This window comes from Lutra lutra, chromosome 3, assembly GCF_902655055.1.
Source record: "Lutra lutra chromosome 3, mLutLut1.2, whole genome shotgun sequence".
NCBI classification, from domain to species: domain Eukaryota; kingdom Metazoa; phylum Chordata; class Mammalia; order Carnivora; family Mustelidae; genus Lutra; species Lutra lutra.
Window position 1 is genome coordinate 27826302 of NC_062280.1, and position 72089 is coordinate 27898390.

General features: G+C 40.8%; 1 long non-coding RNA gene across 2 annotated transcripts; it reads left to right on the forward strand.

Moving 5' to 3' along the window:
- Positions 1 to 17547: 17547 nt before the first annotated feature.
- On the forward strand, positions 17548 to 44546 carry LOC125094950 (uncharacterized). 2 transcript variants are annotated; one of them, XR_007125749.1, is made up of 3 exons: positions 17548 to 17667; positions 37287 to 37409; positions 44465 to 44546. It is a non-coding gene; the product is annotated as an uncharacterized LOC125094950 (long non-coding RNA). The 2 variants fall into 2 exon arrangements; XR_007125748.1 differs by lacking the exon at positions 44465 to 44546 and adding an exon at positions 37792 to 37926.
- Positions 44547 to 72089: the final 27543 nt, after the last annotated feature.

Here is a 72089-nt window from a genome sequence, read left to right on the forward strand (position 1 = left end):
TTTGCAAATATCTTCTCCCATTCTGTCAGTTGTCTTTTGGTTTTGTTCACTGTTTCCTTTGCTGTGCAAAAGCTTTTGATCTTGATAAGATCCCAAAAGTTCATTTTTGCCCTTGCTTCCCTTGCCTTTGGTGATATTCCTAGGAAGATGTTGCTGCGGCTGAGGTCGAAGAGGTTGCTGCCTGTGTTCTCCTCGAGGATTTTGATGGATTCCTTTCTCACATTGAGATCCTTCATCCATTTTGAGTCTATTTTCGTGTGTGGTGTAAGGAAATGATCCAATTTCATTTTTCTGCATGTGGCTGTCCAATTTTCCCAACACCATTTATTGAAGAGGCTGTCTTTGTTCCATTGGACATTCTTTCCTGCTTTGTCGAAGATGAGTTGACCATAGAGTTGAGGGTCCATTTCTGGGCTCTCTATTCTGTTCCATTGATCTATGTGTCTGTTTTTGTGCCAGTACCATGCTGTCTTGACGATGACAGCTTTGTAATAGAGCTTGAAGTCCGGAATTGTGATGCCACCAACTTTGGCTTTCTTTTTCAATATTCCTTTGGCTATTTGAGGTCTTTTCTGGTTCCATATAAATTTTAGGATTATTTGTTCCATTTCTTTGAAAAAAGTGGATGGTACTTTGGTAGGAATTGCATTAAATGTGTAGATTGCTTTAGGTAGCATAGACATTTTCACAATATTTATTCTTCCAATCCAGGAGCATGGAACATTTTTCCATTTCTTTGTGTCTTCCTCAATTTCTTTCATGAGTACTTTATAGTTTTCTGTGTATAGATTCTTAGTCTCTTTGGTTAGGTTTATTCCTAGGTATCTTATAGTTTTGGGTGCAATTGTAAATGGGATGGACTCCTTAATTTCTCTTTCGTCTGTCTTGTTGTTGGTGTAGAGAAATGCAACTGATTTCTGTGCATTGATTTTATATCCTGAGACTTTACTGAATTCCTGTACAAGTTCTAGCAGTTTTGGAGTGGAGTCTTTTGGGTTTTCCACATATAGTATCATATCATCTGCAAAGAGTGATAGTTTGACTTCTTCTTTGCCGATTTGGATGCCTTTAATTTCCTTTTGTTGTCTGATTGCTGAGGCTAGGACTTCTAGTACTATGTTGAATAGCAGTGGTGATAACGGACATCCCTGCCGTATTCCTGACCTTAGCGGAAAAGCTTTCAGTTTTTCTCCATTGAGAATGATATTTGCGGTGGGTTTTTCATAGATGGCTTTGATAATATTGAGGTATGTGCCGTCTATCCCTACACTTTGAAGAGTTTTGATCAGGAAGGGATGCTGTACTTTGTCAAATGCTTTTTCAGCATCTATGGAGAGTATCATATGGTGCTTGTTCTTTCTTTTATTAATGTGTTGTATCACATTGATTGATTTGCGGATGTTGAACCAACCTTGCATCCCTGGAATAAATCCCACTTGGTCATGGTGAATAATCCTTTTAATGTACTGTTGAATCCTATTGGCTAGTATTTTTGGAGAATTTTTGCATCTGTCTTCATCAAGGATATTGGTCTGTAGTTCTCTTTTTTGATGGGATCCTTGTCTGGTTTTGGGATCAAGGTGATGCTGGCCTCATAAAATGAGTTTGGAAGTTTTCCTTCTATTTCTATTTTTTGGAACAGTTTCAGGAGAATAGGAATTAGTTCTTCTTTAAATGTTTGGTAGAATTCCCCCGGGAAGCCATCTGGCCCTGGGCTTTTGTTTGTTTGGATATTTTTGATGACTGTTTCAATCTCCTTACTGGTTATGGGTCTGTTCAGGCTTTCTATTTGTTCCTGGTTCACTTGTGGTAGTTTATATGTCTCTAGGAATGCATCCATTTCTATCAGATTGTCAAATTTGTTGGCGTAGAGTTGCTCATAGTATGTTCTTATAATTGTCTGTATTTCTTTGGTGTTCGTTGTGATCTCTCCTCTTTCATTCATGATTTTATTTATTTGGGTCCTCTCTCTTTTCTTTTTGATAAGTCTGGCCAGGGGTTTTTCAATCTTATTAATTCTTTCAAAGAACCAGCTCCTAGTTTCATTGATTTGTTCTATTGTTTTTTTGGTTTCTATTTCATTGATTTCTGCTCTAATCTTTATGATTTCTCTTCTCCTGCCGGGTTTAGGGTTTCTTTCTTGTTCTTTCTCCAGCTCCTTTAGGTGTAGGGTTAGGTTGTGTACCTGAGACCTTTCTTGTTTCTTGAGAAAGGCTTGTACCGCTATATATTTTCCTCTCAGGACTGCCTTTGTTGTGTCCCACAGATTCTGAACCGTTGTGTTTTCATTATCATTTGTTTCCATGAATTTTTTCAATTCTTCTTTAATTTCCTGGTTGACCCATTCATTCTTTAGAAGGATGCTGTTTAGTCTCCATGTATTTGGGTTCTTTCCAAATTTCCTCTTGTGATTGAGTTCTAGCTTCAGAGCATTGTGGTCTGAAAATATGCAGGGAATGATCCCAATCTTTTGATACCGGTTGAGACTTGATTTAGGACCAAGAATGTGATCTATTCTGGAGAATGTTCCATGTGCACTAGAGAAGAATGTGTATTCTGTTGCTTTGGGATGAAATGTTCTGAATATATCTGTGATGTCCATCTGGTCCAGTGTGTCATTTAAGGCCTTGATTTCCTTGTTGATCTTTTGCTTGGATGATCTGTCCATTTCAGTGAGGGGAGTGTTAAAATCCCCTACTATTATTGTATTATTGTCAATGTGTTTCTTTGATTTTGTTATTAATTGGTTTATATAGTTGGCTGCTCCCACGTTAGGGCCATAGATATTTAAAATTGTTAGATCTTCTTGTTGGACAGTTCCTTTGAGTATGATATAGTGTCCTTCCTCATCTCTTATTATAGTCTTTGGCTTAAAATCTAATTGATCTGATATAAGGATTGCCACTCCTGCTTTCTTCTCATGTCCATTAGCATGGTAAATTCTTTTCCACCCCCTCACTTTAAACCTGGAGGTGTCTTCGGGTTTAAGATGAGTTTCTTGTAGGCAACATATAGATTGGTTTTGTTTTTTTATCCATTCTGATACCCTGTGTCTTTTGATTGGGGCATTTAGCCCATTAACATTCAGGGTAAGTATTAAGAGATATGAATTTAGTGCGATTGTATTGCCTGTAAGGTGACTGTTATTGTATATTGTCTCTGTTTCTTTCTGATCTACTACTTTTAGGGCCTCTCTTTGCTTAAAGGACCCCTTTCAATATTTCCTGTAGAGCTGGTTTGGTGTTTGCAAATTCTTTCAGATTTTGTTTGTCCTGGAAGCTTTTAATCTCTCCTTCTATTTTCAATGTCAGCCTAGCTGGATATAGTATTCTTGGCTGCATGTTTTTCTCATTTAGTACTCTGAATATATCATGCCAGCTCTTTCTGGCCTGCCAGGTCTCTGTGGATAAGTCTGCTGCCAATCTAATATTTTTACCATTGTACGTTACAGACTTCTTTTCCCGGGCTGCTTTCAGGATCTTTTCTTTGTCACTAAGACTTGTAAATTTTACTATTAGGTGACAGGGTGTGGATCTATTCTTATTGATTTTGAGGGGGGTTCTCTGAACCTCCTGGATTTTGATGCTTGTTCCCTTTGCCATATTGGGGAAATTCTCTCCAATAATTCTCAACAACATACCTTCTGCTCCCCTCTCTGTTTCCTCTTCTTCTGGAATCCCAATTATTCTAATGTTGTTTCATCTTATGGTGTCACTTATCTCTCGAATTCTCCCCTCGTGGTCCAGTAGCTGTTTGTCCCTCTTTTTTTTTTTTTAAATTTTTTATTTATTTATTTGACAGAGAGAGATCACAAGTAGACAGGCAGGCAGAGAGAGAGAGGGAAGCAGGCTTCTTGCTGAGCAGAGAGCCCGATGTGGGACTCGATCCCAGGACCCTGAGATCATGACCTGAGCCGAAGGCAGTGGCTTACCCCACTGAGCCACCCAGGCGCCCCGCTGTTTGTCCCTCTTTTGCTCAGCTTCTTTATTCTCTGTCATTTGGTCTTCTATATCGCTAATTCTTTCTTCTGCCTCATTTATCCTAGCAGTGAGAGCCTCCATTTTTGATTGCACCTCATCAATAGCTTTTTTGATTTCAACTTGGTTAGATTTTAGTTCTTTTATTTCTCCAGAAAGGGCTTTTATAGCTCCCGAGAGGGTTGCTTTAATATCTTCCATGCCTTTTTCCAGCCCAGCTAGAACCTTGAGAATCGTCATTCTGAACTCTATATCAGACATGTTACCAATGTCTGTATTGATTAGGTCCCTAACCTTTGGTACTGCTTCTTGTTCTTTTTTTTGTGGTGAATTTTTCCGCCTTGTCATTTTGTCCAGATAAGAGTATATGAAGGAGCAAGTAAAATACTAAAAGGGTGGCAACAACCCCAGGAAAATATGCTTTAGCCAAATCAGAAGAGATCCCAAATCGTGAGGGGGGAGAAAGGGGATAAAAAGGGGTTCAGAAAGAAAAAAAAAAACTATTAAAAAAAGAAAGCCGATAAAGAAAAAAATATAAAAAGGAAAAAAAGAAAAAAATATATATATATTAGATAAACTATTTAAAAAACGTTAAAAAAGAAAACGGTAAAAGTTTAAAAAAATTAGCAGAAGAAGAGAAAAAAAATTGAAAAAGAAAAAAATTAAAATAACTGCAAGGCTAAAGAATCATGGGGAGAAAGCCATGAGTTCCATGCTTTGCTTTCTTCTCCTCTGGAATTCCGCCGCTCTCCTTGGTATAGAAACTGCACTCCTTGGTAGGTGAACTTGGTCCTGGCTGGGTTTCTCGTTGATCTTCTGGGGGAGGGGCCTATTGTAGTGATTCTCAAGCGTCTTTGCCCCAGGCGGGGTTGCACCGCCCTTACCAGGGGCCGGGCTGAGTATACTGCTCGGGTTTGCTGGGTTTGCTTTCGGGAGTTTTTGTTCCCTGAGCACTTTTCTGTAGAGTTCCGGAGGACAGGAATGAAGATGGCGGCCTCCCAGTCTCCGGCCCGGAGGAGCCGAGAGCCCGGGGCCCCACTCCTCAGTGCGCCCTCAGAGAACAGCGCCCAATTACTCCCGTCACCCTGGCCTCCGGCCGCGCTCCGAGCTGACCGAGCCTGTGACCGGTTCAAGGTAACCCCGAGCTGAGAGTCACTCCTCGGCTCTGTCTCTGTAGCCGGCTTCCCTGTTCTAATACCGGTAAGCTCTGCGACACTCAGACTCCCCCGATCCTTCTGTGACCCTGCGGGACCTGAGGCCACGCTGACCCCGCCTGGGCTTCACCCAGGTTAAGCCTCTGGAGTGATGTCCCTCAGCGGAACAGAATTTTAAAAGTCCCGATTTTGTGCTCCGTTGCTCCGCCGCTCACCAGGAGCCGGCCCCTCCCCCCGCGGTTCCTCTTCCCGTCGCTTTGGATTCACTTCTCCGCCAGTCCTACCTTTCAGATAGTGGTTGATTTTCTGTTTCTAGAATTGCTGTTCTTCTTCTCTTCAATCTCCCGTTGGAGTTGTAGGTGTTTGCAATCTTTAGATAAGCTATTTAGCTGATCTCCCGCTACCCAAAGTAGTCTCAGCTGCTACTTCTCCGCCATCTTGACTCCTCCCTCGGCAACTTTATTCTTAATTTTCATGTCTTATCTGTCTCTTTTTCAAATCTACCTGACCATCTTTCTTGTTTCTTCATTCATTTTGTTTGCAAAGTCCAATAAAGTAAACTTGGCTTTTGCTTGGGATATGGAGGGTGTAATTTGGCTCTGAAATGGGACGTATTTATAGTATCCCCTTTTCTTTCTAGTGCTTTAGATATTTTCTGACTAATTTTCACCACCCTGCAGATTTCATATATCCCAAACATAACGTAAGGCATGACTCTCTGCAAGTTATTAGCACTAATAATAATCCCTTAATAAAAATAAAATCCTGGAGCTCATCCCATCCATCTTCTTCCCTGATACAGGGTAGGTCTTATTGCTAAAAGTTACCAGCCAAGTAGAATATTCTCCTGATGTCATTTATCTATGGAATTAGTCTCTAATTTGCCCATAGTTGCCCTTGGGTAAACCTAAACCCAAAGACAGATTGATGGCCCATGCTCTTTCCCCCAAACAATTAGGCACAATCCACATTACTGCCCTATGCTGCAGTTTAGATCTTACCCAGAAGTCCAAGGCCAACATCACTTGGCCCCACTCTGTGACAGTATCATGGCCCATTACTGCAGTGTTGACTCTGTTACTGAGCCAGTCTCCCAAGCCAGATTTCAGAATATCATGGGAATAATACGCTGGTGATGGGAACTGGAGAAGGGATTCTTTTCTCTATAGACATTCATACATGATCACTGGTCAATCCTTGATCAATCCTTGATCAATCCATATCTTACCCAGTGTTTGATCATCATACTTTATCCAGCTGATCCATGTAAAGTTTCAAGGAAATGAAACTATTACAGTTTATGGAGGGTTCCCTATGTACAAAAGCATATTCCATATGTTACCCCATTCTGTGCTTACAACATACCTATGAAATAGGTACTATTAGTATGTCCATCCTATAGGTGAGGAACTTTACCTGAAAATGGCAAATTACTTGTCCAGAATCGCATAGCTAGAAAGTTGCAGAGCCAAGGTAAAGACAGCAGCTTCCTTGTTTCACATCACTTATATTTACAACTCTATGAGGCAGATGCTATTCCTAATGTGTAGTAAAGAAAACAAAGCACAGAGAGTTTAGGTAACTTGTGCAATATCACACAGCTTGTATGTGGCAGAGCAGGGAAGGGTACCAGAATAGCTTGAGTGGAGAGATGCTATGTTGCTGAATGTGTCCATCCACCAATAAAGCTAAAAGGTGTGGAGAGTGTGCTGATACATCTCACTTCATTTCTTACCTTTTGTGACCACCTGGTGTTAATAAATCTCTGCTGTGGCCCAGCCTCCACCTAAAACTCATATTTATATTAATATACACTTTAAGAAAATAATGTTAGTGTAGAATAAGAATAAATAAATAGCAGTCTAGTCTGGAAATGAAGTGGGAAGAATAATGGAGAACTTTATTAGCATTAAAATGCAGGACAACCTTCTGACACATGGTTGTGACTTGTGTTTTTCTTTATGTATCAAAGAGGGAAGTGTCCATTGGGTTTCTCAACTCCAGCACTATTGACATTTAGTACCAGATAGTTCTTTGTTGTCTAGAAATGTTCTTTGCATTGTAGGATGTTGACCAGAATCTCTGACCTCTACCTACTAGATGCCTATATCATTCTACCCACCCCAGTTGGGGCCATCAAAGTATCCCCAGACATTGCCAGCATCCCCTGCTGGTCAAAATCACTGCTAATTAGGAATCACTAATTAAGGGAGATTTCAGGGAGCAGATATAAAATAATTCCTCTGCCTCCAAAATTAGACACTGCCTGCACTGATTTGGTTAGACTGAGCAAGAGAACCCAGGGGCCTATCTTTAGTTAGAGTGAGAGATTATCCTGAACCAGTGCTGAGTCAGGGCCCAGTATGCTCATACCCTCTTCTCAGCAAGGGAAAGGGGATGAGGGAACTGAGGGGATAGCCAGACACCACTGCATATTCTGAAAATACAACTCAAGAGAACTTTGATAAGTGTGTTGGGACAAATGCTTGGTGATACGGAAGAGCAAAGACACCTCTTATCTCACTTAGTCCCCATGATAATACAATAGAGGAGGCACAGTTTATCATTTCTGTTTCACGGATTAGGAAAGATGCCAAAGACACTGAAAGACTTGCTCAAGATTAGAAGGTGAGGGAATTGGAAGGGAGGACAGAGTGTCTGACTCAGTGTCTGTACTCTTTCTGTGCACCCTAGGGGTATAGAACCTTCTAGAGATCACATGGAACAAAACTGTTTTTAATTCATTTATAGAGCAAAATATATGCACAACTGCACTGTGAAGATGCTATGTTATCCACCAGGAATACAAAGATAAATAAACTCTATCCCCAGGCTTACAGAGCTCAGATTAGTGAGAGAAAAACATATATTTAAAAATTCCAATGCAGCGTGCTAAACATGGTGAATATATATGAAGAGGGGGCCGTGAGAACATAGAAGAGGGACTTGGGACAGGCTTGGGACATGGAGGGTTCCTCAGGGAAGGCTTCATGAAAGAGGTAGTCTCTGAACTGAGTCTCAGATTGCCAGGAGTTGAGATTGGTCGTAGGGAATGACAGAAATCTCACAATTTACAGTTAAAAATCAACCACTACAAGTTGTAGTTTGGATCTGACCACAGAAAAGTGCACTAAATTTTTTTGTTAAAAGGAATGCAGAGTGTTGGGCTGGGATGTCACTTCCCTGAGGAGAGAGTAAGAGGACTGATTGCCATTTGTATTGGTCAAAGTCCTCCAAAGAAACAGAAACAATAAAAGATATGGGAGACAGAGAGGAAGAAGGAGAAGTGAAGGAGAAAGATTTTAAGGAATTGCTAACATAATTATGGTGGTCGGCAAATACAAAATCTGAAGTGGAGCTGTGAGGATGGAGGTTCAGGTGAAAGTTGATAATGCCACCTTGAATCTGAATTCCTCAAGACAGATCAGCAGATGGGGAATCTCAGGCAGAGCTTCTGTTCTGCAGTCTTGAGGAAGAACTGCTTCTTCCTTGGGAAAACTCTGCTTTGCTCTTAAGGTCTTCAACCGATTGCACAAGACCCACCCACATTGTGGTGGGTCATCTGCTCTACTCTGTTAGAGGTGGGAAGTGAGAATTTCTGTCACCACATGTGCTCCAGGCTTCAGTGCCTCTGGGAAAGCTGTGCCTAGGGGAATGGGGAAGGAAACACTCCAGCTAAATTCAGCTGAATATTTTAGTACAACCTTAGGTCATAAATCCTGATGAGCTCTCCCCTAAAGCAGGTCCCTGAAAGAGATCAAGGAATTCTTAAAGTTTTGGTAATTCAACAGCCATTTTAAATACAGAAAAGGGCTTGCTTTTTAACAAACTTAAGGTGAACTATTTCAGAAAATAATAAATTAAGTAGAGGGTTTCATTTGCTTGTTTTTGTTTTTGTTGTTTAGTTTGGGGAAACATTCATGTGTTTCTAATGTCATACACTAAATGTCTTGGCTTGAGATGTGTGTGTGCGTTATTCATCCCTGTTTCCTAACTGACAAAAGGATGTGATCATTCTATTCAGGTCTAATATACCAGTGTGGGCCTGAGCATGTCTGTGTATATAAGCTATGTCTCAGTTATTGGCATAGTGGGGAGCATTTTTTTCCATGAACATAATTTGTTGATTATATCAGGACTATTATTTCCGGTTTTGTATGGTGAAATTATCCAAGAAAGAAGCCCCCATGTAGAAATCTATAAGATTATGTCCCTGGAGTTCACTGTCATTTTTTATCTCTTCATTTAAAAAAAAAAAATACATTTGTAAGGAACATATCAGATTCCTAGCCAGCAATCTTTCATTTAATAACCAGTCAATTTGTTGCAGAATTCACATGCTTTGAAAGGGGACCCATACAAAAAATCTTGACAAATCTAACATGAATCAGTCAGTAGGAAGAAAGAAAAAAAAAATTGTTTCCCTCAAACTTTGTCCTACACTTGCTCCTTGACAAAACGCCTAGAAGCAATTCCCCCAACTTTGCCCTGATGGAAAAGAGAAGGTGTCTGACGTCCATGAGAAACAGCAGGTATATCCAAAAGAAGTTTGATTGCAAAACTAAGAACTTGACTCTGGTTCTGTAAAATGAGGGGGGAGAAGGGACTAGGAAGAACATGATAAATTATTCAGGCTTAAGAGACAGTGATAAAAATGCAAATATAATCCTGCCACTGACTCTTTGCACCAGCTGAATAAATTCAGGCTAGAAGCTGAATCAGCATCTTGCCTCTGATTAAAACCAATTGAAAGCACAAAGACAGGAAGAAGAAAGCCTCAGAAGCTCTTTGGAAATGACAGATAAATTGATCAAGCATAACTGCAACCTGAAAATGAAACAGTTTTATGGATTATGTACCACAGGCCGAAGGGCCCTACCAGCTCTCTTCAAATGGAAACACTTGTAATCAAAGAATCACATCTTACTTAAGCCCAAAAGTTATTATTATCTCATTAATTATGGTCATGTCTACTCTTTCATTGTGAGCACATGTAACCTTTCCCAAGAGCAGTACATTAGCCTCATTTCATCTTTAATCAGTACATCCCATCCCAGGCTGTCCTCTGCATGCGTGGATCCAAACTGCCAACTGATGGTTCTATATGCCAAATTGATGGCCCGTAACAGCCTGTTCTTGGTCTAATGTGACAGCTGAGAAAACCAAATACAAGAGATCTGCCCCACGTTGCAATGCAATAGAAACAACTTTTTCCAGATTTATTTTAAAACAGATCAAGAGATAGGGCATAAGTGTGAATGAATGTATTTTTCTTGAACAGCTCAGTGATTAAAAGCGTGGTTTTGGAATTCAGGCTCCCTGCTTTCAGAGACAGGCCCGCCACTCCAAGGCAGCCAGCGGCTTAACTTCCTTCAGGCTTTCTTATCTCTGCACAGGGATAACTACAGGGTTTGCTGTGGGATCAAATTCATGAAAACAGCTTAGGACACCTCTGGCACATACCAAGTGCCCAGTAAGTGTGAGTTCTTACTAATATTGTGCTTCCATTAAGCATAGGCCACGCACTTGGGGGTTGGACCAATGTAGCACTCTGAGCTGCTGGTGTGCATCCCTCTAAAAAGCACGACCTTGTCTGTCCATTTACACATATATAGAGAGTAGAGGGATAAGGGCTGATGTCCATGCTCTTTCTCGTTTTGGGCTATCAGCCCTTAGGAGACATTCTCATGTCACAGTGTAAGGAAAATTAGGCAATTCTGTCAACGTCACGTAATAAAGCTTTTTAATGAGCCCATTCCCAAAGAGCCACTGGGTAGTGCCAGAATTATGTCAACCCTGATGGTGCACCAAAGAACCAGGGAACACCAGAAAATCTTCTAGACACTGACAACCATTCGGGAAGAAAAAGGCTACTCTTGAACTACTAAATGATGAATCTGTTATGTGAATTATGTAATTATGGACAGTTCTACAATAAGCTAACATATCATCACGTGGTATTTGTGGGTTGAGAACTTTCTGCAAAGGAGAATGAGGGGTGATGAAGCCAGAAAGAGAGAGTCCTGTGCTGGGTGTGAGGGTATTGCTCACAACTGCCCCCTTCCCCCTCTCTCCATCCCTCTGCTGTGCGCTCAGGTGAGAATTCTGAGGCTCCCCATCCCTGTGCAGCCTTCTTTTCCTTATTTAACCAGACGATGTCATTTAAGAACCAAAAGAAAACCAAAGCTTCTTCAGTGGTACAATGATACTATGCAGGGTTACCAGCAGCTTCTGGCCTACTTCACGTTCGCACGTGGCCATGCAGAATTTTCTCAGAGACTTGCAGGAGAACTTTCCTGGCAACCACACCTCCCCCGCCCATGCCCAGAATCTCCTGTACACCAGCAACATGCTAACCCTCACTCCTGTCTGTCCTGTCCTGCTTTTCTCCGTTGGCTATGGCCAGAGCCAAGAGAAGAAGGTAAATGTCACCCTTAAATTATGTCAGTGTCACTGGCCAGTGGAGGAGCACTGTTTACACAGCTCTATTTCCCCCTAAATCAGGCTTTTGTCCCTGGCCCTGCCCTCTGAGGTCTCACCAGAAGGCTCAACGTGGGCATGGCTTGCAGCCTGGTGCGCCTGTCTGTCTGGGGAAGGATCAGACGGAACCTGGGCGTGTTAGTTTTTGTTTGTTTGTTTGGCTTTTAAGCCAATTAATTGGCAAGTCAGTAACATAAGAGATTCAGGGAAGTTCATGCAACAGCTTCCTCCCTGACACTCCTCAGTGGCACCCCTATTCCTGCTCAGTCAGGCAGCTTGCCCTCTGCCTAAATGGTTCTGCTTTGGAAAGATAACATGCCCAGGCTGATTCATGAGCTGTGGTTTTTATCACCGTGAATGATGGGCTGGACTTACTTCCTTTGAGTGAAATTCCTATCAGGGTGACCTCACCTTGAATAAATGAGACCATAAATGGCACAGACTCTCCTTTCGGGTACGGCAGACCCATTCTGAGCCCAAGGCACTGTGCAAGGTGCTGGGTAAGGATGTAAAAACATAAGTCATATCTAGGGCTTGCCCTCATGTTGACAAGAATTTTGTGTTACATTGAGATTGGTAGGAACGGGAGGCTAGAATAGCAATTATTCGAGTATAAGGCAGAAAAGTCCAGGTTGGGAATCTGGGAGAAGCTTGGGAAAGTTGTAGGCAAAGGGAACAGCATAAGCAAAAGCCCTGATGTGGAAGGAGGCCAGGGATGGTCGTAGGCCAGGGAGCAGAAGTGTGTGGAGGTCATAGGTCATTGAAAAGCACTCTCTTGGGTGAAGCAGAGAATCTTAGAGAACAGCTGCCAATGGTCCTTCTCTTCGAGCTGTGAAACTTGCCCTCTCTTGCATACCACACTCAATTTGGGGCCCACTTCACTTAAGTTTATTCAAACGCAAAAGGCATACTAAAGCCCTTAAGAGTGGTCTCAAACACTGAGAGCCTTTGTGGTTTCTAAAAATCAGAGAATCATTGCCTAGGCGGGAGAGATGCACGAGCTATTTGCTCTGCCCATGGACTCCTGGAAAACAACATAGCAAAGTTACCAGGCAGCAGAGAATCTCACACAAAACAGCCCGTATGCTTGTTCCTATCTCGCTAATACTAAAAACTGGAAAACTATGTAATGACTAAAACAATCAATCATTAGAATGAGCTCTTTTGGGAACGAAGGAGCACTGAACACTTTCAACAGAGGCCAAATACTTTTGTCAAGAATTCTCTTGAAAGGGACCCTGTTGCTAAGTGGGAGATTGGCTCGGTTCACATTTCTGAACCCAAATCCTGCTGTGGCCCAGAAGACTATTTATATACCTTCATAAGGATGACAGGACTGAAGAGAAAGAGAGAAGCAGAAAGGAAACAGGTGAGCAGGAACAGGGGGAGCAGGTAAGGAAGCAAGGAAGAATGCAAGAAGGAAGAAATTGTTTCTGCAACACATGGGCCAGTATTTCAAAATATTGAACCAGAGTAAGTCCAAATTCTAGCCTTATAAATATCTTAAGTGAGCTCTTCAGTTTCATGACAAAAGCATGGACATTGACACTTCGGTCATGAAGTTTATAAGAGATCAGATTGGGCTATCAATCTGGTTAGAAGAAGGGGGTTAAAAGTCAGCTTTAGGATGAATGATCTCCAAATACTCAGACATGATGATCCTCACTTTTATTTCTTTTCCTTTTTTTTTTTTTTCTTTCACTTAAGGCACTATTTATTTTGTTAAAGTTAAGCAGGATGATCTGTTGAGAGGTAAGTGGTAAGTGTCAGAGCATGAAATCTGTTCATATGGTCCACATTTTCCATTTGCCCTGGGTTATGGTAGCTGACATCTTTGCCTAGCACCCTGCATTATGGCATGGGCTTGGAACCATGTCGAGTGAAAATAAAAAAGATCTGGAAGGATTCTAGCTCTTCGCTACTTAGCTGTGTGACCTTTCCCTTTGTAATGAAAATCAAGCCAGCCAGATTAAAACTACCAGCCCATTGAGTGAGATAATTTATGTGACAGCACCTTGAAGTAGATAAAAGTCACTGTATCCTGGTAAGGTATCATTATGCAAACAGAGGTATAATGTGAGGTTCCTGACACCAGAGGTCTGGATGTACTCCAGGGTCTCTGTCATCTTTAAAAACATGCTCTCTTGCTTGTGGATATATTAGGGTAGATGTACACTGAGAATAGAAGATCTTCCAGACCCTCTAATATCTAGGCAACTACAGTGTGGCCAGTGGAAATTAGAAGAAAATGGAAGAGTAAAAATAAAAGATTTTGAATTATGCTTTACAGAATTTGGAGCTGTTTTGGGACTTTGATGGGAATAGGAAATGGCTAAGTTGTTAAGTTCTGAGTTTGATAACTCCATATCTTTCTCTAACAGTTTAACGTAGTACGTGGCACAGAGAAGATGCTCAAGCAATATTCGACCTAGAGCTACATGGTATACCTCATTCAATATGGGCCAACTTGTACTGTGATACAACCCCCCCCATAACAGTAGCTTAAAAAACCAAATATCTATTTCTTATTCATGCTACACATTCCTTGTGTCCTGGGTGTACGTTCTGTCCCGTACCATCCTCACCATAGGATCCAGCCCCAGGAAGCAACCGCCATCTGGAACACTGCTGGTCACTATGGCAGAGGGAAAGAGAGCTTGAATGGTTTCCTACCAGCAATTAAATGCTTTAGCATGGATGGTGATACTCATCACCTATACTCACTTGGTCAGTACTAGTCACATGGCTCTGCCCTAATCAGCAGAGCCCCAGAAAGTACAATCCTACCATTCACCCAGAAGGCAGAGAGCTCGAAGTGTCTGGTGAATTGTACTAATGACAATCAAATGACACATGCTTGTATGTGAATAAAATTGAACCACTCTACTTGAATAAAAGATTCAGCAATGCTGTGGCTGAGTCTGCAATAACATTTCCCAAAGCCAATCATCAACACAGAAAACCAGAGGCTGCAGGGGATCTTCTTAAGTCCAAGAGTATACACGAGTTACAGATGTCATCACTGACAGTGTCTTGGCATTTTGCACCAAACAAAAGCTCAGCATGAAATGGCCCTCAGGGTACCTCACTTACTTTCCTGCTTAGGATGAAATGCTTAATGAAAATTTCTGTAAATGTGGCTTTTGCTGCCTGTTTGACGAGCAAACTGATTGCTAGAGTTATTTCCACACAATGGAAATTAAATAAAATGAATGAAATAAATAAAAACCTCCTAAGGTTTTATTCATTTCCCAAGGAAATGAATAAAAACCTCCCAAGCCAGGCCAGCCCTATGGCAAGCAAAGATGGTAGATGATGTCAATTATACCAGGAGAATACCACCTATCTCAAGGGCAAAGTATATAAAACTAACCATATTGGGTGTCAGTCAAATTTTCTAGAGTCCAAAAAGTGTTATAGATGCATAATATCTATGGCTATAGTAATTGTGGTAACTCCAGTCTCCATGGTTTGTTGGACCCTTTACCTGATGCAGGACCTCCACCACTGACAAAGTCCACTGAAGAATTCTTGGAGTCTCCAGGGTACTTCCACAAGGAATTAACCTGCAGTTACTCTGTTCCAGTGGGTGCAGCACCTTCTCTTAGGAAGCCACAGTGCCAGCCCGGGCAAAGATAGCGCTGCACCTACTATGTTGATACTGCCTTCCACCTGTGCAGGTCTTCAGTCCGCTCTGGGGCTCCATGGAGTATGAAAGCTCACCCTAGGAACTCAGCCATAGACATAGCTCTTCCTGAGTGCTACTGTTCCTAGGCAGCTCCCTCACTACTGGAGCCTTCCTTGTGCCAACATATACCAAGAGATTTGGTCAGGTAGAGAATTAACTCCCTTCTTTTCATACAGGGGGCAGGATACCATGAGTGACACTTGTGTGACAAATAGCATGGTGTTTAGTTAAACTTCCATGTTACCATTTAGCAATAGTGTCCATGATGTCAGCAGTCCAGGCACGGATGACAGTGACAATATCCAATGTCAGTTATGTGTGAGTCACCAAGGTATTCCCAGGCTCACTCCTCACTCTCTATCCATCCATTAAGTTTCGCTATGGATTACTTTAATTTGTATAATGTATACAATGTATGTAGACCATGGGTGTATGCACATTGGTCCCTACATAAGTCTTTTCTTGTTGTTGTGTTTGCTAAGAGTCCAAGTACTTCCTTGAGAAGTGATTCTCTCTCAGAAAGCTCCTGAGGCCCACTGCAAACCAGCTTCTGGAGGGCTGTTCCCAAAGATTGCCAGACAATCCCAAACATGTATGAGTTATTCCTAAAATTCATATAACCCACCCAATTCTGCCAGCCAGAAACTATTATTCTCACATTATACAGAAGAAAAGTAGAGTCCAGAGAGGTTAAGTAAGTTTCCCAAGGTCACAGAGTAAGAAGCAATAGAGCTATGATTCAAATTCAGGTCTGTGTAGTTTTGAACCTGTTAATACTATGAGGAGGATGAAGAGTTAGAGCAGTGATTCTCAGCCAAAGGTGATTTTGCACCTCCAGGAGATACTTGGCAATCTCTGGAGACATCTTCACTTGTCATAACTTTGGGGTAGAGTGAAAGTGTGCTACTTTAGTGGGTAGAGACCAGGAATGCTAGTGACATCCTATAATGAGCAGGACAGTCTCCTACAACAAAATAGTATTAGTCCAAAATAACAGTAGGACAGTCTCCTACAAAAATTAGTATTAGTCCAAAATATCAGTAGTGCTGAGATTCGGAAACCCTGGATCACAGGAAGATAAGTCATATCAAATTGTTAGAAAAGGTTAAGCAAGGGCATGTTAGGAAGGACATACTGAAAATTGCATTTGTGATTAGGGGATGAAGTGGGATTTGGGTGAGCACTGGAGGGAGATATCATAAACAGCAGGGAAAGGAACATAGCAGTTATGTATGGGCAGAAAAAGCCCGTATATAGGAAAGAAGTGGCAACGGAAGTTGGACAGGAAAGTTGGGGGCCAATTTTGGGAGGCCTGGAATGCCAGAATTTAAGTGCAAAGAGCCTGGGACAAAGCAAAATCTTAAGTGATCTTAGAGTATGTGTCTTGGCTGACCCAGTTTACCAAAAACCATGTGTCCATATATGTCCACGCATGAATTCATTCCCTTTGTACTCTAGCATTCTGCCTCAATGGGACTTATAGATTGCCTTATGCTATTTCAGTCCTACTCTGACTTGAAGAAGGGAAACCCAGGGCCCAGAGAAGGAGGTGACCTGTACATGGTCACTGGCAAGTTAGTGACCAGCCTGGAACCAGAATCTAATCTTAGAATGAGATCCAGTCAATGTTCCCATTAAATTCATGGTATAACTTTGTGTCTGTAGTTGGGCCCCTGGAATCCCAAGAAAAATTCCAGCCTTTTCTCCCTTTAATTATGCTTTATCATCCTTCTTATACCAGGATGAAAAAGATTTGTGATGGACTTTCTTCATAACTTTCCCCATTCCTACTTGAAGTGCTCTAATTGTGCAAAGCGAAATATTTTCTTACAAACCAAATAGCATTTTTTTACTTAAAAAAGAAAAAAAAAGTGTTGTTGAGAACAGAGATAAGATTGAATGGAAGGGCCATTGTTTGTCTTTTGAAAGCACTTTCCAAGGATCCTGATTGAACTGGACAGGTATTTCCCGGCTCCTGTCCTGAATATGGGCTCAACTCTAGCAAAGATTTGAGATTTGGCTAAAAAGACAAGGAACATAATTTTTAAAAGAATCCCAGGGATGGATCCAGTGGAGGCAGCTTGTACCCAGAACCAAACTTTGACCCACAGAACATTTCACAACCTGAGATCTCGGTTTGGTAATTCTTGTATTTCTTCTACCCAACTAGGCAAAGAAACTACATTCCCAAGACCATGCCACTGCAACATAAAGGTTATTTATTTCCAAACAAAGGAATTAGGAAATGTGAACTTTAAGGCTTTAAGACTAACATTAACTCATCTGGTGGAGACAGATGGTATTTACTATTTTCAATGAAGAGGCTGTAAAATGTGAAAACTTAATACCTCTGGGATGAGTCATCAGGGTGAGTTAATTTGCTAAAATCTTAGCTTTTGCATTTCCTGATTAGATTTGTTTCTCTTTTCCATCCTTCATCCTGGCATCTGTGACCCTAACAATTTTCCATTTAACACAAAGGAAATACTTAGAATGTTCTTTTATCTGCAGTCTCACCTAGGGTCATTCTAGGGTAGTGTCCTCAGGCTTAAAGTGACAATGAAACAATTTGCAGGAAAGACTTCAATAGAAAGTATCATTAAGTATAAAGGTGTCAGGTTAGTTTGATAGTGTAATAGAGCCACTAAATACCATGCATGCATATCAGTTTTATTTTTTTTTCTTTTCTTTTCTTTTTTCTTTCCTTTTCTTTCTTTTCTTTTCCTTCCCTTTCCTTTTCATTACTTTTTCCCTTCCCTTCCATTCCCTTCTTCCTTCCCTCCCTTCTTCCTTTCTTTCTTTAGTTCTTTCTTTCTTTCTTCTTTTTCTTCCTTTCTCCTTCTTTCCATCCTTCCATCCTTCTTTCCTTCCTTCCTTCCCTTCCCTTTCCTTTTCCTTCCTTCCTTCCCTTCCCTTTTCCTTCCTCTCTTTTTTCCCTCCCTCCCTTTCTTTCTCTTTCTTTCTTTCTTTCTTTCTTTGTTTTCTTTCCCCTTCCTCTCTCCCTTCTTTTCCGTTCTCCCTTTCCTTCCTTTCTTTCCTTATCTTCCTTTCTTTCCTTCTCTCCTTCCTTTCCCTCTTTCTTTCCAGTCATCTCTTGTTAATGGTATCTTTATCCACCCCTGCTTATTTCTTTTTTTAATTTAAATTCAATTAGCCCACATAGAGTACATCATTAGTTTTTGATGTAGTGCTCAAAGATTCATTAGTTGTAAATAACACCCAGTGTTCATCACATAACTTGCCCTCCTTAATGCCTATTACCCAGTTACCCCAAGCCCCCACCCACCTCCCTTTCCACAACCCTCGGTTTGTTTCCCAGAGTCAGGAGTCTCTCATGGGTTTGTTTCCTCTCTGATTTCTTCCCATTCAGATTTTGCTCCCTTTACCTACGATCCTCTACAGTATTTCTTATATTCCACATATGAGTGAAACATATGACCCCTGCTTATTCCTGCTAAGTGTTTATGTGAGTGCTATATATAATCTTTAGACTGAAGAGATAGGATTTTTTTTTCTTTTGTTTCTTTCTTAATGCATCTCTTTTTTGTGCTGGATTTCTTAACTCTGTGAAATACAAATCTTCATCTTCATTTAATGTATTCAATAGATATTTCTTAAGTGTCTCAGATATACTCATCCCTTTAGCAATTCCTGTGATATTTGGAAAACTATGAAGGTCTGATACATCACCAGAAAGAAGATGTTATTATGAGTCATCAAAAAAATAGCAGGCAGCTCCAGACCCTGATACAAAACCTTTGTCTGTTTTTCCACAGAGTTACTTATCAGTCTATATGAAGTCTTCTTCCAGGGCACAGCCTGAAATTCCATCTTTTTCAGGCATCCCTCTCTCTTCCTTTCCCTAGGGACCCAGTCAGTCTTTGTGCAATTCTATCCATCCCCTACAGAATTCACCCAGGCTTCACCCTGGAAATGCAGCTAGTCAAATCCTTCAGGGAGAATCTTCTACTGAACCAGCAAACATTTCTCTTGCTAATATTTGTTGGGGATTTAGAGATGATAGTTATTGTCAACTCTCCCACCCCACCATGGTGCCAACTGAAAATTAGATGCAGGACTCAGAGGATGGGAAGAGAAAAACATCAGCCTGGTGGCTAATAAAACTACTTTGGAAACTATGGTCTGGATCCATGGCCACAACTGATCTTCTTAATACTTCTCAGTACTCAGACCTAGACCTTAGGACCTATTCTCAATGGAGTGTGAGGGTCTGCTGAGAGTTGCTTCCCCACATTTACTCTCTCACAGCCACTAGGCCTCAACAGTTGAGAAAAAAGTCTGTCCTCTAGACAACTTCTAACAATTAGTCACACCTGGCCTCTAACCCGCATGAGCTCAGTAGGAAAAAGAAAAAAAAAAAGGGCAAAGACCCATGAGAAAGAAAACTCAGAAGAGACTGAGTCAGAGGCTTCTAAGTCCTAAAACCCAATCACACATCACTTAAGACAAAGGTGGAGAAGGAGAGGAAAGTTCTTCCCTACTTTTCCTTTCTGAGTAATGAGGTGGAAATGTTCTCCCCTTTTCGAAAACATGAGGAATGGTGCATGTTTCTTCCAACACTCTCAAGATTTTGTTCTTGTAAACCATTGGTTGTAATGGAGTTTGTAGTCTACCAGGGGTTAGACTGTCCCTCTAGATTCTCTCAGGGCAATTCTACTACCTGCTTTGTGAGGCCTCTCCCTGTGTTGAACTCACCTCCATTGTGTAGACTCCCTGAATCATAGAGGACTGTTTCACCTTTGTTTTGGAAGGCTCTCAAATGGGTACGAATGGTATATTAATTAAATACCCCAGGTTTGAAATCCATTTCCCTATGTCACATCTCAAGTTGTCACTGGCCAAGATGCCCAACATAATTCATCAAAAGTTAACAGCATTACAAACTTAAATATGATGTCAACAGAATAAGAGTGACTCAAACTTGAATTTGAACTCACTCCCAGCATTGAACTCCCAGGGACCAATTAAAGAACAAAATTCAAACTGCCCTTTTCATTATAACCCAAAGAAATTGAAAGGCAACATTCTTTTTTTAAAGGACAATATTCTTAAACTAAAGACTATAGAAATTAAAGTCTAAATAGTATCTTCTCCATTTGTTAAAAAAAAAAAAAGTGGTGCTTAGTCTCACATGGCAGGGCCTTTCGATTCCTTAACAGTGTTCCTTCAGCATCCACAGCCTCTCGCTGGAATGGGGGTGATTCCTTTAGAGTCTCCTGAATTAGATTAATTAGTCAAGCTCTTATCTCCCTATTTTTAATGTATAAGAAAAGTTGATAGAAATAAAATTAGCATATACCAATGTATTCATAAGCAAAACTCAGCATGAGAGCATGAATGCAAATACATACTGACATACATACATGTCCCAGACAGTTTTTACTATGACATTTTAACACACAGTCTAGATGCATATTACTGTTTTCAAAGACCATAAAAATGGTACAGGAGGGTTGGAAGGTATAGTAACCAAAATAGTTTGGCTCACTTAAAAATAATTTCTAACTAACTTCTCTCTTGCTTTCCCCTGTAAAAGAGGCTAGATAGCTAACTATTGATTTTTTTAGTCATTGTCCAGCCTGGATTATCCATGTGACACAAATCTAGCCAACATGGTATGAATGTCTGAAGAAATAGTTAAAGCCTCAAGTCTCAGCCTTCTTCAAGCCTAAAATACAGATATGGAGCTGGGACATTCAGCAGTGACTGTGACTAGGAAGGCTAAAGTTATATGCTCTGAAAACAGAAAGAGGAGAAAGAGTCTGGGTTCTTGATAGAGCTCAGATCCATAGTATGCCCACTTCTGCATTTCTTGCTATCCCTACTTCTGGTGGGTCTACTTCCGGATTTCTTGCTGTGTGAGAAAAGGAAATTGTTAGATTTTTAAACTACATAGGAGTTCTGTGACTTTTTAGGTAAACACACTTCTAAATTGTTCAGAGAAAGAAAAAAATCCCAGTTCCAGCTTTACCAACATGCAAGTCAATCTGTGATAGTTGCAGAAGGTACAGCTCATGAGAATTAAGTGAAACTCATCAGTAGGTGACTTCTTCCACCCTTGGGAGAAATACCCACCAGTGCATACCAGTAAAAATTACATTGATGATATCACAGTCACCAGACCTCACCTGAAGTGCCCTTGTTCCCCTTAGAACTTCTTGATTTCCATTTTCTCTTGAGCTTCATGTTCATCCCCACCTCTGACTATTCAAACTAGTCCTTGCACTGATAAACTCTGCCTTTCATAGGATAATTTTGATGAATTACTATGTTAATACCTACTAAATCTTGCCAAAGACCACCTTCAGAAAAGAAGAAAGTGGAGGGAAAGGAGGAGATGTGGGTAAAAACTAACATTCTGCCACAGATTGAGGTATTATGTGTTCCTTTGAATCCTCCACAATATTTGCCAGGTGTGGATGTTAAAGGACTCACAGCTAGTAAGCTGGACACAGTATTTTCATCTGAAATGGTGATACAACTTTGGATGTGACAAAGGCAATTTTCATGCAAACATGAAAAAATAGTTTTGTAGGGCTCAGAAGATAGACAGTAATTGCTGTTCTGGGTATTTGGGTACACACAGAGGCAATATTTGTATATGGTACCCACATTTTCTATCCCAGCTCAGAAATTGCAGGAGGAAGAAGAGAAAAATGGTAGCATCTTGGCTGAGGAAACAGCATGAGCAAAACACAGAGGCAGAGAAGAGTTAGGCATGTCCTGAAAACTTGGAAGTGCTGGTACTATAGTATAAAGGCCAGTTGGAGGAAATTAGTAAAACATTAGTTCAGGTCAGGTAATGAGAGTCTTGGAGTGCTCTATTTTCCAATGATGTAAAATGTAATGTAAATGTAAAAACATGTAAAATGTAACTTTATAAAAGTTACAAAAATATTTATAAAATATAAATATTTATATTTACAAAATATAAGTTATAAAAATACTTATAAAAATATAACTTTATAAACTTTATAAAAGTTGAACTTTTATGAACTTTCTTCATAAAAATCCAATGTAAAAACATGGATAGTGGAGAGAGGTGAAACCAGCTGAGTTTCAAGATGGTTGATCAAACAACAGTGTATAAGTTTGCACTAGTCTCAGAAAGGGACAGAGAGGGACCAAAATGAGGAAGTATAATTCCCAGGATCTGGTGACTAATTGGATGTGCTGAGTCAAGAAGAGAGAAGGTAACTAATGACAGAAGTTTCTTGATGGAGTGCCTGGGAAGATGGTGAGGTCTTTAACTGAAATGAGCATGCCAGGAGAAGAGAAGAGAATTTCTTCCATTTCTGATCAGCAGGAAAGATGTTGAGGCTGACATAGAAAGCACCAAAATAATGAACCAGAGCTTGGGGGAAAGGAGGGGACTAAAACTGGAGACTTATAGGTGTGGTGGAAATTGTAACAATGAATGAATCTACCAAAGGAAAGAATAAAGAAGAAGATAGTGGTGGACATCAGAAATTTAGGGATTATTTTATTTCAGAGGCATGTAAGTGTTGATAAAACAGAAATCCAGGGTAGGAGAGATTTTCTAGATTGAAAAGATGAATGTATTATTATCTCTGAGGTATAGAGTGTAATTTTTCTTATACCCTTTGGTTTTACCAATTTTTGTTCCTTCTATAAATAAATAAAAGCAGTGAGAATTACTTTTAAGAAAGAGAAGGTAACTAGTATAAGATGTTAATGGAGATAAGCTGGTAATAGAAATGACTTTTATGAGGTTTTTGAGGGGTTTTTTTTGTATTTATTTATTTATTTATTTATTTATTTATTTATTTCAGCGTAACAGTATTCCTTGTGTTTGCACCACACCCAGTGCTCCATGCAATCTGTGCCCTCTCTAATACCCACCACCTGGTTCCCCTAACCTCCCACCCCCCCGCCCCTTCAAAACCCTCAGATTGTTTTTCAGAGTCCATAGTCTCTCATGGTTCACCTCCCCTTCTAATTTCCCTCAACTCCCTTCTCCTCTCAAACTCCCCTTGTCCTCCATGTTATTTGTTATGCTCCACAAATCAGTGAAACCATATGATAATTGACTCTCTCTTATTTCTGACTTATTTCACTCAGCATAATCAGCATAATCTCTTCCAGTCCCGTCCATGTTGCTACAAAAGTTGGGTATTCATCCTTTCTGATGGAGGCATAATACTCCATAGTGTATATGGACCACATCTTCCTTATCCATTCATCCGTTGAAGGGCATCTTGGTTCTTTCCACAGTTTGGTGACCGTGACCATTGCTGCTATAAACACTGGGGTACAGATGGCCCTTCTTTTCACTACATCTGTATCTTTGGGGTAAATACCCAGTAGTGCAATTGCAGGGTCATAGGGAAGCTGTATTCTTAATTTCTCGAGGAATCTCCACACTGTTCTCCAAAGTGGCTGCATCAACTTGCATTCCCACCAACAGTGTAAGAGGGTTTCCCTTTCTCCACATCCCCTCCAACACATGTTGTTTCCTGTCTTGCTAATTTTGGCCATTCTAATTGGTGTAAGGTGATATCTCAATGTGGTTTTAATTTGAATCTCCCTGATGTCTAGGGATGATGAACATTTTTTCATGTGTCTGATAGCCATTTGTATGTCTTCATTGGAGAAGTGTCTGTTCATATCTTCTGCCCATTTTTTGATATGATTATCTGTTTTGTGTGTGTTGAGTTTGAGGAGTTCTTTATAGATCCTGGATATCAACCTTTTGTCTGTATTGTCATTTGTAAATATCTTCTCCCATTCCGTGGGTTGCCTCTTTGTTTTCTTGACTGTTTCCTTTGCTGTGCAGAAGCTTTTGATTTTGATGAAGTCCCAAAAGTTTATTTTGGCTTTTGATTCCTTTGCCTTTGGAGACATATCTTTTTTTTTTTTTTTTAAGATCTTATTTATTTATTTGACAGAGAGAGAGAGAGATCACAAGCAGGCAGAGAGGTAGTCAGAGACAGAGTGGGGAGCAGGCTCCCTGCTGAGCAGAGAGCCCGATGCAGGGCTTGATCCCAGGACCCTGGCATCATGACCTGAGCTGAAGGCAGAGGCTTAACCCTTTGAGCCACCCAGGCATCCCCAATAGTTCTATTGTTCTTGTTTGAAGATCAGCTCTTCTGTTGAATCAGTGCCATGGATTTTAAGCCTGGTGGTAATTCTAGAACCTTCCACCTAATACCAACCAACATTTATTAAGCATTTTCGAGACGTTGATCATTGTTCCAATGTTACATGAATTAATGCAGGGTTTCTCAATTTGGGGCTGTAAAGTACTTCATATGAAGGCTGTCCTGTGCATTGGGGGGTTGCTCAGCAGTATCCTGGGACTCTACACACTAGATACCCATAGCATCTCTCTCCCCAGTGGAGACAACCAAGAATGTCTCCAGGCATTGTCAAATGTCCCCTAGTGGTGGTAATCACTCCTGGTTGACAATCATTGCATTTGTGTATTTAATTCTTTGAAAAAACCGCTATGAGGTGTAACTATCATTGTTATAATTTCTTTTTCTTTTTTTTTTTTTTTTACAGCTTTATAAACATATATTTTTATCCCCAGGGGTACAGGTCTGGGAATCGCCAGGTTTACACTCTTCTCAGCACTCACCATAGCACATACCCTCCCCAATATCCATAACCCCAACCCCCTCTCCCAACCACCTCCCCCCATCAACCCTCAGTTTGTTTTGTGAGATTAAGAGTCACTTATGGTTTGTCTCCCTCCCAATCCCATCTTGTTTCATTTACTCTTCTCCTACCCCCTCAACCCCCCATGTTGCATCTCCTCTCCCTCATATCAGGGAGATCATATGATAGTTGTCTTTCTCCGATTGACTTATTTCGCTAAGCATGATACCTTCTAGTTCCATCCACGTCGTCACAAATGGCAAGATTTCATTTCTTTTGATGGCTGCATAGTATTCCATTGTGTATATATACCACATCTTCTTTATCCATTCGTCTGTAGATGGACATCTAGGTTCTTTCCATAGTTTGGCTATTGTAGACATTGCTGCTATAAACATTCGGGTGCTCGTGCCCCTTCGGATCACTATGTTTGTATCTTTAGGGTAAATACCCAGCAGTGCAATTGCAGGGTCATAGGGTAGTTCTATTTTCAACATTTTGAGGAACCTCCATGCTGTTTTCCAGAGTGGTTGCACCAGCTTGCATTCCCACCAACAGTGTAGGAGGGTTCCCCTTTCTCCGCATCCTCGCCAGCATCTGTCATTTCCTGACTTGTTAATTTTAGCCATTCTGACTGGTGTGAAGTGATATCTCATGGTGGTTTTGATTTGTATTTCCCTGATGCCGAGTGATATGGAGCACTTTTTCATGTGTCTGTTGGCCATCTGGATGTCTTCTTTGCAGAAATGTCTGTTCATGTCCTCTGCCCATTTCTTGATTGGATTATTTGTTCTTTGGGTGTTGAGTTTGCTAAGTTCTTTATAGATTTTGGACACTAGCCCTTTATCTGATATGTCATTTGCAAATATCTTCTCCCATTCTGTCAGTTGTCTTTTGGTTTTGTTAACTGTTTCCTTTGCTGTGCAAAAGCTTTTGATCTTGATAAGATCCCAAAAGTTCATTTTTGCCCTTGCTTCCCTTGCCTTTGGTGATATTCCTAGGAAGATGTTGCTGCGGCTGAGGTCGAAGAGGTTGCTGCCTGTGTTCTCCTCAAGGATTTTGATGGATTCCTTTCTCACATTGAGATCCTTCATCCATTTTGAGTCTATTTTCGTGTGTGGTGTAAGGAAATGATCCAATTTCATTTTTCTGCATGTGGCTGTCCAATTTTCCCAACACCATTTATTGAAGAGGCTGTCTTTTTTCCATTGGACATTCTTTCCTGCTTTGTCGAAGATGAGTTGACCATAGAGTTGAGGGTCCATTTCTGGGCTCTCTATTCTGTTCCATTGATCTATGTGTCTGATTTTGTGCCAGTACCATGCTGTCTTGATGATGACAGCTTTGTAATAGAGCTTGAAGTCCGGAATTGTGATGCCACCAACTTTGGCTTTCTTTTTCAATATTCCTTTGGCTATTCGAGGTCTTTTCTGGTTCCATATAAATTTTAGGATTATTTGTTCCATTTCTTTGAAAAAAATGGATGGTACTTTGATAGGAATTGCGTTAAATGTGTAGATTGCTTTAGGTAGCATAGACATTTTCACAATATTTATTCTTCCAATCCAGGAGCATGGAACATTTTTCCATTTCTTTGTGTCTTCCTCAATGTCTTTCATGAGTACTTTATAGTTTTCTGAGTATAGATTCTTAGTCTCTTTGGTTAGGTTTATTCCTAGGTATCTGATAGATTTGGGTGCAATTGTAAATGGGATGGACTCCTTAATTTCTCTTTCGTCTGTCTTGTTGTTGGTGTAGAGAAATGCAACTGATTTCTGTGCATTGATTTTATATCCTGACACTTTACTGAATTCCTGTACAAGTTCTAGCAGTTTTGGAGTGGAGTCTTTTGGGTTTTCCATATATAGTATCACATCATCTGCAAAGAGTGATAGTTTGACTTCTTCTTTGCCGATTTGGATGCCTTTAATTTCCTTTTGTTGTCTGATTGCTGAGGCTAGGACTTCTAGTACTATGTTGAATAGCAGTGGTGATAACGGACATCCCTGCCGTGTTCCTGACCTTAGCGGAAAAGCTTTCAGTTTTTCTCCATTGAGAATGATATTTGCGGTGGGTTTTCATAGATGGCTTTGATAATATTGAGGTATGTGCCGTCTATCCCTACACTTTGAAGAGTTTTGATCAGGAAGGGATGCTGTACTTTGTCAAATGCTTTTTCAGCATCTATGGAGAGTATCATATGGTTCTTGTTCTTTCTTTTATTAATGTGTTGTATCACATTGATTGATTTGCGGATGTTGAACCAGCCTTGCAGCCCTGGAATAAATCCCACTTGGTCGTGGTGAATAATCCTTTTAATGTACTGTTGAATCCTATTGGCTAGTATTTTGGCGAGAATTTTTGCATCTGTGTTCATCAAGGATATTGGTCTGTAGTTCTCTTTTTTGATGGGATCCTTGTCTGGTTTTTGGGATCAAGGTGATGCTGGCCTCATAAAATGAGTTCGGAAGTTTTCCTTCCATTTCTATTTTTTGGAACAGATTCAGGAGAATAGGAATTAGTTCTTCTTTAAATGTTTGGTAGAATTCCCCCGGGAAGCCATCTGGCCCTGGGCTTTTGTTTGTTTGGAGATTTTTGATGACTGTTTCAATCTCCTTACTGGTTATGGGTCTGTTCAGGCTTTCTATTTCTTCCTGGTTCAGTTGTGGTAGTTTATATGTCTCTAGGAATGCATCCATTTCTTCCAGATTGTCAAATTTGTTGGCGTAGAGTTGCTCATAGTATGTTCTTATAATTGTCTGTATTTCTTTGGTGTTCGTTGTGATCACTCCTCTTTCATTCATGATTCTATTTATTTGGGTCCTTTCTCTTTTCTTTTTGATAAGTCTGGCCAGGGGTTTATCAATCTTATTAATTCTTTCAAAGAACCAGCTCCTAGTTTCGTTGATTTGTTCTATTTTTTTTTTTTTTGTTTCTATTTCATTGATTTCTGCTCTAATCTTTATGATTTCTCTTCTCCTGTTGGGTTTAGGGTTTCTTTCTTGTTCTTTCTCCAGCTCCTTTAGGTGTAGGGTTAGGTTGTGTACCTGAGACCTTTCTTGTTTCTTGAGAAAGGTTTGTACCGCTATATATTTTCCTCTCAGGACTGCCTTTGTTGTGTCCCACAGATTCTGAACCGTTGTGTTTTCATTATCATTTGTTTCCATAAATTTTTTCAATTCTTCTTTAATTTCCTGGTTGACCCATTCATTCTTTAGAAGGATGCTGTTTAGTCTCCATGTATTTGGGTTCCTTCCAAATTTCCTCTTGTTATTGAGTTCTTTTTTTTTTTTAAAGATTATTTATTTATTTATTTGACAGAGAGAGATCACAAGCAGGCAGAGAGGCAGGCAGAGAGAGAGGAGGAAGCAGGCTCCCTGCTGAGCAGAGAGCCCGATGCGGGACTCGATCTCAGGACTCCGAGATCACGACCTGAGTCGAAGGCAGCGGCTTAACCCGCTGAGCCACCCAGGCGCCCCTTGTTATTGAGTTCTAGCTTTAGAGCATTGTGGTCTGAAAATATGCAGGGAATGATCCCAATCTTTTGATACCGGTTGAGACTTGATTTAGGACCGAGAATGTGATCTATTCTGGAGAATGTTCCATGTGCACTAGAGAAGAATGTGTATTCTGTTGCTTTGGGATGAAATGTTCTGAATATATCTGTGATGTCCATCTGGTCCAGTGTGTCATTTAAGGCCTTGATTTCCTTGTTGATCTTTTGCTTGGATGATCTGTCCATTTCAGTGAGGGGAGTTTTAAAATCCCCTACTATTATTGTATTATTGTCAATGTGTTTCTTTGATTTTGTTATTAATTGGTTTATATAGTTGGCTGCTCCCACGTTAGCTGCATAGATATTTAAAATTGTTAGATCTTCTTGTTGGACAGTTCCTTTGAGTATGATATAGTGTCCTTCCTCATCTCTTATTATAGTCTTAGGCTTAAAATCTAATTGATCTGATATAAGGATTGCCACTCCTGCTTTCTTCTGATGTCCATTAGCATGGTAAATTCTTTTCCACCCCCTCACTTTAAACCTGGAGGGGTCTTCGGGTTTAAGATGAGTTTCTTGTAGTCAACATTAGATGGGTTTTGTTTTTTTATCCATTCTGATACCCTGTGTCTTTTGATTGGGGCATTTAGCCCATTAACATTCAGGGTAAGTATTGAGAGATATGAATTTAGTGCCATTGTATTGCCTGTAAGGTGACTGTTATTGTATATTGTCTCTGTTTCTTTCTGATCTACTGCTTTTAGGGCCTCTCTTTGCTTAGAGGACCCCTTTCAATATTTCCTGTAGAGCTGGTTTGGTATTTGCAAATTCTTTCAGTTTTTGTTTGTCCTGGAAGCTTTTAATCTCTCCTTCTATTTTCAATGACAGCCTAGCTGGATATAGTATTCTTGGCTGCATGTTTTTCTCATTTAGTACTCTGAATATATTATGCCAGCTCTTTCTGGCCTGCCAGGTCTCTGTGGATAAGTCTGCTGCCAATCTAATATTTTTACCATTGTACGTTACAGACTTCTTTTCCCGGGCTGCTTTCAGGATCTTTTCTTTGTCACTAAGACTTGTCAATTTTACTATTAGGTGACGGGATGTGGACCTATTCTTATTGATTTTGAGGGGGGTTCTCTGAACCTCTTGAATTTTGATGCTTGTTCCCTTTGCCATATTGGGGAAATTCTCTCCAATAATTCTCTCCAATATACCTTCTGCTCCCCTCTCTGTTTCCTCTTCTTCTGGAATCCCAATTATTCTAATGTTGTTTCGTCTTATGGTGTCACTTATCTCTCGAATTCTCCCCTCGTGGTCCAGTAGCTGTTTGTTCCTCTTTTGCTCAGCTTCTTTATTCTCTGTCATTTGGTCTTCTATATCGCTAATTCTTTCTTCTGCCTCATTTATCCTAGCAGTGAGAGCCTCCATTTTTGATTGCACCTCATTAATAGCTTTTTTGATTTCAACTTGGTTAGATTTTAGTTCTTTTATTTCTCCAGAAAGGGCTTTTATATCTCCCGAGAGGGTTGCTTCAATATCTTCCATGCCTTTTTCCAGCCCGGCTAGAACCTTGAGAATCGTCATTCTGAACTCTATATCTGATATATTACCAATGTCTGTATTGATTAGGTCCCTAGCCTTTGGTACTGCCTCTTGTTCTTTTTTTTGTTGTGAATTTTTCCGCCTTGTCATTTTGTCCAGATAAGAGTTTATGAAGGAGCAAGTAAAATACTAAAAGGGTGGCAACAACCCCAGGAAAATATGCTTTAGCCAAATCAGAAGAGATCCCAAATCGTGAGGGGGGAGAAAGGGGATAAAAATGGGTTCATAAAGAAAAAAAAAAAAAAGAAACTATTTAAAAAAAGAAAGCTGATAAAGAAAAAATATAAAAAGAGGAAAAAATATATATATATTAGATAAACTATTTAAAAAAACGTTAAAAAAGAAAACGGTAAAAGTTAAAAAAAATTTAGCAGAAGAAGAGAAAAAGAAAAAAAAATTGAAAAAGAAAAAAAATTAAATTAACTGCAAGGCTAAAAAATCACGGGGAGAAAGCCATGAGTTCCATGCTTTGCTTTCTTCTCCTCTGGAATTCTGCCGCTCTCCTTGGTATTGAAACAGCACTCCTGGGTAGGTGAACTTGGTCCTCGCTGGGTTTCCCGTTGATCTTCTGGGGGAGGGGCCTGTTGTAGGGATTCTCAAGTGTCTTTGCCCCAGGCGGAGTTGCACCGCCCTTACCCAGGGCTGCGCTGAGTAATCCGCTCGGGTTTTGATTTCGGGAGCTTTTGTTCCCTGAGCGCTTTCCGTAGAGTTCGGGAGGATGGGAGTGAAGATGGCGGCCTCCCGGTGTCCGGCTCGGAGGAGCCGAGAGCCCGGGGCCCCACTCCTCAGTGCGCCCTCAGAGAACAGCGCCCAATGACTCCCGTCACCCTGGCCTCCGGCCGCGCTCCGAGCTGACCAAGCCTGCGACCGGTTCAAGGCAACCCCGAGCTGAGAGTCACTCCTCGGCTCTGTCTCTGCAGCCGGCTTCCCCGTTCTAATACCGGTAAGCTCTGCGACACTCAGACACCCCCGATCCTTCTGCGACCCTGCGGGACCTGAGGCCGCGCTGACCCCGCCTGGGCTTCACCCCAGTTAAGCCTCTGGAGCGATGTCCCTCAGCGGAACAGACTTTTAAAAGTCCTGATTTTGCTCCGTTGCTCCGCCGCTCGCCGGGAGCGGGCCCCTCCCCCCCCCCGGGTCTATCTTCCCGTTGCTTTGGATTCACTTCTCCGCCAGTCCTACCTTTCAGATAGTGGTTGATTTTCTGTTTCTAGAATTGCTGTTCTTCTTCTCTTCAATCTCCCGTTGGAGTTGTAGGTGTTTGCAATCTTTAGATAAGCTATTTAGCTGATCTCCCGCTACCCGAAGTAGTCTCAGCCTGCTACTTCTCCGCCATCTTGACTCCTCCTCCCCTTTGGAGACATATCTTGAAAGAAGTTGCTGTGGCTGATATCGAAGAGATTACTGCCTATGTTCTCCTCTAGGATTCTGATGGATTCCTGTCTCACGTTGAGGTCTTTTATCCATTTTGAGTTTATCTTTGTGTACGGTGTAAGAGAATGGTCGAGTTTCATTCTTTTACATATAGCTGTCCAGTTTTCCCAGCACCATTTATTGAAGAGACTGTCATTTTTCCACTGTATATTTTTTCCTGTTTTGTCGAAGATTATTTGCCCATAGAGTTGAGCGTCCATATCTGGGCTCTCTACTCTGTTCCACTGGTCTATGTGTCTGTTTTTATGCCAGTACCATGCTGTCTTGGTGATCACAGCCTTGTACTAAAGCTTGAAATCAGGTAACGTGATGCCCCCAGTTTTATTTTTGTTTTTCAACATTTCCTTGGTGATTCGGGGTCTCTTCTGGTTCCATACAAATATTTGGATTATTTGCTCCAGCTCCTTGAAGAATACTGGTGGAATTTTGATCGGAATGGCATTAAAAGTGTAGATTGCTCTAGGCAGTATAGACATTTTAACAATGTTTATTCTTCCGATCCAAGAGCATGGAATGGTCTTCCATCTTTTTGTGTCTTCTTCAATTTCTTTCATGAATGTTCTGTAGTTCCTTTGAGTACAGATCCTTTACTTCTTTGGTTAGATTTATTCCCAGGTATCTTATGGTTCTTGGTGCTATAGTAAATGGAATCGATTCTCTAATTTCCCTTTCTGTATTTTCATTGTTAGTGTATAAGAAAGCCACTGAATGAGTTTTAAAATTAAAAAAAATCATCTGGCTTTTTATTATGTTTAATATTTGTTTATTCACATAGCATTATCCAGTAAGTATTTATGGACCATCTGTTAAGTGCCTGGCCTTGTTCTCAGATGCTCAGGATATATCAGTGGACAGACCTTCAGAGATCTCTTCTCTCTTGTTTTTTTCATCCTCCCTTCTCTTGCTAGAATGCAAGGTTACTTGCACTTTCTCAGGTATCCGTTAATATCCATGCTCAACTGGAGAAAGATTCATGCCACTATCACCTTCAAGTCAATTCATTTTAGTTATCTCATACTTAAGAAAACTTCTGTTTTCCCACTTGCAAAATAGGAATAATCATGCTCATTTCTCAGGGTGAGGAGTACAAACAGCATGTAGAAAGCCCTCCCTGTGTGCCTCAGAAGATCACTGGGAACTGTGAGTATCAGCATAAATAGCAATGGATAAAAGAACAAAAACTCTGGGTTCCAGGTTTTGATTCTGGTTTCACAGTTCACAGTGTTCTCTTATATCTTTAATTTTATTATCTAAATAACTAAAAAATGATATAGATGGATGGATGGATGGATAGATAAGAGACACAGACAGACAGACAGACAAATAGAATGGGGAGGGGATTTGACTCAAGGCTTCAAAAACTTTCCAAGTAAGCCCCTAAATAGCAAGGATAAGCAAATTGTGTATCCTGAGTATAACCTCAGGTGTCTTGCTACAATCAGGAAATTTCCTTGAAGTCATATTTTCTTTTAATATTTCTGTGAATGTCCTTATATTAATTTCATTAAATCCTGACACTTTAAATGCTTTATGGAGAATCAATATTAATGAATCTATTTTTATTGGGGAATTTTAGGTGCTATTGCTTGTACTAAGTCCTCTTCTTGCATCAGCTTATTCAATATGCCATATTATCCTTCACTTAGATGTAATTATTATCCTCATTTTACAGGAAAAAAAAAAAACCCGAGGCTTACAGGAGTTGAAAAATTTGCTCAGGACCATATAGATATGGTGCAAGTGGGATTCAAACTTTGATAGTCTGGATATGCAACCACAGGTAGGATCTTAATGTGTGCCTTAGTTCACTGTGGTTTCTTTCCCTCTCCAATACCATGGTCCATTTCGGGAGTATTCAGGGGTGCCAAGTGAGAGCAGCAATGTATGGTTTCCCCATCCCTGCTCCCTTGCCCTTTCACAGTGGGGTCATCCATCTTTCCTAAGATTTGGAGATGAAGAAGCATAGCCTTTCCTAGCACATGTTTCCCAGATGCTGAATTTTTTCAAAGGACACTGGAGTCTTCATTTCACCCTGCTTTTTACAAAGGGAGTGTGAGGTGGTTATGAATGAAGTGTTTCTCCTACAATCCTACTCCTGTTGGGATGATTTACTTAATATCTTCTTAAGAGTTTGTGGAACCAAAGGGAGTAAAAGGGTTGGGATTGGGGGTGAGATGGGTAGAATGAGTGAAGAGAGAGATGACATGATTTATATTCAGAAAGGGCAGTGACTTTAGCCTGTCTCACAATGGAGGTTATTCAACAAGACCACCAGGACCTCAGGGACATGAGGTGTTTGGGTTTGGAACATATTCCATCAGTCTAACTGCTGGTGAGACTTGAGGTGACAGTAGAGAAACTGATCAAGTGTCTGCTGCCCTACTTTCAGCCCCGCTGACCCCACACAGGAGGTTCTCCTTGCTTTATGGGCTTCTAATGTCACCTCTCTCTGTTTTCCCCCACCTCATTTTATGGTTGGTCCAATGACAAGCTTCTTTCTGTTTGTTGCTCTTAACCCAAGGTTAGGGTAGCTTCCCTGATAGAATACTCTGCCTTGAAATGAAAGTGCTGTTCAGTCTGATTCAGATGGAAGACCAGTGTACTTGCAGAGGCCTTATTCCCCATTCCCACAAGTGTCCTGAGCAGAAGCAGAAGAAAAGGCATTTTTTATCATTTTTACATTTATTACCATAATTTACTGAGCACATAATTCATCTCAGGGACTAGAGACATAGCACTGAAAAAAGTAACTTGAGGTCCATACAATTACAGAATTTAGATTCTGATGGGAGTGAGAAGTATTACATAAACCACCTTGACAAAAAGTCAAGAGATAGGATGGGAAAAGTATGCAGATACATGGTACCCCAGAACAGGAAGATGCATTTAACTCCACCCAAGAAGGGAACTGCATAGGAGTCTCTAGAAAAATTTCCCCTTTCAGGACCTTTGTCTCAGGAAAATGCTACCTTGTAATTAGACTCTTTCTGGTCCCCAGAATGTTCTCTAAATCAATCAAAAATAAAGACTTCAGTTATAGACAAGAAGATGTATTTCTCTTAAAGTGTAGTAGCCAACATACTATCTTTGAATTTATTAGAATGTGATTGGCTTTAGCAATATAATATTTAAGAATGTTTCTGATTATTTGTAAATGGTGATTTAGCTGAATCTCAGCTGCTCTGAAAGAGTTCAGTATCTGAGAGGGAATCCTGCTCCTTTCATGGAGAATGCACACTCATTGTTTATGTTATTGCTGTTACAGCTGATAGAACCTACTGGTGAACCTGCCAAACTTCCCTGCAACTAGGCAAGATGGACCCAAAACCCTATGGTGACCTACAAGTGTTGAGATGCTATATGCCCTAAACCCCTTAACCTTAAGCCCGTAATTGCATTTTTCCCAGAAGTCTAAATCTCCTTTCCCATGGGTTAGGGACTCCCACTTCCCCTTCACTGGGTCTACTAGAGGTGAGAGATGACAATAAAACTTATTTTTCTTTTGTTCAGACCTGATGAGTCTTCCCACTTTATAGAAAAGACACTAGGTAGAAGAAAGTAACCTGATTTTAGTTCTACTTTGGACCTAGGAATTTCGTCTTTCTCTGAAGTTAAATAAGACTGAGAATCTCAGCATACTTCCTGTGGAAGCAAAACTTAACCGAAGGATGGTTAAGCACCTGCCAAAGTCACAGAAGTTGTTCATACTGTATGAAGATTGGGATCTCTGAAGCACAGAAACCACAGGGCACGTAAGGCACTAACTAGGGCTTAAAATGGGGGTGGGACAAGCTGAGGAGGTGAGACTTGTAAGTAATATTAAAGAATTTAGAGTTTATCCTGAAGTCAAGAGGAAGATGGTGAAGAGCGTGAAGTAGAAGAAAGACATATTGGGATTTACCTTTTAGATCATTTTGGCCATAGCATAAAGAAGGAATTAGCAGGGGACAGAGACCAATCTGATGGTTATGACCATAGTCCAGAACAAGAAAACAGGAACCTGAACTAGTATGGTGGTAGCAATAATAGAGAAAAGTGGATACACTTCAGGGATGACAGAAGCTGGAATGACCTTGCTATATTTAAAATTGATGGTGGAGAGAAAGAAGTCAAGGCTGCCTTGTGGATTTTCCTAAAGTGATTATGGAATCATTCACTATGTGTTATGGACTGAAAGTCTGTGTTCCCTCAAAATCCATATGTTGAGTCCTTGACCACCTATGTTGGTATTAGGAGGTGGGGTCTTTGGGAGGCAATTCGGTTTAGGAAAAGTCACAATGGTAGAGATTCCATGATGGAATTAGTGCCCTTATAAGAAGAGGAAGAGGCACCAGAACTTCCTTTCACCACCATGTAAGGACACAGCAACAAGGTGGCCATCTGAAAGCCAGGAAGAAATCCATCACCACATCTGCCAACACCTTGATTGTCATAGACTTCTGGGCTCAAGAACTATGAGGAAAAGTGTTGTTTAAGCCATCCAGTCTATGATATTCTGTTACAATGACCTGAATTCACTAAGACACTGTGATAGAAAAGAAGAAGTAGCACAACTCCAGTTTCAGATCGGAGCAAGTACAGATGGAGTGCTGCCAGACATCCACATGGTTGAACAGACAACAGGGGTCAGAAGAGAAACCTAGGCTACAGCCATGGATTCCAGACAGTACATCTGGTAGAATATACCACATGACATGTAGGAGGTGACCAGGGAGATGGGGAAAAGTGTGAAGAGAAGAGGCTTGGGGACACCAACATTAAGGGAGAAGAGATGTCAATTTGCCCATACCATTCATAGTCACTAAGGTCCAGAGTGAGAAAGAGTCCAAATGTTCCACACGGAAGCATAGGCAGGTGATCTGAGCACATAATCTTCCCTACAAGGACTTTAGCTTTTGTCCTATCAGCAGTGATGCCTAAGGACCTCCCATCTATGAAAGGGCCAGAGTTTCGCCTGAGGTCTCCTATACATCACGTGGATTTTAAAATGCCCTGCAGCTACAAAATACTATACTAATAATGATTCTCGCTATGATCAGACTACCTATCATCCTCTCCCATTTTAAAGGGGGAGACATTGCTTGTCCCAGTGAGAATGGAAGAGACTGAAATCATACCAGATCTTCTGATTTAGGTTTACTGCTCTGTCTCTGTCTTCAAAATTGCTATTTATTACTTCTATATGTCTGTGTCACTTTATTATTTTCTAAACCTGTGGGTCCTCTCCATCAGAACCCAAAAGGGAAAAAAAAATAAAGTTCAGCTGAAGAAGAAGAAAAATACAGCAAGAGGGAATTTTTCAAAGACATTTCTGGGAGACCTAAGATGCCCTTCTCTTGCCACCTTGGCCTGTCAGCTGCTGCTGAGCTCGGGATAAAATGGGGAGTCTAAAACGCAGGCTGTGTCTGTCCCTGCTCTTGCCTCGTGTTTTTATTTCTGTTTCACACCATCACGGATAATGAAAGTTGACTGGCTATTGGGTTTCCTTTTACTCTGCCACTGTCGTTTCCATTTGCTGGGTCTCATGCCTTTTTAGCACAAAGTTGTTGTGTTTGGGCTATAATTTGCCAGGCAGTAATAAATTCCAAGAAAAACCTATTCTTATTGAATTATTTTTGGAATATTATGCAAACATGTCTAAATTATGTGGCAGCCAATTCTGCTCTAAGATCTGGTTTTGATTTCATGTTAATTCAAGTAGGGGAGAAAAAAAAAGAAACAAAAATTCAAAATGGTGACATGCCACCTTTCATTCTCTAAGAGAACTTTAAGTCTACTCCTCTGATGAAAGGGCCTAAGCTCCTTTCTAGAATGCTGGGTAGTGAAGGCCATGTTCCAGTACCAGTTTCCCCTCATGGAATACACAGAAGGGAAGCTTCCCACTTTAGTTCCCCAGGAGGAGAAAGGCTGAAATAAGCAACATTGCATGTAAGGTAAGACTATGATTGCCTTTTCCTTTTCTTTTCTTTTCTTTTTCTTTTTCTTTTTCTTTTTTTTTTTTTTTTTTTTTTTGAAAACATCGAACAGGACTTCTTTCAGTGAGTCCAGACCTTAATCTAAACTGTCTTGTCCATGGTACTTAAAAAACAAAACAAAACAAAGACAAGTACTAATGGCTATTTCCCACCACTATGTTCTCTATCACCAATTTCAAGAGACAGCTCAGTTGAGAACTAAGTTTTAATTTCAATAAAGCCAATACATTTCTGATCTTGGGGGTGGGCAACGGTTGTCTTTCATTTCCACATCTTCTATCTAGAATCCCTCTCCCCACCTTTTTTTTTTTTTTTTTTATGGAACATTCTATTCTTCCAGTCACTGTCAATTTTGGAACTTGCTGAAACCTAAAGCTACTGATGACCCTTCTCACCACCAGAGGGGCACTTGTTTGAGCCTGAAGCCATGACAGAAGCATGGATGATTAAGAAGTGGAGTGTATAGAGTCCTGACCACATCATCTGACCTCAGTTTTAGCCCATACCTGAGCCAGTTCTATCTTTTGGACTCTAAATACAAGAACCAATAAAAGTAAGAATCTCAGCTATGGTTTGTTTGCAAGTCTCAATGTATTCTTTTGACGAATGGAAAAGACAGGATATTGAACTTTTAAGTATATTCCATAGATATCTGGTATTCCAAAAATCTTATTCATAATATTCTTGTTCAAAATGCCATTATTTGGCTGACTACACAGAACAGAATTAGTGAAGAAGAGGGACTCACATCCCCCAATTAAAACTTTCATTGTAATACACCAGTGGCCCCCATCATTAGAAGATTCTAATCAAAACTCCTCACCCCAGCTCTACCATCTGGCTCCAACTACATTTTCAGCCTTATTCCTCAATATCCCTTCACACTTCCCATCCCCTGGCCAAAGAGAGCCCTGTTTTCACTCATCCTCAGTATTGTCCTTCCATGTCCTTGCAATCATAGTGCCCTTTTCAGGATGCCTCCATCCAGCCCCACCCCACATGACTATAACCCCCAACTCCACCCACCTGCAACCACTGAGGGTCCACCTTTTCCAAAATCTTCCCTCAACTCCCAGTCCCCTTCTAAGAAACAATTCCTTCTCTAAATCCCCAAAGCACTTTATCTAGACATGACTTATATTACCAGGTCAAGGTGTTGTCATGCATCACCTCAGATTTCCCCAGTTCTCAGGTGCTTCAGGGGACTCTTGTTTCCTCAGTTGCCACCAAGGCAGGCAGCCCTGTGTAGCTGAACAACTTCATATGAGCACAACCCAACAGTGACTTCCATGTCCTTGTTTTGAACCCCTCACCTTCCATTTTGGTATATCCCTGTTGCTGCTGAGACATTAAATCAATAAGGGAGACATGAGACATATGCACTCACAAACCTTAAAGGGCAGGGACTTAATGCTTCCTGCAGCAAAGTTCTGGTCAATGGGAGACAGGGATCAGTAAGTAACTTCTCCAATCTCCTTTCCCAATCCATCATATACTTTCCTGAGCCCCAGTAGTTCATAGGCTTCTAGGAAGACAGTCCTATGCCACTGAGCCATTGGTTACCCTTGTTACCAAGTGGTTCCCTGCTCTGCTAGATAAACAACCTCTTATAATTGTTCTCCTTTCCTTCCTTACACATTTTTCTCCTCATTCCTCCTTACATGTGTTTGCACTCCCCATTAAAGAAGTAGCATAATAGTTTTTGCATCTGGCTTTGTTTTCAAGGGTACTCAAACCTATCATTTTTTACCTTATATCATGGTTATTTATGCACATAACCCTTAGACTTACTAGACTACATAATTATTGCAGGTACCTTCAATGTTTTCTGTCTCTCTACTACAATAATCCTAGTGAGTGCCTGACAGGGTGTCAGTGCTAAAGAAGTGTCTGTGTTATGAATGAAAATAGACTTTAGAAAATGCTGTGCCAATAAGCACCTGAACTGACACACCCAATATGAAGGGATGGCAGGGGAGTTTGATCTTAAATCATGACCTCTCTTCTCCAGTCAATGACATGGAGTTTTCTGTTTTCTTGTTTGTTTTTAATTTAAATTCAATTAGCCAAATATAGAACACCATTAGTTTCAGATTAGAGTTCAGTAACTCATCACCTGCATATAACCTCCAGTGCTTGTTAATAGAACCAATGGCTGTGGGATGCACTGGAGCACAATCCAACCAAAGGATATTTTCTTTCTCTTCCCAATACTGCAGCAGCAGTGTGTAAGATAAGGCAGAATATCGAAAATCATTAGGTCAAACTCTTTTTGGAAGAGAGGGTAGCAAGATACTGGATAGCAGATCATAGTGAAGATAACTGGACGTTTCTTAGTTTTGTGATTTTAAGGCTATCAGGTATATTTCCCCATTGCTTTGGGGCAAGGGTATAAAGAAACCCCAATGACCTGATACCTTTCACGATATATGCAAAGGGGAAAGGTGCTGAAGAGCCTCCTGAAGGAGAGATATTATTAGAACATATTATGAACTGGATGTCCATGTTCCCCTGAAATTTATATGTTGAGATCCTAACCTCCACCATGATGGTATTAGGAGATGGGGACTTTGGGAGGTAATCAGGTTATGGGGGCAGACCTCTCATGAATCAGATGAGTACCTTTATAAGAAGAGGCACAAGAAGCTTCCTCTCTCTCAGCTCTCCATCATGTTGGGACACAATGAGGAGAGGCCATCTGCCATCCAGGAAGAGAGCTCTCACGGGATTCTGATTCTACTAATATCTTAATTTGAATTTCCTATACTCCAAAACTGTAAGAAATAAATGTCTGTTGTTTGAGCCACCCAGTCTATAGTATTCTGTTACAGTGGCCTGTCTAGACTAAGACAGAACATCAGGAGGACTGGGATGGTCCCAGCTGAGATCTTTTAGGAGAGAAGGTTACCACACCCTCTAAGAACATAATTCACCTGAATGAACAGGAAACCCCTTTTACCAGCCTTTCCCCCCAAGATCACCGCCACCACCATCACCTCACCACCTCTAATACAGCCTTTCCCACATCATGTGTCACTGTGGCTGGAACCTTGGTTCCCATGTGTGGCCTCAGAGTGCAGAGAATCAGTCTGTACCAGGGAGCTTTTAAGAAAGGCCCCTCTGGAAGGAGCTAAAACAACACATCTAGAATTGGGCAGACAGTATACTCCGGTTTTCTCCCAGTACTGTATCTGGAAACAAGATTGTGCACTTTGGACTATGTCCCTGGAGTTCTTGGACCTCAAGAGAGGAATAGTAGTCTTCCTGTTAATAAGGACTTGACCAGTTAATTACAAATTACAAGAGGTGACCACATTCTTAGCATGATGAAGTGGGTGCTCCTGGTCATCCCGGGACTTGCTAAGCTGTCTGCGAGAAGTACATTCTGTTCACCCCAGCCTTTCTAGAGTACCAGGTGTAGCCCTGGCTTGTTGGAAAGTGTGACCCATGCAGAGAAAAACAAAACAGGAGATGGGAAGAGGAGAGCAGAGGAGATGAGTAATTGTACCTGTCAGAAAATGAGGATAATGTTTAAGGCTACACAGATGGAAGCTCTGAGTTCGTCAGAGAAAAACATGAAGAATGATTTGTCCTCAGTCTCCCCCGGAGAAGGTGGAGTTGATTATTTGGGGCCAGTGGCCTGTATCACCTTCCAGCCAACACTATTAATGTGCCTGCTCACACTTGATGATGAACACAGGCATTTCACAACCCCTGACCTGCTGCCCATCCTGCAGATATGAGCAGCTCTAATTCTGCAAAATGCTATTTTTAAAACAACTAAATAGTTCCAGGCTGTCCCCACTGCAGCCCAGAGGAAGAAGCTGGTTGCTTCACCAAGTCTCTGGCACCCAGGGGCTTTGTTGTGGATATCTTTGTTCTACTGTCATGCCAACTTGATTAAGATTAATTGCTCAGTTGAAGTGAGTCACTCAGAAAGGATCAGAAGGGTGGAGGGAAGAAAGCAGTTTACTCCCCATCCTCCCTTCCCCACTTCAGTGTTTGCTCTCAAAGACCTAGAAGAATACAGGAGTGAAGCAAAGGAATTTAAAATGTGGAACATGTGAAAAATGACATCAAGTGAAAAAGCTATTACAGGCTCCATGTTTATCTTCAGCTCAGTGACTTTCAGGAGAGCATGCACTTGGCTAGTAAACTTGGAGGATGTGACTGCTCCCTAACAGCAGGAGTCTTGACCTGAACTCTCCAAAACCCAGCTGACCTCATTGAGCCCAATCTCCCCTAAATAACAAGGCCAGGACACTCTCCTTTTGACAGACTCAGACACACATACACACAGATGTACATATTGGAAGCTCCAAAGCCCATTTTGGATATAGAAGTCATATACGACAAAGGAAGAAATGAGCAAGAAAAAAAATACATAACCACAAAACTCAAGACTGTACCAAACAGAAGCAACAAACATTATTTATAGAACAGCTTTGACTGGGCTTTAGCAAAGATTTGCTCTTCTGAGTTACTTCAAGGCTCAGATTTGCATATCCCCTGTAAATATGCCCATCCCCACTCCCCCACCAGGCTCTAAGACAGACCTGCCTCTGCAAAACCCCCTAGACTGCCCCCTTTAGGTTAAAGGGCCTAGGTGAAGCAGCTCAGGCTATTTTGGGAAAGCTTATAGAATACATATAGAGTTAGGTTTATTCCCAGGTATCTTATGGTTCTTGGTGCTATAGTAAATGGAATGGATTCTCTAATTTCCCTTTCTATATTTTCATTGTTAGTGTATAAGAAAGCCACTGATTTCTGTACATTGACTTTGTATCCTGCCATGTTACTGAATTGCTGTATGAGTTCTAGTAGTTTGGGGGTGGAGTCTTTTGGGTTTTCCATATAAAGAATCATGTCATCTGCGAAGAGAGAGAGTTTGACTTCTTCATTGCCAATTTGGATACCTTTTATTTCTCTTTGTTGTCTGATTGCTGTTGCTAGGACTTCTAATACTATGTTGAACAAGAGTGGTGAGAGTGGGGATCCTTGTCATTTTCCTGATCTCAATGGGAAGGCTGCAAGCTTTTTCCCATTGAGGATGATATTTGGGAATAAACCTAACCAAAGAGGTAAAGTATCTGTACTCGAGGAACTACAGAACACTCATGAAAGAAATTGAAGAAGACACAAAAAGAAGGAAGACCATTCCATGCTCTTGGATGGGAAGAATAAGCATTGTTAAAATGTCTATACTGCCTAGAGCAATCTACACTTTTAATGCCATTCCGATCAAAATTCCACCGGTATTCTTCAAGGAGCTGGAGCAAATAATCCAAATATTTGTATGGAACCAGAAGAGACCCCGAATCACCAAGGAAATGTTGAAAAACAAAAATAAAACTGGGGGCATCACGTTACCTGATTTCAAGCTTTACTACAAAGCTGTGATCACCAAGACAGCATGGTACTGGCATAAAAACAGACATGGTACTGGCATAAAAACAGGGTCCAGATATGGACCCTCAACTCTATGGTCAAATAATCTTCGACAAAACAGGAAAAAATATACAGTGGAAAAAAGACAGTCTCTTCAATAAATGGTGCTGGGAAAACTGGACAGCTATATGTAGAAGAATGAAACTCGACCATTCTCTTACACCGTACACAAAGATAAACTCAAAATGGATAAAAGACCTCAATGTGAGACAGGAATCCATCAGAATCCTAGAGGAGAACATAGGCAGTAATCTCTTCGATATCAGCCACAGCAACTTCTTTCAAGATATGTCTCCAAAGGCAAAGGAAACAAAAGCCAAAATAAACTTTTGGGACTTCATCAAAATCAAAAGCTTCTGCACAGCAAAGGAAACAGTCAAGAAAACAAAGAGGCAACCCACGGAATGGGAGAAGATATTTACAAATGACAATACAGACAAAAGGTTGATATCCAGGATCTATAAAGAACTCCTCAAACTCAACACACACAAAACAGATAATCATATCAAAAAATGGGCAGAAGATATGAACAGACACTTCTCCAATGAAGACATACAAATGGCTATCAGACACATGAAAAAATGTTCATCATCCCTAGACATCAGGGAGATTCAAATTAAAACCACATTGAGATATCACCTTACACCAATTAGAATGGCCAAAATTAGCAAGACAGGAAACAACATGTGTTGGAGGGGATGTGGAGAAAAGGAAACCCTCTTACACTGTTGGTGGGAATGCAAGTTGATGCAGCCACTTTGGAGAACAGTGTGGAGATTCCTCGAGAAATTAAGAATACAGCTTCCCTATGACCCTGCAATTGCACTACTGGGTATTTACCCCAAAGATACAGATGTAGTGAAAAGAAGGGCCATCTGTACCCCAGTGTTTATAGCAGCAATGGTCACGGTCACCAAACTGTGGAAAGAACCAAGATGCCCTTCAACGGATGAATGGATAAGGAAGATGTGGTCCATATACACTATGGAGTATTATGCCTCCATCAGAAAGGATAATACCCAACTTTTGTAGCAACATGGACGGGACTGGAAGAGATTATGCTGATTATGCTGAGTGAAATAAGTCAGAAATAAGAGTCAATTATCATATGGTTTCACTGATTTGTGGAGCATAACAAATAACATGGAGGACAAGGGGAGTTTGAGAGGAGAAGGGAGTTGAGGGAAATTGGAAGGGGAGGTGAACCATGAGAGACTATGGACTCTGAAAAACAATCTGAGGGTTTTGAAGGGGCGGGGGGGTGGGAGGTTAGGGGAACCAGGTGGTGGGTATTAGAGAGGGCACAGATTGCATGGAGCACTGGGTGTGGTGCAAAAATAGGGAATACTGTTATGCTGAAAATAAATTTAAAAAATATATATAATTGAAAAAAAAAGAATACTTATAGAGACCTACCTCATCCCTAACTCATGATCACTACTCTCATTCAAAATGGAAATCATCTATCACCTATGCTTTTTTCTCCATCCCATTATCTTAACAAAAGGAAGAAAGGTTTGACAAGAAAATAAGTGTGCATTTTTTCTCTTTTGTACATTTAATAGGAATCAAGTTTTCATGATCCACCAGGAAGAGAACTGGGCAGGTGTCAGGAGATGGAAGCACATAGCATCCAGTCCAGAACAGGTACACTTGATACCTATTGGCAAAGGAGTGAATGAATTTGGATATAAATTTCAGCCCATCAATTAACCAGTTATGTGGCCTTAAATGAACTACTTTTATTTTCTGAACTTCAGAGAGTATCTAGGAAGAAACTAGAACTTATCTTTGGTTAGGTATTTCTTGCGCTGCATCCAGCATCCTAGAGTTGGTACATCTCTGGAAGGCTGTCTTGACCTTCCCTTTCCTTGAAAACTCCATTTAGAACCATCCCTGTTCTACATCTACATTTTGGTCTGGATGAACCTTGAACAATTATCTCTCAGTTTCACACCAAGCCCACCCAATGGCTTAACTGATGCCTTCTCTGTGTTCTAGCTGTTGGGTCAAGGGAATGGCATATCTGTTTTCATCAAATTCAATTTTGGTAGATAACTCTGCAACAGCTCACTACCCAAATAGTAACTCATCTAAACTTCCTCCACCACTAAGCTCCATGTATACAACATGCCACAAGATGACTCAAATTCATAGCCTCCTTGGGAAGTTTGTGTGGGGTGGGTAACCAGTTGTATCCTTAAGTTACAGAGAAGATACTTCTTATCCTCAAAGGAGAAACCAAGGCACATTATCATAACTCTGTCTGTCCCAGTATTTGGTACCTCCATAAGAGTTATTCCTCTTACCTAATCCAGGTTCACCCATCCTCTCTCATTCTCCTTCACTCCTTCTCACCCTTGCTCTCAACTCTCTGTCTCAAACTCAGAAAACTGGAAGCATTCTGGCCATGTGAACACAAGTCAGTGTAATCTTGATCAGAGTTAGATAAATGGATAAATGGGCAACATGCAGTTGGTGTTGGTCATACAGATGGTTAAGCCAAAGGCTCAGAGCTTCAGTCCCATATTGTTCCATTTGTTCACCCTGCCAGTTCCTGATACCCCTTCTGCCCTGGGTCTCAGACCTGCTTCAGAACTGGGGGATATCAGATGAAGAAATCACAAGATCGATTCCAGCCCCGCTGCCCTCTTTTTAGGGATGAGGAAGCGGAGACTTAAGGATTTTAAAGTGGCCTGCTGATCACAAAGCTGGCAGGGCCCAGACATGTCTCTCAAGCCTCTTCCTGTGTCTCTTCTATCACCCTACAGGATTCACTTTGTCTCCCCAATTTCCACAGGACCTTAGGATTCTATTTCCAGCTGGAAGTCTTTTGGCAACAATCTTTGCTAGTGACCAACCCGGGCTTCCCTGAAATGGAAAATCACGATGTGCTTAATCAGGCAGGGTGGCCAATGGATCCACAGAGGAATAAAGGGCCCAGGAGGGAGGCCACTATGACCCAACTATTTCCCTACAAGGCCAGGGAATGCTGGGTATTTTGCTTTGTTTTGCTGCTTTTTTGCTGAACTTTCCCCTTCATTTGTGTCTCTACTTAGTTTTGCGTGGGAAAGAGAAGGTCAAGGATCTGGGAAAGTAGGGAAGATATTTTATTGGCCAGAAATTGGCAAGGCCTCATATTCCTGCTTCATCAGTATGCCTGACCCATTGGTTGGAGATGGGTCTTTACCTTTTAGCCCCTCTTGGGCCCTGTAAATTTACGCTTTTTAATTTTTACAGAGCAGTTTATGGGCAGCAAAGAGAAGAAGCCAGGGGGTTCTGTTGTCAGGGGCTGCATTGAGCAATGAACCATCATCTTGGTGTTCTTTTTCTTCCTTCCCTCTGTGAATCTTGTAAACAAGCATTTAGACCCTCTGAGGGAGATGGGAAAGGGCTCCTTGGGGGCAAGGCATGAAAGAGCAGAAGGGTCATGAAGGGGTCTTCAGGAAAATCTGAGACACTGCTCTGTCTCTAATCAACTTTGTTATTTGGGGGACAGAACATTTAGCAGGTCATCTTCACAACCCACTTTGAACTGTCCAACTTATGAGGAGAAGGGAAATACATAACCTGCTGATTTAAGCCAGAACTGCTCAACATGTTTCACAGTTCACTTTTGAAGGAAGTGCTTTGGGAGGAATGCAATCTAAAGAACTGGAAGCTATAGAGTTCTCTCTTGAGAGTTACTCCTCAGAGGATCATAAACGATAAGCAACGTCACACAGCAGCCAGTCACATAGAGATGATAACTGATGGAAACCAACCAAGACATGAGTAACAAAGAATTGAAGCTAAATTTGAGAAAAATGTTACGTGTAGCCCATAAGTAAGGGGCAGGGTAAGTTATTAGAATTTTATTTATCAATACAGCATAATTAGGAAAAAGGACTAAGAGATTTTTTTTAAGTGTCCCCACCTCTTTGAAGCTCAAGAACCCAACCAGAAGAGACATTTAAAATAGTTGAGGAATCATGGTGGTGATCATCATCATCCTACTCCTTGATGAACATTTATTAAAAGCTTATTGGATGTCAGGCCTGTTCAAAGTGCTTTGTATACATTATCACACATCATCTCTCCTGAGATAGGATATGATTTTCTGCCTCTTGCAGGTTAGGAGAATGTGAAGGGTCTCTTCCCCATACCCTGCCAACAGGTGGTAAGTAGAAGAAGCCTTGGGTCAACATTAGCAAAGCACTGACAACAGCAGCTGCCACTGAGCCTACCAGGCACAGGAGGTGCCATGTGGAATCTCTTCTCTACTCTCCCTTGATTTCTGCTTCTGAAGACCCTTGAGTTTTCCATCAAGTGCTGGGCGTTGTAGGGGGCAGTCATGTTTTATGCCTGAAGAAGGCGAGGAGGAAAGGAAAAAAGTATTACCATGAAAGCAAACTGGGAAAACTAGAACTGGAAAAATCCTACTAGGGAAACATACTATATGATTAAATATAGATTCTTCTGAGAAGAGGTTTGTGTAAGGAGCAGATTGTAAATAGCACACACTTGGAATCTTCGAAGGAGCAGGAAACCAGACTCCCTCCAAGGGCAGGGGTGATGCATTTAGAGAAATAACACCCTGGGATTGTCACAAGCAGTCTCGTTATATACATGGCAAGGCATAGTGCCAGAATCCATGTACTTTCAAATCAATTTGCAAATCCATTGGATTATCAAGAATTTTATTTCCCTTTAGAGTGGACCAGGCTTATACACCATAAACATTTCATTCAAGCATTAGGTTCTGGCTCTGCATCTCATTTACTTAGCACTGCTCCTGCTGAAAGCCTACTTCCCTACACCTACCTCCCTTTCTTTCTTTCTTTCTTTCTTTCTTTCTTTCTTTCTTTCTTTCCTTTCTCTCTTCTTTTTCTTTCTTTCTTTCTTCTTTGAGATGGAGGGAACACAAGAGAGAGAACACAAGTGCAGGGGGTGGGAGGTAGAGGCAAAAGGACAAGCAGATTCTTCACTGAGCAAGGACCCCAATATGGGGCTTGATCCCAGGACCCTGACATCATGACCTGAGCCGAAGGCAGACACTTAACCAACTGAACTACCCAGGGGCCCCCCAACACTTTTCTTCACTGAGCTTGATGCAGTTAGGCTATGGTCTCCAGTTGGTTAAAGCTGAAAATGGATTCTCACATATTACTTATTCTCCCATTCCTCCTCAAGTTTAAATACAGATGTTCTGGTGTTGTGGCAGAATCATGACTCCCCAAAGCTAGTCCATCCACATCCTAATCCCCCAAACCTATGACTATGTTACCTTATGTAATCAAAGAGGACCTTGTCCATGTGAGTCAGTTAAGGACCTTGAAGTGGGAAGATTATCCTGGGTCCAAAAGGGCCCAATGTAGTCACAAAGGCCCCTAAGATATGTAAGAGAAGGGCAGAAGGTGCAGAGAAAGAGATGTGACAATGGGAGCAGAGGTCAATCCTTGCAGCCTCAGCAGAGCCTACTATGTCTTCTCTCTCAAGGTCAAGTCTCTTCTGCGTGGCCTCTTTCTATATCCTGTGCCTCACCTTCCCAGCAACTATCACCACCAAAGCTAAAGATGGTTTGTGTGAGGGTTATTTGATTAATGTCAGTGTCCTTTACTAACATACGTGAAAACAGGAACCACGCCAGATTTTGCTTCCTTCTGAATTCCCAGCCCACAGCAGGCACTCAATAAATATTTGTTGAATAAATGAGCAAATGAAAGGGCGAATAGTATCTAAACCTCCTGCGGTTTTGAGTATTCTTTAGTGTGGGTGGAAACACAGCAGTCCATGAGGTACCCCACTGACGTGCTCTTGGTTTTTTTTTTCCTATCTTGCTCCAACCAGAATATTTATCTTCACATATGGTCTTAATCATCTCTGCTGAGAGAGGAGCGTATCTGTAACTCCAATCAATGGCTCATAGAGTTTGTAGAGTTGGAAAATTTCCTCTTTCTATGTCATGATTTGTATTCAGATTATTCTGATATTAAGTCTTGACCCCATTGTCCCATCCTATACAATGATCTCTTGTTAGACTGGAGATCCCCTACTGTTTTCCTCCCCTCTGAATGTGAGAGACCATCTACTTATTCTAAGGTTGAGGTCCTGAGCCTGGTTTTGAAATATTCCAGGGGGCTCCCATTTTCAAATCATCAAAACAAAGTTTATTGTATTTCACTTCAACCTCCTTGCACTCTTGTGTATATTTTTAAAGGAAGTTGTGGGTGAGATTACAAAAAATAAACAACAGTTACAAATACTGGAAAGGTAGATTTACTTGGCTCAAGCAGTTATTGCACACCAACTGTGTACTGAACTCTGAAATAGCCCGTCTTTTTTGACACTCTCCTATTCCACTATAATTGATCGCTTGTATCTGCAGACCAGTTAGAACAGTCCGACTCTCTACTCACCTGGGAGAAAGACAAGGTAGGTGTTACTAATCTCTACTCACTACTTGCCTGGGAGAAAGACAAGGTAGGTGTTAATCTCTTTACGAAATTGCAAGGTAAATTGCTCACTCTCTGTTTACCTAGGTGTTTCATCTTTGTTTTCCTGGTGCTTCTCCTACAGGAGAATAAATGGGATAAATGAAGGCCTGGCTTCTCTCTAATATGAGTTTTTGGACTGACTTGCCCAACATTACCCAGTTAGTCAATGAAGGGCTTTGGATTTGCAATCTTGGCCACCTGGTTCCAAGCCCAGCGCTCTTTCCTCTCTACAGTCAGGAAAGGAATCCTGGAGAAGGGTGGGGTGTAGTGGGGGATGAGAGTTTAAACACTGCTTTGTACAGAAAGAGTCCTGTGTGGATGGTGCCCACATAATGGGGAGTTTAACCCTCTTTGGGTAAAGAAAAATAAGCACAGAAGCTGGAAAGCGTTCGGTTCACTCCGTCAAGCAGCAGGAAGAATGTGGATAGATGACAGACACAAATAAATGAGGAATGATGCCCAGAATCCTCTCCCTGCCCCAGCTGCAGCCCCATGAACCAGAAAGAACCCCCAAAACTAAGTGAGATGGGCACACCCTGACATGGCACTCGGTCCGACCCAGGGGATTTTATAACCCTGAGGATGTTTAAAGAAGCAAAAGACCTGGAGGATATGTATTTCTAGCCTATTAAAGAAAGTTTATTTTAAAATATTTAACATTTCTGTATTAAAGGCATACAAGCAGGATATAGCTCTATAAACTTTCCAAGGGGAGAACATTGTTAGCATTCCAAATGGAGAAATTACTGCCTTATGTGAGAAACCAGTCTTGCCTATTTCACTTTACAGATGGCTGCATATGGAATATTTTTCTTACAAGATCATAATGCATAATGAGTTTTTGAAAATTAAAATTGTAGCTGGATTTTTCTTGCTGCCTCATTACTATACTAGTTAGGAAGGAGGTTTGTGGCTAATTCTCAGGACAGGCTTGCCTAAACCATTCCCTGTATTATAGGCAGGGCTTTGCAATGCTCCTGAAATTATATTATGTGGCATGTCAGCTGCGGCCTCCCTGTCCTTCAGATATAAACCTTCCTCTCAGATTTTCAGGGTCTGGGGTAAAATTACCAATGGAAGCTTCTGTCCACACCCTTTCTCTTCCCATCCCAGGCTCCATCCAACACCAGGAAGGGCTCACATGTATGAATGTAGTAATCTTAGGGTCCAACCCTCAACTTATATCCACATCCCTGTTACCAAATCTCCTTAGCCACTCCTTTAGCCTAGAAGTATACACACTGGTAGGGTGATCCACTTTTCAGAGGGTCTTAGGCAAGAGACCCGTGCAGACCTAAGAAACCAGCTTGAAACCATTTGGACAGGAGATTCCAGAATTCCATGAAGGGCATATGTCCCAGATGTGCATATCACTGACTGAAAACTCCTTACTCCAAAAGGCAGGGTCCCAGCTGGAGGAGATCCAGAAAAGTGTCCTCTGAAGTGGAAGGCCCAGAATAAGAACATTGGTCACCTGGATCTGGAATAGAACTAATCAGTTTCAGGCAAAAGTAATTTAAACTCCACCCCCCCAACCCAAATCTTCCTGCATAACCTGATATTTTCTCAGGGTTTGTGTATTCATGGTCACCTAATCTCTAGGTGAATACAATTCCTGTTTGGTCTCACACCAACCCAAACTTGAAATGCCACAGCTTGACAAATGTTTAGGAAAAACTATTCTTGCACCAAATATCGTATTTTTAGTTAACTCTACTTAGTTAACTCTACTTTCGTTAACTCTACTGAAGATTTGCAGGTTGAACAACTCTTTTTTTAATCCCCCTTTATATCCAAATAGCAAAATGAATTCTATTCCTATGTCATAGAAAGATTTGGGAGTGTTGTGTGGATATAAGATTGCAATACAAGTGTGTCTATACGCAAAGACACATGTAACTTAAGTTCACCAGAACAGAAACAGACACAACTAAGGGGTTCAACTAAGGCAAATTAATTGCAGAACAATCAACTGAAGATCTTGAGGGCACAGTGGATCCCCTGGGCTGCCAATTCCTCTGTTCTAAGTCCCAGTTAGAGTTAAGTTTCCCTTGGACTCCACAAAATGTTTCTGATGAAAAACACCATTACCCAATCACTACCTTTATTTGAGCTAGCTAGAATTTCCATTCCTTGCAAAAACTACTGGCTTGCTTTTCACTGTTTTTAAATGAGACTTAGAGAAACTGTGGCTTGCCCAAGGCAAGCATCTACTTACTGTTGGACCACAAATAAAACAACACACATGACTACAATTGTTGTGCTCTTTCCCACTTTACTCACTTAAAGCCACAAGTTCATTAGATCCTATGGGAGATCAGGTCATGGTTTAGCAAATATCCACTGCTTCTCTGACCTACTCTGTGGGAGGGGTGTATCTCCCTACTCTTACTTTTCATCCCAAGAAGAACATGCTTCTGTTAACCACTGCTCCAAGGACTTGGAGAATCACATAAGGTAGATATGCTCAATATACCATTGGCAGTAAGCCCAGCCAGACCCAGTTTTAGATCAGCTGAATCTAGACAACTTGTAGGTACATGAATAAAGAAACAAATGCTTACTTCTGTGTATACTGAGCTTTGTGTGGTTTGTGACACAGGATTTTTACATAGACTTAGCTCTTATACAGGTACATAATCCACCTCCCAAGATACTGCAAGCAACAGGTTTACCAAATGTTTCTCCACTGAATGAGAGACATCAAGAATTTTAAGAAACAAAACAGATGAACATGGGGAAAGGGAAGGAAAATAAAATAAGATGAAAATAGAGAAGGAGGCAAACCATAAAAGACTCTTAACTATAAGGAACAAACTGAGGGTTGCTGGAAGGGAGATAGAGGGGGGGATGGGGGTAATTGGGTGGTGGGCATTACAGAGGGCACTTGAAGAAATGAGCACTGGTTGTATGCAACTGAAGAATCACTAAATTCTACCTCTGAAACTAATAATATATTTTATGTTAATTAAGTTGACTTTTTAAAAAATTAAAAAAAAAAAAGAAGTTTCCTTGCTATGGGACTGCTTAACCTGAAAGCCAATGGCATACATTGTGGATTTTCTATTATAGTTCAGTTCTGGTACTAATATTTTTATTAGTCAGCTTTAGTCATTTATGCTGTAACATAATAACTATAAACTACTCAAAACAATAAACTACTCAAAAATCTTGGAGGCTTACAACAACAAAATTCTATATTTCACTGATCATGCTGGCTGAAGCTCTTTACCATGGATCTTCTTCATTCTGAGATCCAGGCTGAAGGAGAAACCCCTCCCTGGAACATATTATTCTTGCAAAAGAAGGAAAGAGGCAAGACAGTTGGGTGATTCCTTTGAAGGCTTCGGCTCAGACATAGCCTGCAACAATTCTTCTCACATTCCATTTGCCAAATGAAAGTCCCACTACCAAAGCTGGTCTATGGGGTTGGTATGTCCAGTCTTCTCAAATAGGTCAAGGGTAATTAATTGAGAACAAGAACATTATAACACCTATAAACAGCAACTTCTTCATCACCTTTCAGAAGCAGCTCAAGGGGTCATCTCAGTATCACTCTGTGAGGACACCGCTTTGCCCTTTCTGTCTACAGCATATATAGCAATTTAGAGACTTTCAACAAAATACTTTTAGGACAATTTACTGTCTAATTCTACTTTTTAAGGAGCATTCTGAGGGCAGGGACAATCTTTTATTTTATTCCATTTTCCCAGTGCTGAATGTAGTCCTTGGAATATCATGTATATTGCTCAATTAATGATTTTTTTTAATTACACAATAGTATATGGACCCAATCATGAGATCTAAGGGATATTAGGAGATAATTACACAGAAAGAGAGGAAGGAAGACCAGAAACTGAATTTTGTACTTTTAAGTTAATGTATGTATTTTTATCTATAAATAGATATGCAGGGAGAAATATAAAGTAGAAAACTAAATTTATAAGTCTCAAATTCAGGAGACATGTCCAGAGTAGAAATACAAATTTGGCAGTCATCAGCATATAGGTGATGTCAAACACTTTGAGACTTGGTGTCATGACCTTGGAGAGAATGGAGAAAGAGAGGATGTTCATGACCTATTCCCCTTTTCTCATCTCAGTTTTTCACCTGCCTAGAGTCAAAACCTCTAGGTTTTGAAATGGACAAGCCCATTGATATCTCTCAAATGGGTCTCCTGAGAGGTCAGTCTTGAGTGATCATGGGTTTCTTGTTGGATTGGGAGTATATACTCAGTCTCAAAACTCTGATTTCATCCTCTTTGTACCTTTAGGCTTGTGTCAGCTTAGGGCTTGGCTCTATTCTTAGAAAGACCTACAAAGGGCATTCTTCTTGGACTCCTGCTGCATGTATCATCCCTATCATATGTCTGCCATTCCCTTCCCTCCTTTTTCCTCTTTCACCATGTTGGTAGAATGTCAGACTTGGATTGAACAGGTAGTAAGGGCCAGGCATGACAATAGACGCTTTACATACATTATCTCATTCCATCCTCACCACAACTTGGTGAGGTGGACATTGACCCAATTTACCAATGTCATATCTGAAGCTCAGAGAGGTTAAGTAACATGGCTAAAGTCACAGCCAGAAAAGGGCAGAACTTTGAATGGTATATCTCAGTGAAGATTCCATGCTCTAGGCAAGATACTAAGCTCCCTCAAACATAAGAAACCCTTGATAGCTAGTTTTCTGGAAGGAGATACTCATACTTTGAAGTTAATGAAACACACACACACAATAGACAGACATGATATAGAGAGAGAGATTTGAAATTAAGAAAAAACTCACTGTATAGATCCCTACATTCTTAAATAGGAGAAGATGAGCAACATTTAATCATTTATTTAATACATTTTTATATTTAATCATTATTTAATTAATGATTTATCATTAATAATTTTATATAAAATTATAAAGTATAAAATTATAAAATATAAAAGGAATATTTAATCATTCCTTAATACATTTATTTTGCCTACTCTCTGCCCTACATCATGTCAAGAGCAGTGTTTTCGTATTAAGCTTATTTCAAAACATAATGATGTACTGTATGGTGACTAATATAACATAATAAGAAATAAAATAAAATAAACTTATTTCAAGTTAAATTTTGTCCTTCAAAACTCTTAAGAATTTGGGATGTAGTTGAAGCGGATAAGAAAGTTCCATGTGTTCACATACATACACACCTATGTATGAAACAAGGAAAGATTGTATTAAGAGAAATAGGGTAATTTTACATATTAAAGCCTTTCTAATTTGGAAGGCACTTTCCACACATTATGTCATTTGGTCCTCACAATAATCACTATTTCTGAGGTGAAGAATGGAGACTCGGAAAATTGTGATGCTTTGAAGGAGATTATACAATGCTACATACTATAGCTGGAAAACAAAACCCAGGTTCTAACCCAATGTTACCACTGTAATGGAATGCTGACTCAGTGCAAATAAAAACTCTCTCTTATTCTTTAAGACTTCTGGGGAAGGAGACACGACTCCCTCCCTCTGTCACCCAGGACCCCAGCTCCTTAGTCGAAATGGAGTCCTGGTGTTCATTTTTGTTAAGCCAGGTTGTTGGGTTTGGCTGGGTGTCACCTGAGGGTCGGGTGGCAGGCGAGAGAATGCATGTACTTTGCAGCTCTTGCCAGCCCTGGAGAGCTAACATTTTCTAAAAGAATGCTGGGTTCTCAGGAACACTATTGATAATGAGGTTGCTCATTTTTAAAAGGCTGTAACCGGATATTCTAGGAAAACAGACCTGGTTCCAGGAGTGCAGCAGTGGTGTTTGGGTTTAAGGTCGCAGGCGTTTGTTTAAGATGAGCTTTGAGCTGGGCTGCCGACCTGCCACAGGACTGAGACAAGCCTGCACAATCAGGTCATTGTACTCACAGAGAAATCACAGGGCGCCTCAGAGCCTAAACCTGCCACATTTTAGAGTGGGCTTTTCACCTCCTGGGACCCTGGTGAGAATGAAGTGCAAGCAGGCGTGTACATGCATGTGTGTGTTTTAACCAGAGGAAACCAGCCCAGGGATTACATGGAATCCCTCTACCTTCCATCAAACTAGAAAACAATGCAAATGCATTTGGACTGAAGAAGAAAATTCCAAAGCCAATAGGGACCAGGGTGGCCCAGAGCACTCTTCCAGGTGTGGCAAAGATGCAATTTTCCTGGAGGCAAATTTTTGCTTTGTGTGCCTCCCTGAATAAGGTCTGGGGCTCAGCAGAATAACATCCAAAGATTCACACACCGTGGACAATCACTGGCTCTGCTTAGAGAGCCACAGTTCAGGGCCAAGTGGATCAGCAATAGGTCAAGCAGACCCCTGCTTCCTGGACTCTGTTCCTTCATACCTCTCATCCTGCAGGCATAGGTCTAAGTGTTGGACATGCTATAACTTATATTTAATTCTTGCATAGCTCCAAGTGGTAGGCCAGGCTGTAGAAAGTATCCTTATTTTACAGATGAAAGAGACACAGAGAAGGATTCCACCCTTCAGCTCCAGAGGACTCCACTTAGCCCCAAGCCAAGCCTCCAGCCTGGATCCAAATTACGTTCTCCATCCCTAGTGTGGACACACAGTCTCTCATAGGAAGTCCCCTGCTGGAAAGGTTTCTTCTTTTTCTTCCACCTAATACTGCCAACAAAGATCAGAAACCAAGATGACACTCTGTGCTAGGACTTGTTAGAGTCCCTAAACACCACCATCTCTTTACATTGCCAAGGGTTTGGGGAAGTTTTTGTTTGTTTATTTTATTATGTTATGTTAGTCACCATACAGTACATCATTAGTTTTTGATGTAGTGTTCCATGATTCATTGTTTGCATATAACACACAATGTTCCACGCAATAAGTACCCTCCTTAATACCTATCACCATGCTCACCCACCCCCCACCCTCATCCCCTCTGAAACCCTCAGTTTGTTTCCCATAGTCCATAGTCTCTCATGGTTCTTCTCCCCCATCTGATTCCCCCCCTTCATTTTCCCCTTCCTTCTCCTAATGTCCTCCATGCTATTCCTTATGTTCCACATATAAGTGAAACCATATAATTATCTCCCTCTGCTTGACTTGTTTCACTTAATCTCCTCCAGTTCTATCCATGTTGACGCAAATGGTGGGTATTCATCCTTTCTGATGGCTGAGTAATATTCCATTGTGTATATGGACCATATCTTCTTTATCCCTTCATCTGTTGAAGGACATCTCAGCTCCTTCCACATTTTGGCTTGCTAATCCTTAAAAGTTTACCAAACCTAATGAAACAATAGGTGTCTGGTAGTGACAACATTGATAATACCTCTGAAAATTAAGATATGTTATACTCAACTGCTCAATTTGATCTGAGTTCTGCTTCTGCTTTTTTGGTGTTTCTTATTCTGCAGAATCTAATTTAAAAAGTCATTTCTTCAGGAGCTATATTCATAGCTGGTAAAACAAGGACCCAGTTCTTGAAATTATGGTGAACTGGTGTTAAGGAAGAAAAGATTTTTCTGGGACATAAACTTGACCTTTAGATCACAACGTACCTGGGGTTTTTCTTTTGTCTGTCTGTCTTTCTTTCTTTCTCTCTTTCTTTTTCCCCATTAAGATCTTGTTTCTCACTCAGTAACTTTTCAGCCTGCTTGCCTTGAATCTCCCCACACCCTTGCTCTGGAGATGTCAGGTACATAGTCTCAGTGGCACACGTCTCCCTGGAGAGACTGTACCTTTTCATTCCCTGCTCTATGAACACACTCTCTCTGACTTCACACTCCCTCCCCTCCACCTGGCTAACTCCTGCTAGTCTCTCAAAACTCCATCACCACCCCCAGAATCCTTCCCCAGAGAGCATCTTGGAGGTCAGGTATACTTCCTGGCAGTTTCCACACTATCCTGTGCCTACAACTTGTATTACAACCCCTCTCACCTTGGACTGTTGTTGCCTGAATATCCACGGCACTGTGAATTCATTGAGGCAAACACAATTTCATTTACTTTGTATCCTTAGAGCCTGACACCATTCCTGGCACAAAGCAGATACTTTAAAAAAAAAAAAATTGCTTAGTGAGTGACTGTCACATTTATAAATCCACTGCTTAAATATAGATTGCTTTTGGGTTTTAAGGGAGCCAAGGTATGACCTTTCTAGAAACAGGTCAAATGTGATGTTTACAGTTATACACAAGGAGGGGTTCCATTATGACAATTAGGATGCATATCTTAAGCCTGTTCTTTGCTTTTATTTTAGTTTTTCATGGCAGACAGATTTTCAGAATTCCATGGTACAAGGGAAAACACCATGAAGAACAGAGTTGATTTTAAGCATTTAGAAGGCAGAAACAGACTGACTATAGGTCACACCAATGCACATGCTTGTAGAACGTACACCAACCACAGAGTGCAAATATTGAGCCATTGTAGAAATCTACCATATCTATATTTATTTATATAGCTACAGATGGATACATAGATAGATAGAGCTTATTGTTACATATAATAATCCAGAGAAATTCAACTTAGTTTCAACATTGACACCAGTGACAAAAATTAGCAAACTCCATGAACTGGAGCGTGTTTATATGATTCCTGATAACTATAATCACATATTTGTTTGAATTGAATTCTCACATTTTATTATGCTTATTACTCCCTTCTAGAGTGTGAAGTTAGGTTTCAAAAGCCCTCGTTAAGCTCCAGTCCATTTATTATTTTTGTTTCTTTGATACCCTACTGACTATTCTCTATTTTCACCCTTTCGAGTATAGAGCTAGCTCATCCATGGAAAGAGGGTCAAAAGAGGAGGACTTAATGCAGATAGAAGAGAGATAGAAAGTTACCACACCATTCTTTCTAAAAGCAGGAAAGTAAAAGTAGAAAAGGATAGAGTGTGTGCGTGTGTGTGTGTGTGTGTGTGTGTGTGTGCACAGAAGAAAGAAGAAAATCCAAGATCTGGAAGCCCAGATCCCCCTCCCTCTTCCTCTCTGGCCTTGGAGTTTCTGTCTGAAATACAGCTGGCATTCACTTCTTATACACTGAACCTCCTGACCTTGGCTGGTACCCAGGTTTAAACTGTATCCACGGGATCCAAATAGCTAATTTGGAGTTGGGGAGAAGGGGGAAGGCAGGTAGGAATTAAGGAATAGGAAGGAAAAAAATACTCAAAACTGCAAAAGTTAAATTTCCTGCCAGGTGGCTTCCAAATCGTCCAGCAGCTTTATTCAAGACTTTGAAGTTGTGAGCCAACAGTTCCAGATCTGTAATATTTATCCCTCAGTCTCCAAAAGCAAAAGCTGACTGTGTTCCTTGAAGTCAATCTCACCAGCATTTCGGGATGACAGATGGAGAGGTTGGACAAGAGTTACCCAATGACCTGAAACTCCTCCACTGTTCGGGAAGGACTTATTTTGCCTCAGCCTCTCTCTCTATAGTTATAGATATAGATATAGATGATATAGATATAGATATGATACATGTATGTCCTTTTAACTTTGCTCAATTGCCACCATCAATTCCTGTTCCCTAACCTAATCACCTACTGCATTATTCATCAATTTGTCAGGTATGTGAATAACGTACCCTGAAACAGTAATAGCTAACTAAACTCTCTAGCCTGACTTCTTTAAGCCACTAATATACATGAACTAAGCAAAAAAAAAAAAAAAAAAAAAAAAAAAAAAAGAAAGAAAGAAAGAAAGAAAAAAAAGTGGAGCCAATTTTATGGATGAGGCAAGACCTCACTCAAGCTATGCACTGATCTAGGACAGACCTTTGGAGAGGAGAAATGGGTGATGCATAAATGAAAACTTCTGAAGCTAAAACATACTCAGGAAGAGAGAACTCTATCCCAGCTCAACCTTGGCAGATGCTTGGCACTTACCTTTCTTCCTCCCAGTCACCCAACCTTCTTTGCCCCTCCAAATCAGATTCCTCTTTTAGGATTCCATGACTGTTGCTGCCATCACAATCATTCAACAAATATTTGTGGAGAAGTTGCCATGTGCCAGGCCCTGCCCCAGGCTTGAATTAAACAAAGTCCTTACCCTGTTGAATCTTATACCTTACTGGAAAAGTTAGATGATAAATAAATAAGTAAATAAATAGATGGTGATCCATGCTATATTAGAGGGTGATCTGTGTTGTGTTACATGGTGACCTGTGCTGTGTTAGATGGTGATTCCTGTTGTGTAAGACGGTACTCACTGCTGTATTAGATGATGATCACTGTTGTGTTAGATGGTGATCCTTGTTGTGTTAGGTGGTGATGTATACTATGTTAGACATTGATCTCTGCTGTGCTAGAAGGTGATCCATGATGAGCTAGATTGTCATCCCTGCTGTGTTAGATGGTGATCACTGTTGTGTTAGCAGGTGATCCCTGTTATGTTAGATGAGGATCCCTGCTGTTTTAGATGGGGATCACTGCTGTGTTAAATGGGGATCCCTGCTGTTTTAGATTTTGGTCCTGTTGTTTTAAATGGTGACTTTGTTGTGTAAGATATGATCTATATTGTGTTAGGTGGTGATTTCTGCTATGTTTGATGGCTATGAATGTATGTATTCATGCTATGAATAAAAGTAAAAGCACAATTTTCAGACCAAAGAGATCAGGGTATATGGTTGTTAGTTGTTGTGTGGTCAGAGACCTGGAAGAGATGCAGGGAACAAAAAAGAAGCTATATGGGAGAAGAGCATGCCAGCAGAAAAGAGCCAAGGTCCTGTGGTAGGAGAAAAAAGAAAAACTAAGCACACTGTTTGGGCCATGAAAGAGTTAGGTAGGAAATGAGAGAGAAAGAGATAAGGAGAGAGAACAGGAAGCTGCATGATGGAGGGCTTTAGGACACCTTTGGCTTTAACTCTGTGTGAGATGGGAGCCATTGGAGAATTTGGGGCAAACTCTAACATGATCTGCCTTCTGTCAGACTGAGATACTGTGTTGAGAATAGACTATTTAAGGGGAAGGGATGCAGCAGTAGACAGGAGATACTGTTCCTCTGTCCGGGAAAGAGATAATGGTTGCTTGAACCAGAGTGATGATGGTGGAGGTCGAATTCTGAATGTGCTTTGAAGTTAGAGTCAGCTGATATAATTGTTAATGGATTGGATGTGAAGAATAAGGGAAAATGAGATGTCAGGGATGACTTCTTAGTTTCTGGCCTCAACAACTGGAAAGAGGGACTCTCAGTCCTCCTCTGTGCCTCATGTACTTTTGTTAATATCAATATTATTAAACTCTAGTAACAATGGTACATGTATATAACTCTCCCACCAGATTCTCTGTCTTTTAATTTTCAGTTCTTACTATGCTGAACCTCTAATGGAAGTTATGAACTCTTGCCAATGAGGGGTAAACACACAAACAAATCCATACAAACATTTGCATTTGATGTCAAAGTTTATTTGTTTCCTGAAGTTCATCCATGGGTTCCCTGAGTAGCTCATAGATCCAAGATTTTAAAATGCAGATGCTAGACTTATTTATTCTCTTAATAAATTATTATTAAGCACCTAGGACTTTGAAGACTTTGAGGATGTGTTGTGACCACATCCTAGAATCTCTTCTCATAGAGATAGCAGTCTGATGTGGGAAATAGATGAGATGTTAGTAAGCAAATAAACAAGTAAATAATTATAACTTGTGAAAAAAGCTATGGAGAAAAAACAAAGCAGGGTGACATACTCTGCTATTACAGGGTATAATAGGATAGGGCCCACTCAGGAAGCAGAGGCATCCAGGCATCATAATCAGAGGGGATTTAATACAAGAAGTATGTTGTACCCATGATGGAAAGAAAAGAGTTATGAGAGCTGTCAGAGATTAGGAACACAGGAAATCCTCTGCCATCCCCAGGGCGGAGGGCAGTGGAAAGAGGTGATGCTAGCAGAGCCCAGAAACTGGTACTGCCTGGAAGCTAAAGTCATAGAAGAGTCATTGCTCCATGGAAGTAAGACCTGGAAGTGAGATGCCAACTGAGATGGAGATGCCAACTGAGATAAAGCAAGAGAGAGAAAAATACCCTGGCTTCTCTCCACCTTCCAGTATGCTACTAGTGCCTCTCATTGGCCAAATCTAGCCAGAGCCTATTCCCTGTGATTCAGAGCGGAATGGAAATGAGCAGGGAGAAATCAGTTGGGTGGCTGATATAGGAAGACCTATTCAGAAAGAGTGGTCAACTACAACTATTCTGAAAAACTGAAATTTAACCTTAAACTAATGAAATGAGATGACCATCAAGGGAGACATGGAAGGAGAGCATTTCTGGCAAAGAGAATGGAAGTTCCTGAAGTGTTAAAGAGCTCACCTTTTGGGGGGTAGCAGGGCCTCATCCAAAGCCAGTCTGGCCGTTCCTGACTATCACATTCTTTAAATAATCAGAGTAGGAGGTTAAACACATGGCCCTTCCACAACCATGTGCCAGGTGGCACACTGCAATGGAAGCAAGCCTCAGACAAGAATTCACCAGTTGTTCAAATGTTTATTAGTGAGCACATAAAAAGAGAGCCATACAACCTGCTCTGGTCTTCAGGGCACCCCACAATACCTTGTCTGAAATGTGAATCCTAAGGTAGAAGCAACAATATTCTGACAGGGCCATCCAGTAAGTGGAGGAACCCAAAGCCAAAGGGAGGTCTAGACCAAGGACGTCATTCAGAAAGTTCTGAAGTGTTGTGTCTGCCATATTTTATTTACGCAAAGATGGAGGTGACAAACTTTCAGTCCCTCATATATCCTGAACATCACTTATTTCATCAATGAAAAATTACTTTTAACATTACTTATGCTAATTAATATGCCTTCTAATACAGATTTAGAAATTGATATTTAAAGCACTTGCTGAGGCCATTTCTGGAGCATGGATTCTTTATTAGGGTGATTTCAATATTACCTAACTTCCCCTAGAGCACAGATGGAAGCCAATCTGCACACTCAGTTAAGAGGCACATCACACTGTTTCTACAGAAATACAGTGAGGTTAATTACAGACAATGCGACCAAGGGGATGAGAGGTGCCCAGCATGGCCAGGGTTTTGCTAGTGAAGAAGGGAGCAGAGTGAGATGAAGCTGCCAAGGTGGGAAGTGGCTAGACACCACAGGTCATCTTAGAGAGTTTGCATGTAACCCAAACTGCACTGAAGGACTTTCAGCAGGGAGGTAACATAATCTGATTTGGTCTTTAAGTGTTTTTGCTGGATGCTTTGTGAAGAATAGATTATAGAGGAGGGAGAGTAAAGCCAGGAAATTCTAGGAGCTCACATGGAGGTGATGGCATCAATCCAGCCCGATGGAAGTGCGGGTGGAGAGTAATGGAGAGGATGAGCCATAGTTTGGAGTTGGAAACACAGGGATGGTGACTGGATGAGAGTGTGGGTTGGAGTTGAGGGAAATTGAAAGGGGAGGTGAACGATGAGAGACTATGGACTCTGAAAAACAATCTGAGGGTTTTGAAGGGGCGGGGGGTGGGAAGTTGGGGGAACCAGGTGGTGGGTATTGGAGAGGGCACGGATTGCATGGAGCACTGGATGTGGTACAAAAAACAATGAATACTGTTACACTGAGGAAAAAAAAAAAAAACAAGGAACATGAGCTTATCTTATTTATCTGTCTGTTTAGCAGCATGGCTTTGGTGGATGCCCAAAACATGAACATATATATATACAAGTACTCCAATTCCACATGGTGGCCCAAACCATCAAAGATGGGATAAGCCAACAACATAAGGCATTTTAGACAGAAACAATCTTCCTTTAAGTGGTGAGGGCTTGGGCTTCATTTGGCAGGGTGACACCATTAAGGAATTAAAATCACATGAACTCAAGTGATCAAGTTTGGAGTCTGGATAAGAAGATGTATCCCATGAATTCTCATGTCTCTGAGATGGCCTTCCTTTCTTCTTCAAGGGTCCATTAATGTGCCCACTCTTTGAAAATCTGACAGATGACACCATTGCAAGTGTTACTATCCCTGCAGGTAGAGATGGCTACAGTTTCCTCGTCTGTAAAATAAGGGGGTTATTCTGGATGACCACAAAGACTTGAGAGGCTCCTTCCAGATCCATCTTATTTTCTACGGTGATTTGCAAATGCCTTTGAGAGAGCCAGCAACACAACAACATCAGCTATGAGAACCTCTCTGGCTTGGCTTCATGAAATAGAGTGAATAGCACCAGACCTCTAAATTTAACAGAAGTCAGAGAGAAGCAAAAAGAGATCTTTAGCTACGTATCTTTTCCAAAGAAGTAGGAAAGTCTTCTTCTTGCCATAATTCGGAAAAATATTCTTCTCTTTTTTTCTGTATTTCTTCATATCACACAAAGGAAAATAAAAATAGTACTCCATGATTTACATAATTTTGGAAGCACAGTAAGAGTTTCAAGAAAGAAAAGTCTACTAATAACATCAAAAGTAAATTAAAATTGGGGCACCTGGGTGGCTCAGTGGGTTAAAGCCTCTGCCTTCGGCTCAGGTCATGATCCCAGAGTCCTGGGATCAAGCCCCACGTCAGGTTCTCTGCGCGGCAGAGAGCCTGCTTCCCTTCCTCTCTCTGTGCCTGCCTCTCTGCCTCCTTGTGATCTCTGTCTGTCAAATAAATAAATAAAAACTTTAAAAAAAAAGTAAATTAAAATTTAAAAATTACTCATGCTATGTCTCATAACTTAACAACAGTTTCCCCAGAGCTATTCACATATTAAATTATATATGGTACCTTTTACCTGAGCAGGGAAACAAGTACAGACCATTACCAAAAGGAAAACTTTACTGTGAGCATATTATGCATACTCATGAAGTCCAAATATTTATATGTTATTGTACTGATCACTAATCTATCCATAGTGAAAATTGTGTCCAACTTGGCCCCGAGCCTCTTGGTAGCCAATATAAAACAAAACAGAGAATCAGCTATAAAATACCCATTATGGAAAAGAAAGAGGCATACCATTTTGGAAGAACAATAATAAAACACTTCCTTTATATAGCATGAGGCTTCAGGGAGCAGTGAATAATCCATAGTAACTCTCCCAAAGTAGAGGTTTTGACCCTCCATATGGCTGAATTCTTCACTGAAAGTCAACAGCATCATGTTAAAACACAATTTAGAGGTGTTATACATAAACAATGAATCATGGAACACTACATTGAAAACTAATGATGTACTGTATGGTGACTAACATAACATACTAAAAAAATAATAAATTAAAAAAACACATAATTCAGCGAAAGGCCAGGGCAAAACAGACCTTGGGTGATGCTGCTGCACCCAAGGATAAAGACAAAGATCTAAAATGCACTGTCTAATATGGGGGCTTTGATCCCCAGGTGGCTCGAAATGTGACTGGTCTGAATTGAGATGGGTATAAGCCTGAAATACACACCAGATTCCGAAGCCTTTATATGACCGAAAAAGGGAAAATGATCTCATTAACAATTTTTATATGATAGCAAATAATATTTTGGATATATTGGGTTAAATAAAATATATTATTAAAATTAATTTCACCTGACTGTTTTATTTTAATGTTTAAGAAAACATGGCTACTGGAATATTTAAAATTGTATATGTGGCTCCTATTCGTGTCTTATGTTACATTACCTTTGGACAATGTTGCCCTAGAGGGATGATCCTGACGTTTCACCTTGGATGTGTTCCTTCCTTTCCCTGCCCATCATTCTGCTCATCTATAAACTGAGGAATCCTATTACCCACCTCCAAGAGCTGAGTAGACTGGTTCATAAAAATGCCTAACATGGTGTCTGACATATTGTAGGGCTCAAGAAGGTATTCCTTCTCTACTTCTTAGCCTGAAACCTTACTTTTGGGACTGACCTTGGGGAAATGGCAATATTCTGGCTCCTAAGACAGCCCAGCTAAAGGATCTGCCTGTGAGCTTCCATCTCTGAGGTTCTGGGGCTGTTTTCTCTGTCTTAAGGAAGCACAGTACCCCATGATTTCAGTGTCTCAAGATAGATAACACTAACCCCTGTGGAATAGCCAGCATGATGACAGAGAGGGCCTGTTTATAGAAGAGAGGGGTCAAACACTACTCAAGGACTTTGTTTAAAATTCTTTTTGTAACCACACAGCTCTCTGTTTGGGTTTGCTGCTCTCATTAAATAAATATCTGGAGAGTCTTCAGGGATCATCCCAGATATGTGTGACTAGGGTTTTTAAGATAATGAACCACACTCTTAAGTCAAATTCAGTGGATTCCCAGTTGGCTCTTAGGACATATGTAAGCATGGTCAGAAGGGGTCAGCAAGGGATGGTGATAAAGTTCTCCCTACCAGGCCAAGAGTAAAGGACCCTTGTAAAGTTATGTGCAAGATCCCTGCTGACAGGCACCTTGCATTAATTTCTTATGGACGGTGTTTATGTCAGTGAGAAGGCACAGGGAAAAAAAGGACCAAGACATTTTGATCTGAAAGAACAGAATTAAAGGGTGTGAGAACATCTTGTCAACTTGAAGTTTGCCCAAGACTCAGCTTCATGTTTTGAGTGAACATGTGCCAATTATTTATGATTAGCACAGAAACATAAATTTGTGTTTTGTTTTAATATGAAGTGTTTAAATTTAATTTAATTTGTTTTAATTTTAATACAGGACTATTGAATATCTAAATTTGACTCTCAGTAAATCTAAGAACTTTCTTTTTTTTTTTCATTTTTGTTTATTTTTTAAATTTCTTTTCAGTGTTCTGGAATTCATTGTTGATGCCCCACACCCAGTGCTCCTTGCAATACATGCCCTCCATAATACCCACCACCAGGCTAGATTTCAATTCAAACATTCCTGAAGGGAGACTCAGAGATAAGAGAGCTAGGAAAAAAATACATGGGATAAAAGGACTCTTCTTTTTTAAATTAATGGACTTTTTCAAAGAGTAGTTTTAAGTTTATTAAAAAACTAAACAGAAAGTACTGAGTTCCCATATATTCCCTCCCTACCATGCATAGTTGCCCCTATTTTTGCATTAATGTGGTACATCTAACAATAGTATTACATTATTATTAACTAAAGACCATTGTTTATCTTAGGGTTTACTCTTCATATTGTACATTCTACAGGTTTTGACAAATGCATAAAGTTGTACAACCATCAATACGATAGCATACAGAATATTTTCACTGTCCTAAAAATTGCCTGTGCTCCACATATTTATACTATCTTCTCCCATACTCCCAGACCACTGAACTTTTTAATGTCTCTATGGTTTTGCCTTTTTCAGAAGGTTGTATAGGGAGAATCATATGGTAGGCAGGCTTTTCATACTGGCTTCTTTCACTTAACCATGTGCATTTAAAGCTCCTTGAGGAGGACTCCTTTTTAAAACATTAAGAAAGGAGTGCCTTTCAAGAGAGGTGAGGAGAATAAGAACAGATAAAAGACAAATTTTAGGCTGAGCTATTGTTTCTGGCACCCAGTAGCTGAGGCACAAAGGACAAAGTCATTCTGGAGGAGCAAATCCCAAGATAAAAGGAGTAAAGCATGCATGAGGTGAAGGGCAGAGGCACAAATAAACACACACACCATGGGAGAGTAGTGCTGGGGGCCAAGGGGACCTTGAATTTGTCCACAAAGACTAACTTGAAAATGAAGTGAAGTTTGGTCCATTTCCTCCCTGGTAGAGAATGCAACTCAGTATTCCCACAAGAGGATAAACACAGTTTCTTTTGGGGACAGGAATATGATACAACATCATTTAGATCTATTATTCAATTCCATTCCATATTACTCCATTTTTTTTTTGCAAATAAAGAGTTTTATTTCTTCCCTTTTAATTCCTTCCTTTTCTTTCTTTTATTTCTTTTTCTCACCATATTACATTGTACAAGAAAATCCAGAGAGAACATACTCATAGAAATTAACATGGAGGACATTAGGAATAGGAAAGGAAAAATGAATTGGGGGAAATCAGAGGGGGAGACAACCCATGAGAGACTGTGGACACTGAGAAACAAACTGAGGGTTTGGAGGGGAGGCGGGTGGAGGGTTAGGGAAACCTGGTGGGGGGTATTAAGGAGAGCATGTATTGCATGGATCACTGGGTGTGGTGCATAAGCAATGAATGTTGGAACACTGAAAAAATTAAATTAAATTTATAAATAAATAAAATATAGGACATCAAAAAAAAGGAAATTGGCATGATAATTCTAAAATTTATATGAAAATACAAATGACCTCAATTACCTAAAACAGTGTTGAAAAAGAACAAAGTGGGGTAATTTACACTACCTGACTGCAATACACACACACACACACACACACACACACACACATACATATAGTTATCAAGGCAGTGTGGTACTGATCAAAGACAGACAAAAAGATCATTTAAAGAGAATAAAGATTCCAGAAATATGTTGTTTTGCTCTTGTCTAGTTTAATTCAATTTCCAATCATTGATTCAAAAGTATAACTTGACCCCACCATGGGTCAAACTGATTATTTTTCTGGGCAGTTTTTTTGTTCATTTCTATATTTTTTTAGAGCCACATATCCCAGGTCATTTCTTTAGGAGATCCTCACTGTAATACAGGGGAATGTGTCTTTATATTTTTATTTAAATTAAATTAGCCAACATATAGTACATCAGAAAAACTGTCTTTAAAAAAAAAAATCTCAAAGCCACAAACCTGAAACAAGAACATTTTAGGGGCAAAATTTAATTCAGAATTTTTTTGTGTCAGAATCTTGATCAGGCCAATATTAATAGGAGGTATAAACAAAGGGGACTTCTGGGCTGGGGATTAGTGCAGCCTATAAGTAGGAAGAGCTTTGGGCTTAAGGACTGGATACGTGTCCCACCATCAAAGGGATGTCTATCCTTGAAGGTGGGAGCCCCCAGAGAAGCATCATCAGGTGAACAATGGCATCTTAATTCTTATTTGGAATTTCCAGAATCACTCAGTGCAAGGTAAATGGAGGATCCAGGAATCTCACCTGACTGGTACACTGTCCATGTTCCCAATCTCTACTGCAGACTTTGATGCCCACACCCCCTGACACTCTGTGTGGTCCTTGCCTCAGGGAGCCAGATACACTCAGATCTCTCTGAGCATCACACTCAGGCAACCATGAACTGTAGGGACAAAACGTTTTCCAATATTCAACCATTTAGAGTAGAGTCAGGTTAGGGGGAAGAGGCAGACCATCACACTAAACATTACCAGGGAACTAAAATATCCTGGCAAAGTGAGAAAATAAAATTGATCAGAACTTACCTCAAGGAGAGGATATATGAAGAGGGTATATTAGGGAACCAGGGAGCAAGAAGGTAAGACCCGCTTTCCTCCCAGAATTAGGCATAAGTACCCTAATATCTGCTAAATAAGAGAGATAAATCCACTTCCACTTACCTGCAGATCTTTCCTTTGTTAAGTGGACTGTGATAGTTTGGGGACAGAGTGGAATTACCAAGGACAACAGAAAAGGAAATGAGGGCTCCCACCTGGGGTCCCTCCCATCTCCCATTAGTCAGTTTTCTCTTTTACATTAACTATGAACAAGGATTTGAAGGAATGCCAAAGTACCCAACCATTTATTTTCCTGGGATTCCTAAATGTGTGTCTCTGAGTGAAGTCAAGATGCATCTCTCTGAAAGGCCATGCCACCTCATGCAGGCCAGCAGCAACATGAAGTGAACAAATTTACTTCTTCTAGTTCCTCTGTTTGGAATTTTTCTTTCTTTCTTCCATAGCTGCCTGTTTAAAATCTACCTATCCTTTAAGATCCAACTTAAATGCATCTCCAGGAAGCCTTATCTGGAATTAATTCATCCCCTCCTTATACTCAGAATTACCTGTATAGAGAAACAATGAAAGTACTACGAGACTCTAAAATAAAGTACAGCATGATGATATCTCTCAAAGGTAAGTTCATGGACATCAGCAATGCCTTTCTTTTTATGTTTATGTAAAAAGACGTTTACGTTTGTTATGTGGCCTGAGTACCACAGGCCACACAGAGAAGGTAGTAAAGAAATGCTTTTGTACTGTCATTGCTGTTGGTTCAGGGGCTACCTAGATTGTCCTTCATCCTCCAAACTTATTCTGCAAGGGAAAAGATCTCCATGATCTGCATCAGACTCTAAGAAACCAATGTGTGATATGAGGAGTTCCAAGGAAACTTGCCCAAGAGCATGCCTACCACTGAACCATAGAGTTGATTTGACTAGCATTTATCTTTCTTCTAGTAACAGCACTCTGGTTTCCCTTTGGGGACTCTCCTACCAACTCTTAATCCAAGTGGTTTCTTACATGGCTATATCTCTACCCCAGTAGTAGAAGTAGACACATGACCCAGACCTAGCCAGTATTTTATTCCCTTGGACAGAGTGTTCATTTCTGAGATGGCCGCAAGACCCAAGCCAGATCAAGGAGATGAAATCTGGGGTTTTTTGCTAGTACTCTAGGACCATTCCATGGTCCCTAAACTCTGAAATGGGAGTGTGGGTCTGCCAGTAGCCATTCTGTCACCTCATGGCTAGAGTCTGCCTTAGAGTAATCCCAACATGAGCAGGAGGAGAAAGCTGACATAGTATGGCCGTTAGATGTAGCCAGATAAAATATAGGAAGCAATATGGGACATACCTGTACTAAAAAAATAATTGTTATTTCTCTGAAATTCAATTTCCCTGAGTGTTCCTTATTTCTCTTTGCTAAATATGACAACCCAAGCAATAGGAAGCTGTCACCAAGACCAGGTGACAGTTTTTGGTTCTCTTCATTCATCTACATCCTTGAACTTCTCAACTCTTCTCTTCTCTCTTCTCAACTCTTCTCAACTCTGCTTAAACTAATTTGAGCTGGGTTTCTATCCGCTTGCAACATAAAATTTCCTCCCTAATGTAGAAGTTCTGCTATTTCAATGACCAACAGTTCCCCTCTTCAAAAAAAAAAAAAAAAAAAAAAAAATCCCTTAGGAAAGAGACATAGCCAGAAAGATTAACAGCAGCAGCACAAGGACATTTAGCCAGCTGTTTGGGGCATGAAAGGTGCTCCAATTTGGTAATAATTTATGCCTGGAGGGAGTAGCAAATAAGCCAGGGACAAGGCTACTTAGACTAGGCTGGAAATATTTGGAGACCAAAGTCTGCACTGGACCAGGCTCAAAAGAAAACCTCTATCAGCAACACAGCCAGCTCTATGCATGCCTGCTTATGCTCTCCAAACAGCTCACCTGTAAAGACTGCACTTCTACCTGAACTTCCAGGCTATTTATAGGAAACAAGAGCAGATTCAAATCTCCAGCACAAACCCCAAGTGATGGAAAGAAGCCAAAATGTTCTTGCAATTTGAGGGGGTAGGAAGAAGAAAGTGAGGGGAGAAAGAAGAAAGACTCCTTTCTAAACAGCCTCTGTCACTTGCCACCCCCACCTAAGGAAAGGACAAACGGAGGGCAGCCTGGGTGGGAGAGCAAACAGAAAAGTGTCTCCCTGGCACCTGGAAGCAAGCAATCTGATCCAAGAGCCCCAGAGACAGAGCTTGAGGACAAAGCTTTGTAGGGGTGGGGAGGGCAATGGCTTGCACAAATTCCAAAGCCTTCCCCGCCCTGCCTGCCCTGTCTCCAGGCGCCAGAGTGTCATGTCCCTGCAAACAAAAAATATGGAGAAGGCTGCCAGGAGAAATGACAAGGGTGTTCGTGAGTTGAGGAGGATTCCACCAATCAGGTTGCGCAGGCCCATGGAAGATCTTCCTCTTCCTTACTTGGGTACATTAGCCAGAGCTTAATTCAGCAACTTCTGTGTGCGAGGGTATGGGAATGGTGGTCATTTAAATTCACTTAACAATCATTTTCCTGGCTTTCCTGCAAAGCCTTTTGGAAAACTAAGTCAAAGCTGGTATCCATCCCTTTTTGCAGGATCTCACACAAAACTGAGTTGTGGATATCCTTAGAGCACACAGGACATCAGCAATAAAGAAGAAAGTTCTCTGCGTCTCTGTCATCACTTCCAGGGCAGGGCTATCCTGTCTGCAGAAAGCATCTTGGAGTCTTACAAGTCAACACCGAGAGACCCTTTTTTTGGGGTGGGGGTAAAGATAGATTTATTTACTTATTTATTTGACAGAGAGAGATCACAAGTAGGCAGAGAGGCAGGCAGAGGGGGAGGAGGAAGTAGGCTCCCTGTTGAGCAGAGAGCCCTATGAGGGGCTCCATCCCAGGACCCTGAGATCATGACCTGAGCCGAAGGCAGAGGCTTACCCACTGAGCCACCCAGGTGCCCCGAGAGACCCTTTTCATGGCAATTCTCTACAATTAACTGTAGCAAAATCAAGTTGTTATTAATTGCTTTCAAAGACTAGAAGCTGTGCTGCTAGAGATGATGCTGAACCCCTGCAATCAATACAGAAGGCACTGAAGGCTTTTGTTGATAGGGTGTTTTATTCAAGTTGGGGCAAGTTCAGGAAATGTCACCATTTATTGTTGATTTTGGCATTCTATATGGTCTGTACTTGTGTAGTTCCTTGACTTCTCCTTCAAACCAGTAGTAACATCTGGCTGGTTCCCTTGCTAATTATTGAATTACAGAAAATCTTTCACATGCGTTCATTTCATAATGTCTAAGAGCTGTGGCTTCACCCTTTAGCAATGGCGTGGCTGAAGAGAAGCCCAGAATACAGTGCACTTCAGTGTTCACAGATCCTTACCATCAGATCAGGTTTTCCTCAAAATTATGAAAAACAAAAGATTTGCTTCTGCATCATTACAGGGTTATTTCTGTGCCTCTGTCCTC